Genomic DNA, 72,089 nt, shown 5'->3' with positions numbered 1-72,089 from the left:
TCTATTTGCCAATGGTGCATGACATTAAATGGTGGTACGTCATCCCTATTGCACCACGTTCCAAAGTGATGTATAATACATTCACTGATATGGAGCATATGGAGGATGTAACAAGCCGCAATGAAGATGATGTCGAACATGCCAATGAAGATGTTGTGATCGATGATCAAGAATAAGAGATGATCATGATAATGAGGATGAGCGTGCCATTTCTCATGATCATGAGAATGACCCTACCATTGTGAGGATGATGGTGATGTTGATGAGGATGATCAGGACATCGATACCATTATCAGGACAGAATATCGATAGTGGAATAAATTTAATTGTAGCCTTACAAATTGATCAAATGGATATTGATGTTGATCGTTTGGCAAGGATGGATCTTATTGAAGATGAGATCAAACCCTAACCAATCCATCACGTATCGTTCTAAATTGATGACATTTCTATTGTATATGTTGTCTTTTAATTATCTCATGATTTATTTTTGAATATATTTCATTGTTGTAAATGCATGTAGTGGGATTGTGTAATGATATATACTGTAATGTACTATGAGATGGTTTAAAGAAAATAGTTTTTAATTTTGTAAAGGAATTTAGTTTTTCTTAATAAAGCATGTATTGATGCATGTATTTATGCGTGTATTGACACGTGTATAATTGCGTGTATATACACGCGCTTATACACGCGTTTCTGAAACCAGTATACACGCGAATTTAGATGCCAATAAACACGCGTTGGTAGATGCGTTACTTAAAGTTCAATACATGCGAATTTAGATGCCAATATACACGCGCCCCGATACTTTTCATATACATGCGTGACCATATACGCGCCCGTAACTTATCACGTGTATGGAACGCGTGTATGGCAGCAATGTCTTGTAGTGACTCTTGGATCTCACGAGTTTTGAATGTGGAGTGTTTGTGCAAGACCAATCAATATTATTTTGAATAATTCAATTACTCCTAATGATCCAGATTCTCCACCACCCCCAAGGCGAGCCTCTCCATCTAAGAAGAAGAAAATGCATGTACATTCACCACTCAAGCATTTTATGCTTAAGAAAGGAGCTCTACATAAAGAAACCAAGGGTACTGCTTCTCAACAAGGCACTCATAAAGAAACCAAGGGTACTAAACCAGAAAGTACCTCAAAGAAAAGTGATCCTCAAGTGGGTGCCAAGAAGGGTGCTGGGCAAGAAAGCTAAGAAGGAACTCAAGTTTGCTGCTGGTAAGAATAACCAGAAACAGTCAAAGGAAATGGACATGGAGACAAAGGAGGCCACAAAACCAAAGGAGACAAAGGGGGACATGGAGACAAAACCAGAGGAGATGGAGAAAAAATAGAAAGCTTCATTCTCCTCCCTATTTATCATTGTAAATATTTGTAAATTTTCTTCCAATTTTAAAATATTTTTTGTAAAGATTGAGAAATACTCTTCTCATTTTATCATGTTTTTTACTCAAAACACATTTGTACTTAAATTTTTCAAGGTAGGAACACGAGTTTGCAATGGGCTGGCTATGGTTTTGAGATATTGTGCCAGAACTTCCTTCAAATGTCATCTCGTGACTCGAGTACATCTCTAAAAGGAAAATATTAGAACTCTAAAAAGGGCTTCATTAAAAAAACTCTAAATATTATAATTATAAAAGAACAACATTAAAAATTACAAAGGCACAACAATCATCACAAGACAAAACTTTTCATTGATGAATTACATAAGTAAATTTACAAAATTGGTTTGAGTGGAGCCCAAGAGTCGAAGGAAAATATTATAATTCTAAACAGACTTCATAAAAAAACTCCAAAGCTTTCTTATTAAGTCATGCTTATACCATCATATTCCCAATCAGTATCTACCAAGGTCTTCGACTCCATTCGCATTTGAATCTTTCTATTCTTCACCTTGAACACTTATATCCTCACTTCCCATGATATTGAGGTGCTCCCTAATATTTAGGAGGCTCCAATGCATGCTTGCACTTATAATCTCCACCACACCATTGGGCAACCTAACGCATATGTTAAGAGGCAAAACAACTTGTTTATCTGCTTGCAATGGGACCCAACTACTGTTTTTCTTCATCCACCGTTCGTAATAAAATCGAATGTACAAGGTAGCGCGAGCTTTAAGATACCAAAATGTAGCACTCAACTCTACTATTTTGCACTTGAATGTATCATCCTTATGCTGTCCCTCTACAATGTTCCACTTCTCTCCAAGCAAGGCAACCATGTCATCACCTAGTACTTTCTTGCACACAAACATGGTAAGTGTTTGTGAGAAAGTAAATTGATTGAACATCTTAGCAAAAAGATGAATTGGGCATACCCAACTGAGACCCACAGATCAAGATGGCTTTGCAAACTTCAGAGATCCTTGTATGTCACAAAGCATCTTTGATTTTGTGACCATAACCATCCAAGCATCAGGAGTTGGCCATTCAATAGAAGAGAGGAGAGGAGATGTGATGACCTCTAGCTTACCAAACCCACTGTCATGCATTGGCACCACATAGGAGTGCCGGTAAAAGAAGATCGTTTCCTTAAGAAGGTCTGCACTGGTTTTACAAGAAAATAGTGCCTCACCAATGTCTACATGGAGTGCTTGAAATGTTCCGGTAAGGCGTCATAATGGTTTCTCCTCTGCCAAGTTGGAAGGAAAAATATCTGCAACTCAAAAATAAGATCATTAAACATGAAAGATGTAGCTATCGTAATATCACATGCCTCCTTCCTTCCCTATGATACTTACAGTTGCATGGGAATCGAGTTTGTTTACGAAGATGAATGTCTCGTGCCATGTACACATGTTGTACAATGGCCACTAGGTCTCCATTTGAATCCCTCTAAATGACCCTTCCAATGAAGCTCCATCACATCTCGTCGTTGAACTCAGTGCGGACCAATAACAGTAGACTGCTCTGCAGGAAAACCCAAGCACCCATAGGAGATGCCTCTCTCACCCAAGCACCATCATCGTCCCTCTTGTTGTACAGTGAGATCTCCTCAATCTCATCTTTTGGTCTTCTTCATGGTGCAGCCATATCAATTGTGGAGCTATAGTAGTGACATTAGGGTTGGGCGAATGAGATAGAGAAAGAAAACGTGAATATGCTATGCAAATTAGGGTTTCAGGCTTGATGGATATTGAAGAGGTGGAAGAAGAAGGGACGAAGGTTAACGAGAGTTTAATTTGGACGTTCAAGAGGGAAAGCGGACTTGAAAATGAAATTTTTGACTATAATGAAATTTGAGATGGGTTTCTGGGGGGAAAAGTGACTTTTGGGGGAATCTCAAAAAATTTAAATTTTTAAGGATTTTTTGACCCACGAGAATGGTGGGACCACACCTACCCTAACCCCCTTACTTTTTGAAAGGGACAAGTGTAATTATTAGTGTTGAAAGCCTAGTCCCCCTCCCTACAGCCTAGTCCCCCTCCCTACAACCTAGTCTCCCTCCCTTATATTCAAAGGAGACCAAACGTGCACAATGCTCTATTCCTATTGGTCCGTTGCTAATTACTTTCATTTAGCAGAAGGCCCAAAATATGTTCAAATGCCCCCTAATGCTCCCCACAACATCCCTCTCTTCTTATGGAAGGCAGAGGCCCAACTAAAGGGGCCTCCTCGTCAGAAGGGTGGAAATCAATGAAGTTGGAGATTCCCCTTTCTTAGTTATCTCATCTAAGCTTAGAGCTGCCAAGCATCTTCAAATCTTGGCTTAAAGCTCGATGGATCCAAGAAGCCTATACGATAAAAGCTCACCTATTAACGCTTTCTACTTTACAAAAGGGGATTTCCACACACAGTACGGCCTCGACATAGAAGGCAAGGACCCAAGGCTCTTAAGGGATTCAGATATCTCCGAATCTGATTGGTTGTCAGTATTCAAGCACACGAGAGAGACAGGTGCATATCGGATTAAGTGAAATAGTATTCGAGCAGAGCAGTTCCATGACGTTTTGATATTTTACAACAAGGTATACCAGAAGCGTCCTAAGAACATGGAGTTTAACGTCTCATTTTCTCTAGACAATATGTGTTGCAGTTCAGTCCAAGTGTTGTCACAGTAGGAAAGGCAATGTCTTTTGCTTGGGCTGTTGTAGCCGAAGATCACAACAATGATCTTCAAAAAGGTGGCTACTTTGACAGCCATTTCCTCTATTTGGAAGGTAAACAATGGTGGCGTGGATAGTGTCGTGTGGAGGACAACAAAGGGGCACGACTCCAAATTGAAGAAACTCCTAACTCAAGAGCAGCAGTAAGCAAGCAGGAGCTTAAGTTTCCCGCATGCAGATTATATGTCTGAGGACTTGAAGATGAAAGCATTAATTGAAGATGTAGAAATAAGAATATGAGAGAGGCCAAGGATGCATATGCAATTTGTGAGAAGAAATCGGAGGCTGCAAAAGTTCAAAAATTGAGTGAGGAGAAATTCGCCAAAGCCCTCAAGCTGTTAAAAGAACAAATGGTATGTGTGTACATTTTGATTGACTGCCTTATGTGTGGTTTATATATGGATATTGATTGACTGCACGTTGATATGGAGCTACAGGCGGATTTAATCAAGGAGCTAGAAATGCAACATGCTTTGCTTGTGTAAAGATGCTTAGTAGAGTCGAAGTGGGCTAGCAAGTGTGCCTCTTCCCATCTCCACCTTCTTTGGTCTCCCACACCATAGACAACCTTACTGTAGCAAGAAAGTGTGTTGGGTATGGGCAGGGTTTCAAGGTTAACGAAACCCTGATGTTGGTGGTACTTCCATGCAAGCACACATATCACTCAATGTGCTTTGCATCATTATGCACTCTTAGGGATCGATGTATATTTCCCTATTGTACTATGGTGATTCCACGTAGTGCTCATTTGAGTGTGGTTTGGAGAGCAGGTAGTAAAGACCTTTGTTTCATTTTTACATGTATATAATTTGTCACCAATATACTAGTTAACACTCACATGTATGGTAGTTGATAGGATCCAGTATGCTACACTAACATGCTAGTCAACAGTCACCTATGTTAATTAGCACTCAACATTTTTTAGTTAGAAGTCACCTATTCAATAGTATGCTAGTCAACAGTCACCTATATGCTAAGTTATAGTCCCCAGTATGCTAGTTAACACTTACTAGTATGCTAGTTTAATAGTTCCAAGTATGCTTGTTAACAGTCACCTGTTAACAAGCATGATAGTTAATAAAGCCTAGTATGCTTGTTAATAGTCACCTATTAAGAACCATAATAGTTAACAGTGCCCAATATGCTAGTTTATAGTCCCCACTATGCTATTTTATAGTCCCCAGTATGCTAGTTAACACTTATTAGTATGCTAGTAACAATGCCCACTATGCTTGTTAAGAGTCACCTGTTAACAAGCATGATAGTTAACAGTACCCAGTATGCTAGTTAACACTCCCTAGTATGCTTGTTAACAATTTCCAACATATTATTTAACAACGACGTGCTCACTAGCATGCTAGCCAACAACCACCCATGTTAGCTAGCACTTAAATATGAATAGTTAATAGTTAACAGTCACCTATTCATTAGCATGCTAGTCAACAGTCAGCTATGTTAGTTAGCACTCGAGTATGTTTTATTAACAATCACATGTTCACTAGTATTTGACTAGCTCTGTTAGTTAGCACTCATATCTAGATAGCACTCATACGCTAGTGCAATCAACTACTCCCTAGACTCATATGTTAGATAGCAAATGCTTTCTAGTTTGTACTTATGTTTTCCAGTTGGTTTGTCTATTTTTGTAGCTCCGTTGACATGCAGCTCATCAAGACGAACAAATGCCCAAAATATGTTTTCACGTGGATAAATGGAGAGCAGTGTAACAGCAGCAAGTCATATACACATGCAGGATAAGGGTGGTGAAGACAACGGCTCTGCATATTTTGACAATTTGAAGAATGCTACTGATAGTGTCGGTGTTGACATACACCCTATTTACAACATGTCAAATTTCGAGCAGAAAGGTGACATACAGGACCTGAATTATAGTGAGACACAAGAGTTGGAGGAAAAGGTACAGGATGAATCAGACCACCTGCAAGAGGACGCACTAACGTCTGCCCCATATAAAGAAATTGCTGATGTCCTAGAGTTGGAAAGTCAAGGGTATGATCCAAAGATTGTGAATGTAGGAGAGAGATGACTCTCCCTTGGGCCACCTTGTAGGTCAGATTGCACAAGAAAGAAGGGTCATGAGCACATGGTGAGCCGAGCATCTCTTGCAAAGAAATGGAAGGTCACAGCAGGTACAACAAAATCTCAAAAACCAAAATCACCTAGTGTAAAAGTTGGTAGAACTCGTGCATGCGAGAAACTGTGAGGTAACAAGGCTAGGTCTTTCTTTTGTCCATCCTAGTAGCTGCACACCTCATAGAGGTGGTGTATTTTGTAGTTCTCAATTATATTGGAACTATGTTTTGTAAACCAACGATATAATAAAAAATGTCATTTTTTAATCCATGAGTTCCAATTTTATGTATGAGTGCCTAAGCAGTACAACTTTGTTTGCAGAATACTGTCCTAGTGATGTGGGTGCCATCATGTTTATGCATTGCAGTTGACTTGTCAGTAGGGGGTTTAATGCATGTTCTTTGGGTGGGTGCCTCAAGTTTTGTGTGTGGATGCAAGTTTTCAAGCTTGCAATCAGTTTAGTGAGGTGTTTACACATCTAAACATACCGATCATAGTTGATGATGAACAATTAAAGCCATTGTTGGCCCCTGGGTCACATCCAATAAAGAAACAAAAACAAAAGAAAAGAAAACAGGTAGTCAGGCAAGTGGAAGAAATAGTGATGGATCGAGTGCTACCTACGGTAACATGTGAAGAGCCAGCTTTGAACCAGAAACCAGCTTCAGAGGAGAATGATCGTAGAGCATTGATACTAGATCTTAATGGTGTGTTGTTGTGCCATTTTAGGGAAAGTGAATACATTCCAAGGTATACAACACGGATGAAAGAGGTGACATATGCCCCTGGAGAGCGAGTATTTGTCCATGAGGGAGCCTCTGCATTTTTACTATGATGCATGGAGAACTTCACTGTGTTTATATGGAGTTGTGCGAGGTTAAAGAATGTAAGCAAGCTGCTAAGGGCAGCATTTCCAGAGTCTGCAAACCAAATTGGCAGGCCAAATTTTGTCCCTCCCAGCAACATTGTCAAAGACATGAAGACAATGCAAAATTTCCTGGAACAAAAAAGTCAATTTTTTCTAAGTGCTTATCTGATTTCTGGAGCCACTACAAGAAGTTTAGCGATTCAAACACTTATAGCTTACAAGTGTTTCAGAAACCCACATCATTGTTGTTTAATCATTCCAAAGCTTGTAGACGTGGAAATGTCAGAAATCGCAGGGTTTCTTAATGACAACATTCTTAATTGGATTTGGCATTGGCTGCTTGCAGAGAACCGTCCAGAGCATGCAATCGCCACTCTTATGTGTACACCCTTGGACAAAGAGAGCCTGGAAGTGTTTTACATGGTAACCAAAAAGTAGCTTTAGAGGGATTTCGTAAATTTGTGGCCCAATATATAATCAATACTTCTTTTCACCTCTTGCGGACTTTTCGAGGGGCTTTTGTACATTTTTGGCCCAATATGTAATCATTACAATGAATATACATTCAAAGAATGTGCAGTCTATTAAGGTGTGTATAAACTAACATGTATAGTTTATGAAAGAGTGTTGTTTGTTCAAATGAGTCACCTGTTGATTAGTTACAACAGTCACCTATTCTCTCTAGTTAGTTAATATGTTTAGTTAATAGTCACTTGTATGCAAAGTTAACAGTTACCAGTGCTAGTTAACAGTCCATGGTATGCTAGTTAACAACCACCTGTATGCTAGCTAACAGTTACTACTACTAGTTAACAATCCCTGGTAAGGTAGTTAACAGTTAGCAGTATGCTAGTTAACAATCCCTGGTATGCTAGTTAACGATCCCCAGTATGGTAGTTAATAGTATACCAGTCTTCTTTTCACTGGGAAAACAAAGAGGCACCTATTATGTTCTCTCTAGTTAGTTAGTTAGCAGTCTCCTGTATGCTAGCTAATAGTTACCACTATGCTAGTTAACAGTCACCTGTATGCTAGTTAACTGTTACTAATATGTGTATTAATAGTCACCTTTCCACTAGCTTGTTGTCAACAGTACCTATGTTAGTGTACATCCTTGCTAATGTATGTTTCTAGTGCATGTACAACAGATATAGGGACAAATGTAGCTATCGAGGGTCTTGGAATGTGCTACTGCTGCTTGCCCATGCAACCTCTCCCAGCTTCTCCGCTTGGTCTAATAGTAGAGTAGTCAACCTGCCTCCCCAAAATAAACTCCTCATATGTGGGAGTCTAGTGATTGTACATTAGCCTCTCGTAAACACTCAAATATTTGGTGTAAAAATATGGGCTACCATCTAGGGGGTAAGAGCACATAGATATGGCAGTGGTGGGTGCTCTCCGTAGGGAAGGCAGGGCTCTTTGTCTATCCACGAACAACCTTTAGATAACTCCTTCATTGATTTCAGGAATTGCATCCACCTCCCTGTACGATAATCTACCCACAGGACTAATGTGTGGCAGATGCTTCTGTGGCCCATTGGTCCACCTTTGTGATAGAGTAAATGCTAAAAACAAGTTCAACATTCTCTCAAGGTGGAGACCAAATGTGAAGTGATGGTCGAGTCCGCACCAACGTTATGAATCTTGCTGACCTCCTCTACTAATAGCTTTCATATAAGGGATGCAACGGTGTTTGACCCACCTGAACTACTAGGAGTAGGAGGGACAATGCTGAAGGGGGGGGAAACAATAAGCAAGAATACATATGTGTTAATAGGTGGATAGCTCTAGAATTGCAAATCAAGCAAAGAATAACCATGAATACGAGAATAATAAGAGGATTAATTCTCATGCGTCCATGTGGCATGAAATGAGAGACCATGATCGTGCTTCAAAAACTATAATAGTGCTTTACCAATACCATGATCGTGGTTTAAAATACACTTATCATAGTAAATAACCACGATAGTGCTTTAGAAAAATCATGATAGTGGTATTCATATAATTCTATTAAACCATCACCACAATCTTGGTATATATAATTTGGAAAATGTTATTAGAAATTTTCATTTGGAAAACTTATGGATCGTTGGATGTGCATTGATGAACAGTCGAGAAGCAAAAATACCACAATCGTTGTTTAATATAACACGATCAAGGTATTTCTTTATCGTGATCGAGGTATTTCTTTACCACAATCGTGGTATGTTATACCACGATCCTAATATTCATATGCATCCAATGATCTAGAGCACATGTTTTAGCCAACCACAAACGTCATTGATTACTATATCTTTTTGGAGATATAGAACAGTGCACGGCCTTGATTATACATGTTTAGAAAGGCGTGGAAAAGTAATTAAATATGTTTGGAAAGATATGGAAAGTCGATTATGAATGTCTAATTGAAGATAAAGGTTTAATTAAGCTATGTATATCACGATAGTGGGTATGATTCTTCCTACGAAAGCACGATACCATAGCTCTAAAGCACGATCATGGTGCTTTGATGTGATCTTTAGCGATGCAAATTGCTGGTATCTATACCACCACCGAATGAAATTTTCTAGCATCCTTTAATTTTCAGACAGATACACCGACGTGCTTTATGTCGCATGTAATCCCGTCAGGAACTTCCCGTTTGTATGGTCCCAACCCCTTGTAGTACTTTCTCATCTTTCATAGATTTCTTACTCTAGTTTCAACACGACTTTGGATTTTCACATTTAAAATGGTTATCGGGGTCCATTTTTGACCTCTCCTTTTTGAACACTATGCTTGTATATAACATTTGATAGTCATAAAGCTTCAAAATTTAATAACTTTGTCTTTAAAAAATATCAAAGTTGGTGATAAGAGAAATGAGAAATAATTATTATGAACATGATGAAATTCTTTTGGCAAATAAATATTTAACCAAAAAAGTTTGGGATTATTTGCATTTTTTGGCGATATAGATACACTTTGAATACAATCTTTTCTTGTAACTAGAAACAACATCCCCCTTTTAAGTAGTTTTAATTCACAAAGAGTGAATTCAAAAAAAGTGTAGCTGTTGAAAGAGGGATAGGTTTAATCAAGGGGATGCGATCTGTGGAGGCCAGCTTTGGGGATCCTTGTAACACAGGAAAACGTGCTTCTCGTAGTGGTGGACAGTCCCAGCTAGGATTTCCTTGTGCATTTCGGGCCGGTTGAAGTCATACTCCTTCTCAGAAGAAGGGGCTAGGGTTTCTGCAGAGGTCGCCATAGCCAGTACTGCTCAGCTGATAAGGCAAAGTAAGGAGAGAAGAGGCAAGATTCCGGTTGAGATACAGCCTTCTCCTGCAGAGATTGATTGAGAAACAAGATACAGTGCTTGGCATGATCAAATATGAGCAGGTACAGAGACGCCGCTTCGTCGCTCGTCAAGGAAAGAACCGACATGTTGCAGCAACACACCGAGCGACAGGATTTGACAGGGCGGCCAAATCAGGTCTTGGACCAGTGGCGTCAGGCTCTGGATGCCGTCCCCAAGGAGTCCACGTCGCGTGAGATCATGGACCTGGATTCGCAGGCGTTGGTCTCGGTGGCGCAGGACATGCCCCCTCTTTTCCATCATACCGCCCAACCGACTCCTCTGCTTCAAGATCCCGCTTTTCTTCATCATGCATTGGCGGACACGGAAGCAAAGCGTAATTTTCTCAGAGAAAGAGTGGCCTGCTTGGAGCGACATGCGGCCGCGCAGATCTCCCCATCTCATACTACAGAAGCATCACACCGAGATGAGGCAAATCGCCAAGTCCATCCCCACGGAGGTGCCATGCAATCCCCTCCCGCTCTACAATCACCAGATGGCACTCCAATGGCTGGAACTACTCCACTCGGAGATCATCAAGGTAACTCTTATGCCAATATCAAGCTTTTTCTTCCCTCTGATGGCCTTAAGAAGTTAGAGCAAGAATACTCTGCCCAGGCGGTTGTGGGTCTATTGTTCAGCCCCCGACCTCCCCTGGAAACCCTAAAGTCTTGGGTAAGATAGTCCTGGGGCCCATTGGGGGTAGAAATCTCCACTGCACAGGTCCTCCCCAACAATTATTATCTCTTCCTCCTCAAGACCCCAGAGATGGCCCTAAAAGTTCTGGGGGCGGGCCAATGGCTCATCCGTAACAACCCCCTGTGCCTTTCCAGATGGTCCCCAAGCTTCTCAACTGAAGGGCCAAAACCGACCCTTTACCCTGTGTGGGTAGAGTTCCCTCACCTCCCCATGCAATACTACCCCTTCCTCCACAAGGTAGCTGAACCCCTTGGGAAAATCCTGGGTAGATGACCTCAGCAGGACTTTAATCCAAGATGGCACCCCCAAATCCTGGTGGAGATGGACTTGGAGGGGCCGTTCCCAGCCAACATTGAGATATACAGAGATGACGGGATTACCCTAATTCAGGCTGTGGTGTACAAACACCTTCCGAACGCATGCTTCCACTGTGGTCTTCAAGGTCATGCCATCAAGGTTTGCCCAGCCAAACACCCACAGAAGCAGTCCGCGCCCATCCAGACCGTAGCCAAAAGTGGGATGGGCCCCCTCCAAGAAAAGGAAGAGTTCATCCCTGTCGCTGCCAAGAACAAGCAACGTGGAGATCCCCCCAAAAAAATGCAAGGAAGGAAAGGGAACAGATTCGTACCACTGCTTAATTTCCCTGAGTCGGAGGTCACTGAGACGGCCGAATCATCTGCGTCCTCCTTCCATCAAGCCCAACCTAGCTTCGACATAAATAGGCTGGAGAAGGAAGTTGACTCAATGGATGCCAAGGATTCGACCCCGACCAAGGATAAAGGCAAAGGGAAAATAGTAGATGAAGAGAATCATCTCATCTCCTCTAACCCGACGCCGATGGAATGTCAAAAAGATAACAAGAGGAGCAGAGATCAGGCGGCAAAATCCCCGGCAAGTACTCCTCAGTTAGAGAGGCGCTCTACCAAAACTGGTAAGAAATGAAAATAGTTTCTCTAAATGTAAAGGGACTCACCGACCCTCTAAAAGCCCTGGCGGTGAAAAGATGGCTGCACAGTATGCATCAAGATGCAGACATAATATGTCTACAAGAAATTAAAGCCCAAGAGGCGACTCTCATGCAGAGGCTAAAAAGCATTGACTCAAGCCGTTTCTGGATTACTACATCTCATCCTACAGGATCTGGGGGCTCAGCCTTGGGCATAGCGGAGAAAATGAAGAAGGACATCTTACAGATCATCTCTGAGCCCTGCAACACCCACTGGCTAGGGGTTAAATTGGGGGGACCCAATCCCATTAATGTCATTGCCATCTATGCTGCAGGCAATGCAGCGAACCGGGCGAACATTTGGCAATCCCTGCAAAGAGTGGAAGGTCCATGCGTGCTAATCGGAGACTTTAATATGGTAGAACAGGTGGAGGATAGATTCGAAGGCATAGGACAAACCATTAAAGGCCAGGAGAAGGAGCAATGGTCGCAGCTGAAGGCCATTCACTCTCTGCTAGATATTGGTGAACAAGGCATATTTATGTGGCAGAACTATGGAAAAGGCTCACTTACTAGAAAAGCTAGATTAGATAGATGCTATATTTTCTCCGAAGTAGGAAATAGGTTCCTGAGGTGCAAAGCGAATGTGGATAGCTCTACTTGTCTATCGCCATTCACTCTCTGCTAGATATTGGTGAACAAGGCAAATTTACGTGGCAGAACTATGGAAAAGGCTCACTTACTAGAAAAGCTAGATTAGATAGATGCTATATTTTCTCCGAAGTAGGAAATAGGTTCCTGAGGTGCAAAGCGAATGTGGATAGCTCTACTTGTCTGTCGGACCACTACCCTCTGGTTGTGCTGCTAGATGACAAGGATAACAAGATTAGAAGTGGCTGGTTCCATACCGACCCAAAGCTATTTGACCTACCCTGCGTGCAGACCCAAATCAAACATATCTGGGAGGAAGCTTTCAAGGGGAACCCCCCCCCGCTAGAGCATGGTCGGCAGCTGTCAAGCAAACTCAAAGAATGCTAATAGACACCAGGAAGGAAGTCTCCATCATCAGGAGGAAGAGAAGAGAACACACGTATGACAAGCTGAAAGTGCTGGAAGAGTGTGTAAACCCCTCCCCAAGCCAAAGGGAACAGGTACTGCAACTCAGACACGCCCTCCATAAAGAAGAACTGATTGAAGGAGAGTACCTTAAACTGTTCTTCAGAAGCTGGTGGGTGAATAAAGTGGATAGACCCGTGAAAGAAATGTTCAAGCTGCTTAAGAAGAAGAACGCGTAGGACTTTATTCCCCCTCTGAGAAAACTGAATGGCTCTATTGCAATATATGAGCAGGAAAATCTGGAGATAACCCATCAATACTTTAGCCAAATATTCAGCCCCCCTGGGAGTGTCTCCCCAGCCAAATGGCAGGCTCAACAAGAAATTAAAAGAATTTGGAAACCATCGGTCCCGTTGCATCTGGCTGACAGCCTGGAGGCTGTCCTCTCTACTGATGAACTGAGTAAAGCCATTGACACATTGAAGAATCACAAAAGTCCAGGGCTGGACGGCCTTTTAACTGAATTCTTCAAGATCTTTAAATCAAGCATTCTAACCCCGCTCAAGCTCATTTGGGATGAAGCCCTACGTTTCCAAGCTCTGCCCCTAACTATTAATACAGGAGTAGTGAAACTTATTCACAAAAGGGGGGACAAAGAGGAGCTAGGCAACTGGAGACCGATAACAATGCTTAATACAGCTTACAAGGTATTTGCAAAAGCGCTGGCTCTTAGGCTCACCAAACACCTGCATAACTGGGTGAGACATAAACAGAAGGGTTTCATAAAAGGGTGTTACATCCTTGATGCCATAATCATCCTATGGGAGGGCATAGAATTTGCAGAGGAATCAGAGCAGGACTACTGCTTCATTAAAATCAACTTTGACAAAGCTTACGATCGTCTAGAATGGGATTACGTCAGGCTGACCCTCCAATGCATTGGGTTCAAAGAGAATTTTATCAGACAGATCCTAACGCTCTTTGGGAATGCCCGGGCAAAAGTGTCAATCAATGGTGAACTCTCAAGGCCCCTTTGTCCCAACAGATCGATCAGAGAAGGCTGCCCATTAGTCCCCCTTCTATACGCTATAGCCACAGACGAGCTGTCCTGGCTTGTTGAAGATAGAATCAGACTAAAGAGAATGGAAGGGATACAACTCCCCAACTCCCACAGACAGATGTGCCTACAGCTCTTCGCCGATGATAGCAATGCCCTGGTGGCCAATAAGGACGCTTCTTTAAAAGAGTTTTGGCTCTGCCTGCAACTCTTCTGCACAGCGTCAGGATCTCTGATCAATCACCAAAAAACGGGTATCAAGTCCAAGGGGCTCCCCACCCCTGAGTGGATTGTGAAGCAAGGATGTCAACTCATCCAAGATGGGGAGATCTTCAGATTACTAGGTATACCGATGGGGTTCAAGGTCTCAATGCACCAGAGGTGGGAATGGGTAATGTCCAAGCTGTCCGGCAAACTCAACAGATGGGAGAACACCATCCTATCGTTCGCTGGAAGAATCCTTGCAATCAATCACTATATTATCCCGGCTACCCTTTTCTTCTTGGCATGCTGGAGACCCCCAGATCAGGCACTCAAGTCTCTTCAACAGATTTGTAGCACCTTTCTCTAGTCGGGACATCCCATGGGAAAGAAAATCCCCAAAGTTCAATGGTCATACTGCACTCTGGCAAAAGAGAAAGGGGGCCTTGGAATTCATGACATCTCTGAACTGGCTGACAGGCTGGCCAGGAAATGGATCATCAGAGGATTCTTCTCCCCAGAGCAAGATTGGGCGAAGCTTATCACAAGACATCTGCACAGATTCAAACTACTAGGAAAGGCAAAATGGACCAATCTTCCTAGGGTAACTATCTTCTTCAGCCCTCATCCGATTAGAGCAGTGGGCAGTGCACTAACGCTTTCCTTATGGAAAGCGTGGAACGGGTTTAAAGGTAAGCTCCGCCCTAACCCCCGTCAACATAGGGATGCAGGTCTCAGACAGAATGATTCTGTCTGGTGGCCCTGGCTGGAAATCCCTAGAGTTACTGAAGAAAATCTTCACCAAGCCCTGAAACTGCACAAAAAAGGTATCCGAACCTGGGCGGATTTGTGGGACAAAGGGAAACAGGACTGGGCATCCAGGGAGGAAATCAGGACCCGATTTAAGCTGAATAGAGTGGACATAGGGTTGATTGAGCAGAGAATGGCGGAATGGGATATGGACATCACTTGGAAGATTGGTATCTTTACCCCTATCCACCCGAAGGCGATCGTGTGGGCGACGGGAAAAAACCTGCTCCCCATCCCTAAAGACATTGTTAGCCCCCCGCTGCATGTCAAGCTTAATGCCAAGTGGGAGGTGCTCCTCGACAGACGCCAATGGACCTTCAAGTTCAAATGTCTGTGGTCCCCTCTAATCCAACCCAAAAAGGCATGCCTCTTGTGGTTAATCTTGCACAGGGGGCTATGGACACAGGAGAGAGCTTGCAAAATAGGGAAAGGATCTGGCCTTTGCCCACGGTGCAAAAGGGAGGGGGAGTCCCTACTACACCTATTTCTCCAATGCAGATTTAATAACCCTATCCTATCTATCCTCAACAAACTCATTGAATGCATCCACCCGAGACCCCTCTCGTGGAAACAACTCCTTTTAGGAGATTCCATTGGATGCTCAACCCCCCTCTAGAACTGTATTAGAGCAGAGTTTTTATGGTTTATTTGGTGTGCCAGGAATGCCGTGTTATTTCAATCATCCCCTCCAGTACTAACAATGCTGCAACATGAACTGTTTCTACAGATGAAGAATGCAAACTATGCTAGGAAGAAGGAGCTCCACAAAAGAAGAGACTTCCTCAAGAAAAGCAAACACGCATGCAACAACATGGACATGCTGCACAAGACGGACAGCATCCTCTATGTCAGGTGGGATGAAGAGTTGGAACATGACATCCATGATATCCGCGAGAAGGACAGAATACTCACTGAGCACCTGCTGGAAATCACCGATATTTACAATAAGGTGGATGAGAACGCTGCACACCCCAACAAGCCCCCGAGAGCTTGCAACTGTTCTGTATACCCATGTGTGCATGCCCTTGTAATCATGTAACTCCTAGATCAGTATGGTTCTTTTTGAAAGGGCACAGCCCGTATCTGCTATGTAATCGTCAGTCCCTTTTCTTTTTCTAATTCAAAATCCCTGCTTTTTATTTTTTATTTTTTTTTTAAAGAGTGAATTCAATCTTAAAAGCATCCCGCTTTTGATTAGTTATAGAGCTCATTGAACACTTTTATGCTCTTGAGTTGAATATTAATGTGAAATTGCCTTGAATTTTAATCTTTGAAAATGATAACCTACGACTTGACTTTGTTTTGATGACTCGTTCTTGTGATCACGTATGGGGGTTAATTGAATCGGCCACATTTAATGCACACTAAAAATTTGTGACTATGCCCAAACGGAAGGTATTGTGAGTCGTGACTCTCGTGTCCTCTCGAGTCTCTGCTCAAAATTAGCATATTCTAGTGCACAAGTCAATAAAAGCGATATTTTGGGGATTTTGGTCAAATCCAAGGAGAGTCAAACTCAAGTCGGAAAGCAAGGTAAGTGAACAACCATAACAACCACCTTCACCTTGAAAATGGAATGAGCATGTCTTGGGAGATCAAGAAGAAGAGGCAGAGGCCAACCACTAATTTGAAATAGAGTAGAAGGGCGCTGGCCGAAAGTGAAATACAAGCTACCTACGAAAGACTTTTGTATCTCAAATGACATTTGTCCTTTTCTCCGCTGTCTCAACAAGCACGCTCAAGGTGTTCCAACTATGGAAGCTCAAGGTGTTCCAACTAGTTATGGCTCTTCTGCGATTGAGAAGAGAGGGAGAGAGAGAGAGAGAATCCCTATAAAGAGAGGGGCAGGGCTCATTCATCTCACCCAGGATCAGAACTAAAACTTAGAGAGGAACATATTCAAAGCCATCCGGTTCATTAGATAGCAATTGCTGCTTGTCTCTTCGTTTCAAAAATGGGGGGTTTTGCAAGGTGTAACTCCAAGCAGTTATTCTCATCTGTGTATCAATGTAGCTCCGAGGGTAGGGAGAAGCAGACAGTAGTGTCGGATCTAGACGGGACCATACTGAGGGGCAGCAGCTCCTTTCCATACTTTATGCTGCTTGCCTTTGAGGCGTCCGGCGTGGTGAGGTTTGCCGCTCTGTTGTTGCTGTCTCCGGTCGCATGGTTTCTGTACCACGTTGTGTCGGAGGCGGCGGCCATAAAGCTGATGGTTTTCGTGTCGTGCGCGGGTGTGAGGGAGGCGGACGTAGTGTCGGTGGCGCGGGCGGTCTTGCCCAAGTTCTACGTGGAAGATGTGCACCCGGAGACGTGGAGGGCTTTTTCCTCTTTTGGGAGTCGATACATTCTCACGGCCAACCCGCGCATCATGATCGAGCCCTTCGCCAAAGAGTACCTGGGTGTCGACGGGGTGATCGGCTCTGAGCTCGAGATTAGCCAGTCCGGCCGCGCCACCGGCTTTCTCAAAAGCCCTGGTGTCATGGTGGGCGACAACAAAGCCACGGCTCTCAAGCAGCGATTTGGAGACGCATTGCCTGATGTTGGCTTGGGTGATCGCCCCAGTGACTACCCTTTCCTGGCAACGTGCAAGGTAATTAATTGGCTTGTAAACTGAAATTTGATCTGATTAAGTGCTTGGTATTTCTATCGCTAGAATTTGAGCTCAAAAATGCTAAAACTTGAGATAATTAGCTGGTGATACGTATTGCCAGGGTTTATTAACCCACTACTTAGGTGTCTAGAAAAGGATCAAATTCGAGCTAATTAGATGGGGTGTCTTATTGCATTGGTTTAAGAAAATTAAGGTGGTACGTAATTAAGTGATTGCACTCGCAACAACTGACTTGACTACAGTTGTCAAGTTAGCAATCAAATACACACGATGACAAAGCCAGCGCCAGAGCTATGAGGCTATATGATGGATGCTTAAGGAGAATCATGGAATTATCAAGGCTTTTATAGGCTAACGTAGATTTTTTGAGCCAAAGGGGTTAAAAAGCTGATAACGAGCCTTTCTTCTCTTGATTTTGGCAGGAAGGCTACGTGGTGCCAAGCCACCTGAAAGAGGAGGCGCTACCACAGAGCAGGCTACCCAAGCCCATGGTATTCCATGATGGGAGATTAGTGAAGCGCCCAACCCCATTATGGGCATTAATAGTTGTTATTTGGCTACCAGTCGGCTTCATTTTGGCCCTAATCAGGGTGGCAGCAGGGGCTCTACTACCAATGAACCTTGTGTGTCACGCCTTGAGAAGCTTGGGGGTGAGGGTGATTGTGAAGGGGATACCACCTGTGTCTGTGAAGAAGAAGGGGGGCAAGCACGGGGTACTATTTGTGTGCACACACAAGACGCTACTGGACCCTATATTTGTGTCATGTGCAGTTGGGCGGCCGGTCAGTGCGCTGACCTATTCGTTGTCACGGGTGTCTGAAATCATTTCACCGATTAGGACGGTGAGGCTATCGAGGGACAGGCAGAGGGACGCTGCGAGCATCCAAAAGCTTCTGAAAGAAGGGGATCTGGTGATATGTCCAGAGGGGACAACGTGCAGGGAGCCCTTCTTGCTTAGGTTCAGCGCGCTCTTTGCTGAGCTAGCCGACCATATAGTTCGCGTGGCCATGAATAACCACATGAGCATGTTCCATGCCACTACGGCAAGAGGGTGGAAGGGCATGGATTGCTTCTACTTCTTCATGAACCCCAGCCCCGTCTATGAGGTCACCTTCCTTCATGAATTACCCAAGGAGCTCACCTGTTCTGCCGGGAAAACCCCCTTCGAGGTCGCCAACTACATCCAACGCGTCCTGGCCGATACCCTCAACTTTGAATGCACCACCTTCACAAGAAAAGATAAGTATAACGCCCTCGCTGGCAGTGATGGAACCCTCCCCCCATCATCAAGTAGCAAACTCACCGATTCTCATGAAGGCTATATTGGACATGGTAACCAACTGCAAGCTCTTCGTAACCCACATCGAGGAGAAGTCCTTGGAGCTAATCGTAATGATCAGTCCTCGTTCCTAGAATTAAACAATGTACTTATATGAATGAAGCATCTAAATGCTCCCTTTTCTTACAGGAATAGCTTGATTTTTGCTATTATTCCTACGCACCATAGTCCAAAAACTTCACCTAATATCAATACATTATACTTCAATGGGCCAATGCCATACAAGTTAACAACCTCGAAAGATTCCCTTCCAAATATTAAAAATATATACTTTTTTGAGTATTCGACATAATTTTACAATTTGATTCTCACAAAAGACTAAAATTTACTTAAATTTTAAATAACTGAAAGTAAATCAAAGCACTACTTTCGAAATATATCAATATTTTTATACTTGAATCACTTATACAATAGCTATGTTTATATAATGCTTAATTTTTTGATAATTTGGATTGTGTCATATGAAGGCGAGGCTGATCACTCCAAGTACTAGGGTTATTTTCCCCTTGTCTTGCCTCTTTGCAAGAACCCAAGCTCGATACCACATGCTTCTTTCATTTGGTTTAACTTGCTTCTTTTCTCCACATATCTTACCGCTAAGACAAACCTAATCAAGCGATTTAGTTAGCAAATTTTAAGTTAATTAAATTGTAGAGCTTGTGTAATGCTACATTCTTTTATACAGGTAAAGCTTGATATTTTGAGAATTAATATTGCAATCATTAAGATTTCTCATTAATGATATATCAAAATCTATAATTGAATAAACCAATTACAATGCATCATCATTTGATTCAGAAGATAATAAATAGTGCTCTAACACTTTTCAACAACAACAATTTCAAATCACAAGTAAACTAGAATCAATTAAATTCAAAGAAAAGACTGTAATACTAAAAACATTATTAAAAAACATATTGAGTAAAGTCTAATTGACATACAAAGTTTTTACTTTGCTAAGGAGAAACCTAGATCGACCTAAAGCTATCAAAATCATATGATGACATCCTATTATTGATGTATATTCACCTTGTTCAACTACAAAGTATCAATTCTCAAATATAAAGTCCTATCAATCCTACTTGCTGTGTACCAAAAACTTAACTAGGGATCAATTTGATCCGGGGTTGGGGATATTTTTTGCCTACCATTATTATTTTCATCTCCCTCCATTACAGCTTCTTCTGTGTTTGAAAGCATTAAGACATCGCCTTCGCCTTCTTCCACCTCAGCTAAGTTTGCTAATTCCCCTGGCTCATCAGATAGAGGAGGTAATGGTTCTTTAGAAGCAAACTGAAACTTTTCATTGTTCTCAGTAGAGGTTACACCGACCTCTTGGTCTTGATCAGGTAGCTCTGAAAAAGACCTTTATTCGCATGGATACGAAGCACACTTGAACCTTATCAAGCTCCACAGCCGCACAATTCCGGTTGCGTTGTAATGCACAAGTTATAGTCGTCCCGTGACAATAAAGTTTAAATCTTTAAAATGAAAAATACATACTTTGAGATCTCAGAGAAAAAATGTTAGAGATCCAATCTATACTTGTCCTAGAGAAGAGATCCAAAACCCAATCATCTTGAAGTGAGAAAAGATCAATCAAACGATTGATTAATCACTGAGGCTTCTGATATGGATTTACTAATGATTTGGACTATGTTACTTACATGACGAAGCTTGCGAGTGACAGCAAGAAAAACAAAAACATTAGAGACATTTGTTTATGAAACATGAGCCTTAACACGTTTTTTCTCTATCTCGCCATAATATCTAACTGCCATCATCTCAAGTCAGCTCTTAAAAAATGAAACCCAAGCACGTGATCAATATTGGATTTGACTTTGTAAAAAGTTGTAAAGTTCTTAAGATGTAAAGTTTTGCATAATGAAATACAAAATAATTTAAAGAAAAATACATAAATTAAACAAAAAAAATGAGACATGCCACACTAAAGACTCATGAGCATGAGTCTCACTCGCCAAAGCAACATTGACAAATGCTGCTTGCATAGTACTATGAAAAATAACCACTCGGAAAAGAGAAGTTGTTGCAAAACCTTCAACATCTTTGAGATTTGCTTATATGCAAAGGCTTTCTCATCATTAGTAGAGCAAAGTCATATTGAATCCATAACGAATATTGGCCACAATGAAGATGTATTCTTTTCTAGGAACAATATTAGCAAGATTTGAGACGTCACCATTAAAAGAGCAAGTCATATTGAATCCATAAGGAATATTGGCCACAATGAAGGTGTATTCTTTTCTAGGAACAATATCAGCAAGATTTGAGACGTCACCATTAACAACCTTGTAAAAATAAGCATTTGAAGGCTCCGCTAGATGAAAAGGTTAAGTAGGCCAATCAAAGCAAAGTTTGCCATCATTTGGCATTGTTCTCTTATGGGAACAAACGAAGGCCTCTCAATATGCATGCTCTCAAAGCAAGATTCAAGTAAAATATTGTTTATTGAGCATGATGCCTTAAGATTGAATCTTTATTAGCAACACCCAAAATGACCAAATTAATCTAAGGGGGCTCTGTTCTGGTATCTGTGGGGCACTAGTGGTTTTGATATCTCATGGAAACATGGCATGATATCAACCAAGCGGGGTCATTGAAATCACATTATCGCGTCGTCTTTCCATTTGGCAACAAGGTTTTATTTCATGCCTCTTTTTGTAACTTGGGTATCTAGTTTATGCTTCAAGTTTTGTTGTGTCTAATTTGTTTTCTTTTGTCTGATTGGTCATAGATGGCTAGAACAAAGAAGATAGAAAGGAGGGTTAGAACATGTCCAAGTTTGGTAGAGAAAGTAGTAAGTGAAAGTAAATTAGTATAAAGAAGAAGCTAAAGAAGAGGATTAACCAGCATATGAATTCCCTTAGAGAAATAAGGAAGGCCCAAAAACATGTTAATCTTCTGATACCCAAGCTTACATTCATGAGAATTGTGAGACAGATTTGTGATGATTGGAAGCTTGGAATGAGATGGGCCTCTAATGTAATATGTGCCATTCAAGAGGCTGTATAAGATTTTATTATAGATTTTTATTGATAGCTATATTTGTTATGCCCATGCTCATAGGGTCACTCTTATATGGACAAGGACATGTATACTTGAAGGCTTATAAGATATAGATTTTAAAAGCTATTACATCCTATACCATTGAGTGACTATAGGGCATTTAATATCTTAAATGTGTTACCAGCTAGGAATCCCAAGGATGCAGGTATTAAGATTGAAGATATAACACATGATAGGAATACTAGTACTGTATATCGAGAAAAGGCTAAGAAGGGCAAAGAAACTCTGTCTCCTGAGGAAGAAAGAATAATGCAAGATGAGTTATTGGACCTTGAGAAGAAAAACCTTCAAGATCTAAAGAATGTACCTGGACAATTTGTTGTTCAAGTGAAAGATTTTGCAGATATTCCAGAGTACCTTGATATAGCACCATTAGATAAATATATGTTTGCAGAGAGAAATCGAGAAATAAATGATGCAGTGATCCTAATATCTCTCAAGTATGCAAGCTATCGTTTTTAAAGATTTTATTATTGTAGTCCTTCTTGAAGATAAAATTCTAATTTATCTAGTGATTTGTTTTTTGTAGGTTTCTTCTGGCCTCCTTACCCTAGAGGCCTATTATCCTCTTTTTTTGTTAGACCCTATAGTTTCTATTTATGTAAGAGACATAAAGATTAATTTTAACAAGCTCGAAGAATGGTTCAAGAGATGCAAATTTGAAAAGGTGTAATATATAATTGTGCCTTACAATGAGAAGTAAGTTTTTTGTTTTAAATATGTCTTATTATACATCTCTATCAATGATCATTTCTATTGTGTAGGAGCCATTAGAGGACATACACACATCCTTCAATTTCCAATTTGCATTCACAAGGACAAATCATCATCACTCGAGTTGATCGCTAAGTTATACTACACAAATTTGAATCCAATGGCATCCAAGTCGGGTTAGGCTATTGTGTCGACATTGTTTGATGATGAATGGAGGAGACAATGATGCAAAAAGATGACGAGAAATAAGTGCAACCGTGGTAGACTAGGGGATTTGAAATGAAATTACTCAAATGTACGCCTCATTTTGGGAGAAACCTAAATTTTAAATTTTTATTTTTTGAAGTATTGACATTTGGTACGTGGGGGAAGGCCCTTGCGGTTTTTTTTTAAGGTATAGACATTTGGCATGTGGGGAAAGGCCCTTGTGGTTGGAACCCCTAGAAATAGTCGTGCCGTACTATATTAAAGCAGTGATAACCCACTAAGAAAAGCCAAAACTAGTGAAGTTAGTGAAAAGTAGATATGACACCCAATGGCATATCTATGGTTTAATGTTGCAGTTCTATTGGTCCAAATTTCAATCCAAATCTGGTACAAGTGATTAAAATGCAACCCTTTTTTTAACATTTTTGGTGCTATGGTTTAATGTCACATTTCTATTGGTCCAAAGCTTAATCCAAATCCAGTACAAGTGATTAAAATGTGACCCTTTTAAATATTTTTGGCCCTAATGTAGTGATATTGATGGCATTCATCATGTCATGGATATTTTGTAGCTAAACATACATCTATATACATGTGTCTAAAGATGTGTCCACTAGCATGACTCTGTCACGTGTATAGCTACACCAATAGTCACATGAATAGCCATGTTGATTGGGAAAAATTTAAATTCTCTTTCCTCGACTGTATGTTTTATAGTGTCCTTGTTGCATGACCTACCTACCTTCTCTTTTAACTTTATCTCATTCACCTTCTTCCTTCCTTGCGCTTCAACAATCATAGAATTTCAATCATAAGGTACAGGTCTCCTCCTTTGTATGCTTTTCAATAAAAAATGTACATATTTTTCTATGGTTTTATCCATTCCTCCTCTCCGATCCCTCTCTCTCTAATGATTTAATATCCTTTCTTTTATGTGTGTTTTTTTTTTATCAATGTAAATACTCTTTAGGACATGCACTCTTTGGCTAACTCTTGAGGCAAGCTTGAACCCTAAACCCAATGCCCTTGTTTTATGTTTTATGTTTTATTTTTCTATGTTTGGGGTTAAGGTAAGCTCTAAACCCATTACTCTTTTCCTTAATGTTGCACTGCTGGTTACTATGGGGTAATTTGTTTTCACATGTATGACAGATCACTATGAGCTCTCATTCATGCATAAAGATTTCTCTCTTTGCATGCATAGGGCTCTCTAGCTGGCCCCCCCGTAAGTGTGCTAGGTGGTTTGCATTATTCCATTGTTTCCACCTAGACTCTAAGTCATCTTTGACTAGAGGGAGCTCCATTTTGTAGATGTCTGGGGTGGTCGGTAGTTGAGGTCTATGTTGGCGATGGTGTAGAAAAGATCATTGTATTTGAGGATGTTCTCTTTCCAAAGGAGGTTGAAGTCTACTTCTCTTAATTGTGCTTGTCCCTTGTGTAAACGTTCTTCACCTTCACTTTTTGAAAGATCAAAGAGAAGAGTTTTCAAGGGAATGAGGGGTTTGGGCCAAAGATCTTCTACCACAACCATAGAAATGCCTGAAGGCACTCTAGTTTTTTTAATCCATGGGTGGTGATTTTTCTCCTTCTTCTCTTCGGAGGGACTTGCAAGTCTGGTAGGTTGGGGAAATCTAGTTGGATTGGTTGTTGCTTTGAGATTTTGGCTTCTGTGTTTGTGTAAATTGGTATGCCTCAATTCATCGTTGTAATATTGCCATGTTCATGTGTGATAAACTTCTACTTCTTTTTCAGTCAACTTCTCATTATTGCCCCCCTCATGTGTTCTCTTCTTGTATTTCTTTGAGCTAGTAGGAGGTACACCTACTCTGCAATTGTTAGTGGTGGCATCAACTTGTCTATTACATTCATGCCCTAATATATTACCTTGGTGAGAAGTGAGGAAAACCCTAAAGGAGTGTCTTTCTTGGATTTTTCAATGAGAAAGTCCTATGAATTTCTACATGTATCCTAGTGTTAAACAAAATGAGGCTAGTACGACTGAAGATAGTTCTGGGGGTTCTGTTTTTGTGGATAAGGTGAATGAGACTCTAGAGGCCATCATTGATGCTCATAGAAGTCGCATTGCAGCTTTATCTGAGCTACCCAAGAAGCTTCAAGAATACCCAAACCCTCGTGAGGAGAAGATCAATCTAGCTGTACATCAGCAACTCATTAGGGAAGCTCAGTCCATACTTGAGGGACCACCACCACCTAGGGGGGGGGGGGGGCGGGGGGGGTTTCACCTAAAAATATGTAAGTATACCATGTGAGTTCAAATGAAGGGGTTTTTAAATTAAGAATTATAAGGCTAATTTATAGAAATACATTTATAGAAGGGGTTTCTTAATTGAGTTCAAATGAAGGGGTTTTTAAATTAAGAATTATAAGGCTAATTATAAATAAATTAAGAATTATAAGGCTAATTATAAGGCTAATTTATAGAAATACATTTATAGAAGGGGTTTCTTAATCGATTTTAAAAAAAAACCCGAAAGTCTATAAAATAAAAAGGGATCATTTTATTTATGAGAAGTTTACAAGTAAGGGGTTTTTTTAATACCTCTTGAATGCACGTGATACGTAGGGTTTCTAAGTAGTGCGCCCCCAAACCATGTATCAATCTACCCAATTCTCTTTTCTTGTTTGGGGTTTTGGTAGAGAGGTGCCATGTGTGAAACCTGGTTAGTATATCAAGACATCCACTTGGGTGGTCTTGCGGGGCTTGTGGTATGTATAATATAATTGGCTGTGCATAATGAGATACTATGGGATCATCACATCCTCGCAGTGTGGCTTAGGCCTATTGGACTTACACATGCAGCCTTCTCTGCCAAATTATTTATTATTTTGAAGTCTCATTCTTTGGCCACTATTGGTAGGTTAAAAGAATACCTCAACAATTCTCATGTTAGCTTTATGGCATGCATTTCATTGCCTTCATTTTCCAATGGCGAGATGACCACTTACTCACTGATGAAAAGATGCAGGGGGGAAGAGAGCTTGAGCTCTTGCAAGCACACACACACACTCACAAAACCCTAATAGAGAACACACAAGGTGAGAGGCTGAAATCTTCTTCTTCTCTACTCAGCACTCAACACACCATATACAAGAATAAGAGTACACCTAATATGAAAGGTACTCAACCAATACATACACGTGTTCTCTATAGTGTGAACCCGACTAAATGAGCTGGCACTATAACTATGTCAGTCTCTAGAATGGCTGTCACACAGCCTGTCATCCCACTGGCCACATATCTCCCATGATCTCACCAACCATGCCAGTGGTGTAAGTGTGGGGCCTATCCCCCAAGCGGGTCATCAATGGCCACCGCCTCACTAGACGAGCTCGATATCTCAACACTCCCCCTCGAGCTCAACTCCATCTCATGTACACCAAGCGAAGCCCTGAATCTGTGGAGCTTCTCTGTACCCAATGCTTTGGTGAAAATGTCAGCTACCTGATCCTCTGTGCTGACATAAACAAGGTCAAGGTCTCCTGCTAAGACCTTCTCTCTGATGAAGTGGTAGTGGACCTCTATGTGCTTCGTATGAGTATGAAAGACTAGGTTCCTGGCCAGCTCTATACTGCTAATGTTGTCACAGAAAATGACAACTTGTCTATCCACTGATCTATCCACTGATAGACCCAAATCTGCAAGTAGCTTTCTCAACCAAGCTACCTCACATACTGCCATAGCAGCTCCTCTGTACTCGGCCTCTGTACTCGATAGAGCAACCGTAGGCTGCTTCTTGCTGCTCCAAGTAACAGCAGCACTCCCCAAAGAAAACATGAATCCACTGGTAGATCTTCTGTCTGAGATACTACCAGCCCAATCAGCATCTGTGTACCCATGTACACATATCTCTGTCCCAGTCTCATAGAATAGTCCACAATGCAAAGTAGACTTCACATACCTCAGTATGCGTCTCACTGCATCCAAATGCAATTTTCGTGGAGCCTGCATAAACTGACTCACCAACCCAACAGCATAGCTCAAATCTGGTCTGGTGATCGTCATGTAGATAAAACTTCCTACTATGCTCCTGTACATAGTAGGATCCTCCAAGATCTCTCCTGAATCTGCACTCAACTTGCCATTCTGATCCAATGGCACAGAAATAAGCTTACAGCCTGTCATACCATACTTGGAGAACATGTCCAAGCCATACTGTCTCTGCAGTAATCCAATACCATGTGGTGACCTAATCACCTCAATGCCCAAGAAATATCTGAGCTCCCCCAGATCCTTCATCTCAAACTTCTGTCTTAGCAAGATCTTTACATCAAAGATCTCTGCATCATGGTCCCCTGTAATGATCAAGTCATCTACATAGATGACAACAAGCACAACTCCTCTATCACCATGTCTCACATACAATGAGAAATCTGCATTGGCTACATGAAAGCCAATAGTGACAAGATATTTAGAAATCTTGTCAGACCATGCTCTTGGTGCTTGCTTAAAGCCATACAAGGCTTTCTTCAACCTGCAAACATGCTCGGGGTGACCCACATCCTCATATCCAGGTGGCTGCAACATATACACCTCGTCTTGCAAATCCCCATGCAAGAATGCATTCTTTACATCCATCTGATGTAAAGACCATTGCTTTGATGCAGCCACTGCTATCACAACTCTCACCGTTGCCATCTTGGCAACTGGGCTGAAAGTTTCCTCATAATCAATCCCATATGTCTGCGCATATCCTTTGGCTACCAATCCAGCCTTGTACTTGTTTATGCTTCCATCACTGTTATGTTTAACTTTGTACACCCACTTGCATCCAATGGTTTTCTTGCCTTCAGGCAATTGCACTAAATCCCAAGTTTCATTTCCATATAGTGCATCCATCTCCTCATCCATAGCTTTCTCCCAACACACATTTCCAACAGCCTCATCAATGCATGTGGGCTCAACAACCTACACCACCTTTTCCATATATGCATAGTGATGTGCCACATAACCATCATAGGTAAATCTCTGCACAGGGTTCTTCACTCTCCCTGATCTTCGTAGCTTTTCATTCATGGCTTCCATAGCCTTCTTTACACCAGGTGTTCTCATAGCTGGGATCCCAAGCTCCTCATCAAGGCTCATATCTGAGCCACTAGACTCTCCATCAACATGAGAATGCCCTGCAGAAATGTTAGGCATACTAAGGGGCTCAACCACTTTCTCTTTTCCTTTACGTGATGTAGTAATCACATTTGCAGGACTAGTATTATGACGCAGCCTGCCACTCCATGGTCTATCAACAACAGACCCAGTAGATGAGGACTCTCCTGGTCTATCAACAGACCCAGTAGATGAGGACTCTCCTGGTCCACTCAAAGACTATGATTGCTGACCTGCATTCTGTGCAACCACACTTCCACTCACATCAGCCCCAACAGCTTCTTTTTCAGCAGCATACCAGCTGCTCATCTCATCAAAGACAACATCCCTGCTTACCCTCAACTCACGTGTAGTAGGGTTATAACACTTGTATCCCTTTTGCTCAAGGGAATATCTAATAAACACACATTTTTCAGCTTTTGGATCCAGCTTAGTTCTCAGCTCATCTGGCACATGCACATATGCAATGCATCCAAAGACTTTCAGATGAGATAAATCTGGTTTTCTGCCAGTAAACCTCTCCTCCGGAGTTACATCATGTATGGCTGCAGTTGGAGTCCTGTTCATGATGTATACTGCTGTAGAAACAGCCTCAGCCCAATAGCAATGTGGCATATTCTTCTCTTCCATCAATGCTCGCGCAATCTCAGCAATTTGCCTATTTTTCTACTCAGCAACTCCATTTTGCTGCGGAGTGTATCTGCATGTATACTGTCTCCAAATACCATTCTTCTTCAAATATTCAGAGAACTCATTGGAGAAGTACTCTCCCCCTCCATCTGACCTTAGGCACTTTACATATTTCCCTGTTTGCTTTTCAACCAAAACTCTGCAATTCTGAAAGTGAGTGAACACCTCACTCTTCTCCTTCATGAAATATACCCACACTCTCCTTGTGTGGTCATCAATGAAAGTCACATAATACCTACAGCCTCCCATAGATATGGTCTTCGTAGGACCCCATACATCTGAATGCACAACATCTAGTGCATTTCTGCTCACATATCTGTTACGTGGAAACACATGTTTTGTTTGCTTCCCAAATTGGCATGCTTCACAGATTTTATGCATACCTTCCACTTTAAATTTTGGCAGCCCTGTCACAATTCCTTTTGTTTGCATAGACTTCAATCTCTGCACATTCACATGTCCAATTCTTTTATGCCATATGTTTGTGTCTGCAACAATTCCTGAACCATTTGCAAATATCGCAGCACTCATCTCAGGCATGTCTACATCCAACGTAAACATTCTGCCCACTCTGTTGCCTTTTGCAACCAGCCTGCACTTGTCTTTAAAATCTTCAACATAACATCCATCAGGGTTAAACCGAACCAGCAAACCCTGCTCAATCATCTGGCCAACTGAAACCAGATTCTTTGTTATGTTCGGTACATGAAGTACATCTGCAAGGTACTTCACTTTGCCATCCTGCATAGACAATGGCACATCTCCAACGTGGGCAATTGGATGAGCAGTGTCATCCCCTATTTCCACAAAACCTGGTCTTTCCGGGTTTTTCATCTCCTTGAACCACTCTCCATGACTCGTCATGTGCTTCGAAGCGCCTGAATCCACATACCATACATTATCTTTTTGTGCTGCATCAACATTTTCAGACATGGCATTCACAACATGTTGCATAACAAACAACCTTTCATTATCCTCATTATTTCTGCTTGAGGATGCATAGTTGTTTTGCTGCACTTTTCCATTTTGCATGTCAGCCTGCTTCTTATAACATTCTGACTGCACATGTCTAGGCTTACCACAATAATAGCATTCACGTGCATCATTATATTGCCTTTGCCAATTTCCACGGCCTCTTTGACTCCCCCTGTCTCTGAATTTTCCTCTTCCACCTGCGTGTTGTTGTTGTTGATGATTCTGGGACTGTTGTTGTTGCTGCCTGCTGCTAGCCATAATTCTGATTACCTGTTCGGCCACCTCCTTGACCGCGTCCACGGCCTCCTCTACCTCGTCCTCTTCCTGAACTCGTGTAGAAGGCCTGTTGCTCTGAACTATTTTTGCTTTGTGAAGACTGTTGGTCTTCACCCAAGTTCTTATCTTCGATAATCAGCATAGACACCAAATCTGTAAAGTTGGGAATGTTTTCCCGAGTCTGAATAGACGTCTTAAACACCTTGTATTGTGGCCTGAGACCACGTAGACAGACTTCCACCTTGTCATCATCATCTACTAACACACCAATAGATGCAAGGGATTCCACAATACCCTTTATCTTCAACGCAGTCATTCATAGACATGCTCTTTTTCTCCACAGTATGAAGTTCATTCTTCAACTGTATCTTACGTGCCTTGGTATTTGTTTCATAAAGCTTTACCAAGGTGTCCCACGCCTCCTTGGGGGACTTGGCATCCTGAATGTGCCCAATCATGGTGTCCTGTATACTAATGGAAAGCCAATACATTACTTTCCTGGCTCCTTGGTTCCAGTCTTTAAACTCTTTCACATCTGCAGCAGTCGGATTTATATCCGGTATCTCCGCCGGTGCCTCTTCATGCTCACCTTCTATGTAGTCCCAATAGCCTTTTCCCATCAGGAAATTCGTTAACCTGAACCTCCAAGCATGGAAGTTATTCTTATCCAGCTTCTCAGCCACAATCTGTGTTATGCCATCATTAGACATCTTGCTAAACACACAATTTTACCAAAAACTGCACTCTGGTTTTTCTGCACAAACTGCTGTATTTTCTGCACAGCGGTACTGTAGTACTCTCAAATGTCACAACCAGTGACTTCAATGTGCATACATACACCCAATGGCAACTATAGACCTCTTTGCAGCACCCACAGTGTCTGCACAGTCAATCTGTCTTCCTACAGTTCTTAAAACAGAGTTCTGCAGAGAATCGATGACTTACCCGCAGTGCTCGAAATCGCCTGCTTTCTGAAAAACGGAGGTCCAGACGTGCCCGAAACGCGTTTTCGGCCCGAAAATTTTAGTCCGATAGGACTGTATAGTTGCCCTATAGCTTTACTCCCGCGAAGAAAGCTCCTCAATCAGAGACCATTTGCCGGTGCCTCCCGTAGAGCTCCCGACAAGGGTGTAGTCACCAACACAATAAGGAAGAGTAGTTGAAGCTCTTGCCCTCGTACCGCTTCCTGTGGTTCTCTTGCTTGCAACTCAGCCCTTAGCACAAACCAGGCTCTGATACCATGAAAAGATGCAGGGGGGAAGAGAGCTTGAGCTCTTGCAAGCACACACACACACTCACAAAACCCTAATAGAGAACACACAAGGTGAGAGGCTGAAGTCTTCTTCTTCTCTACTCAACACTCAACACACCATATACAAGAATAAGAGTACACCTAATATGAAAGGTACTCAACCAATACATACACGGGTTCTCTATAGTGTTAACCCGACTAAATGAGCTGGCGCTATAACTATGCCAGTCTCTAGAATGGCTGTCACACAGCCTGTCATCCCACTGGCCGCATATCTCCCATGATCTCACCAACCATGCCAGTGGTGTAAGTGTGGGGCCTATCCCCCAGGCGGGTCATCAGTGGCCACCGCCTCACTAGACGAGCTCGATATCTCAACACTCACCTGTGAGTGAGCATATGGCTTGGTAGCATCTAACAAAGTCAATCCCCTGTGGAGGTAAATCAAATAATGGTGACAACCAATCTTCTAGAATAATTATTTTGTGGGCTTATCCTTGAGTGCTAGTTTTCTACACTCTGAGAAGGCCATCACATGCATATTTTGTGAAGGTGAGGGGGTCCCTCAAATGAAATTTCACGACTCCCCTGGCCACAGACTTTAGGCTCACTGACTAGATAGATTTTCCTAGCTTCAAAGAGTTCTAGCAGTGTGTATGGTTGAGGTGGGGACTCTTAGCTCTCGTCCACCATATTGACTTTATACCTTTCCCCTTTCTCGGGGTTCCAACACTCATTTTTTCTTTTTATCCTTTCAAGGCACACGTGGAAACTTGACGTAATTCCCAAGTGATCTGTAATCGTCCCTCGATGATCTGTAATTACATGATCCAAGACTTCCAGGTGTTGCACCCCCTGTCACATCAATCCCTCTGGGATTTCGTCCCTTGCCTAGACCTACCACAAGTCCTAAACCTTTAGAAATACTAGGTACCAACCCCTTGCAACCCCTAAATGCCCAAACCTTGGACACATTCACTAATCTTGTAAGATTCCTACCCCAGTCTCTCAGGATGTCCAGTATCTTCTTCCCCTGTAATCAAATCCCTCTTCAGAAATATAAAAGATCTTGTTTCTACCAGTTTTGGCCTAGAGAGAAAAAATGTTCTAGAAAGAGAATATTCAGATTTTAAATATTTTTGGATAGAAAAATACCTCATCTTATTAAAATAAGTTCCCCTAAAACATAAGTTCAAAAAGATTTTTAGAAGGTGCATTAGAAATTAAGTATAATCTGTTCAAGAGGCATTATCCTGGGGTGAAGATTTTTTTGAAATTTTAAATTAAGATTCCTATGGACCAATAAGATTCATCCAAATATAGGGAGGAGATAAATGAAGAAATAAAAGAAAAATCTCCCAAAAATGAGTAAATACTCACATAAGATGGAGTTGACTAAGGACAAGGTTAATAGTTAAAAAAGGGAGATATTTAGAAGTAATGATACATTTTTGACACCTCTGCATAGGGGAATTTTCCTCATGAAGAGGGCACCTATTTCACATACTTGAATGAGTTTTAAACCCCAAATAATGAGATATTTTTCTCTCTCCTCTCTCCTGTTTCAACTAGATCCAAAAAGTGAGCAAAACTGACCTAAAAATGGTCAAAAATTGACCAAACTGATCTGAAAAATTCTAGAATTAGTTTGCTTGGTTAGAGGCTCACTTTTTCCTATAAATAAAAGCCCTCCCCTTTGTTGAAACTTAATAGTGTTTTTGCACTACTACCCTGCCTCTCCCAAGTGCCCAAAACAATGAATTTTACTCATAATTCATTAGTTTTTGACCTTCCCTCCTCCAAAAGATTGGTGGCCACTCTTGTCTCAAACAAGAGTTGAACCCTCAAACCATCAAGCTAAAGTAAATCTCTCAAAGTCATTAGTAAGTTGGTGATTCTTCTCTTTTTACACTTATTCTATGGTTTTTATGGTTTTAAATGGTTTTTATGCTTTATGTCTTCTCTAAAATTGCAAATAATGTTATGCCTCATTACAAAAAGGCATTCCCCTCTCTTCTCTAGTAAATCCAACCATTCTCTATCCTAGGTGAATGGTTAATGATTAAAGTCAAGTTTTTATAATGTTTATCTTAAATAAGTATAAAAATGTTTACTTTAGAATAATTTCAATACTCTTGGTGCACTTTTAATTAATTTTAGAGACTTAAAATTTCAAAAATGGTCAGCCATACAAAGGAGGTTATGGTGAAATTTTTGGAAACTAGTGAAATAAATTTCATCTTTTATTATTCTAAAAGAGTAATCCTTATGGTTTCTATATTCTAAAGTATCATTCTCATGCATAGAAGATGCATTTTGATTATTTGTATAAAAGAAAATTAGTATTATTATAAAAGTCTTACTTTTATCATATTTGATTTTCATGCATAGAGGTATGCATAAAAGATTATTATTTTATTATAAAAGTGTTACTTTTATCATATTTGATTTTCATGCATAGAGGTATGCATAAAAGATTATTATTTTATTGTAAAAGGGTACTTTTATCATATTTGATTTTCATGCATAGAGGTATGCATAAAAGATTATTATTTTATTGTAAAAGTGTTACTTTTATCATATTTGATTTTTATGTATAAATGGGTGCATAAAAGATATTTTTATATTAAAAGTGTGATTTTCATCATAAATGATTTTATGCTTAAATTAGATGCATAAGAGAAATTCTTCTATTCTAAAAGTGTAATTCCTAATAAATTGGATTTATACATGGAAAGATGCATAAAGAATTTATTTTTACCCAAAAGAGTTATTCTCATCAATTTTGATTTTATGCATAGGAAGATGCATAAAAGATTGATTTTTAAAATGGAATTTATGCATAAATAGATGCGTAAAGAAATCTTATATCAAAAGAAAAAATTCTCTTGTATTCTATAAATAGATATGAGGATGTGAAACGAATCAAATAGATGAAAATAAACGAGGAATAGATGGAGATGTATGTATGTGAAAGAATGGATGTAGTTATATGTATGTGAAAGAAATGATGTAGATATGGAATGTGGATGTGGATGTATGTGAATGTGAATGAGAATGTGAAATGTGGATATGGATGTATGGATGTGAATGTGAATGTGAATGTGGATGTATGTGAATGTGAATGTGGATGTGTGAATGGGGATATGGATGTAGATATGGAATGTGGATGTGGATGTCTGTGAATGTGAATGAGGACGTGGAATGTAGATATGAATGTATGGATGTGAATGTGAATGTGGATGTGGATGTATGAATGTGGAATGTGGATATGGATGTATGAATGTGGAATGTGGGTATGGATGTATGGATGTGAATGTGGAATGTGGATATGGATGTATGAATGTGGAATGTGGGTATGGATGTATGGATGTGAACGTGAATGTGGATGTATGAATGTAGATGTGGATGTGGATGTATGAATGTAGATGTGGATGTGGGTGTATAAATGTGAATGTTGATGTGGATGTATGAATGTGGATATGAAAATGGATGTATGGATGTGGATGTGAATGTGGATGTACGAATGTGGATGTGTGTATGGAATAATGAATGCAAATATGAATGTGAATGGATATGAAGTCGATATGAGCGAATGGATGAGACGAGATGTCATGTGAATCAGAATGTGAATGAATAATATAAGATCTGAACGAATGAGATATAATGAGAAATGGATGTGATGAGACGTAATGTAAATTAAGAAAGATAGGAATGGATGTTATGTGAAGTGAATGAATCTGATGTGATGGGATGGAAAATGATGTATCTGGTCAAGAATGGATACACATATGATTTGGAATTGGATTAAGTAATATGGATTAATGTGGAATAATTTGGAAAGACGAGAGTTCAATATAGAAACTATATTTGTAACCTGTTTGTAACTGACTGTTTTATGTCAAGAATGCTGGGGAAGCATTTTAACCATCTTATGATTAAGGTCATGGGGAGACCTAACTGATCAAGTTGCAACTACTGACAGACAGTCAATGGAGGACATCTCACGTAGCAAGGTCGGCCGAGGTCCTGACCAACCTCGGTTCGATTTAAATGGTGAGCTTCCGGTACGGTGGATGAGGGACCAAAGAAGCACCTATGAGTGAAGCGCTAGGTGACCTACGAAGGATCCTAGAGGGTGCTGACCATACGGTGCTCGGGCTCTGGGTCGCCGAAGATACCCACACGTGCGTCGTGGAAGATATTGGAACAAGGAGTAAGAGTTGTTTTCTGAAACCGGGCATGGATCTGGTTGATTGACCTTGCTGGTCCTCAACGAATGAGTCCATGGCTCTTTTTATATGGATCTGTTGGTTGATCTTGCTGATCTTCAACGGAGACTCCATCTTGATTTTTATAAGTGATTATATTATCGGGTACTATGGCCTAAGAACTATTGAAAAGGCCCCTCAGTGGACAGGTGGTGAGCGTTCTGGTTGCCAATGATGCCATAGATACTCTAATGAAGGAATGATTGGAGGTAAGGACTCAACTAGAGATTTTGAGGATTGTGATCAGTGACACAATGGTTTCATTAAAGGATTGTTTTAAAGATAGCTGATGCTGAGAAAAAGGCAATTTCACATTGGGTGTGTAAGTGGTGTGACTAGTTTATGTTTGCATGAACATCCGGCTAGGGAGCCTGGGAACTCTTTTCCCTGGTACCCAGGAGAAAACCTAACCAAATTCTAAATTGGATCCCATCACTACAGTGGTTGGGCGGTTGGCTAACCTATGAGACTGGATGGGGGTTAGGCTGGACTGATGGATCCATAAATCGAGGCTCAAGTTCTGTTTAGTTCGATAGATGAAGTAAATCCCGGACAAAAATTATTCTATGGGAAAAGGATCGATGGCTGTGCCTCTCGATGAGGAAAAAAGTGTTGGTCTCTATGATCCAAGTGCAATCTTTCCCTTGATCTAACTATGGAACTTACGAGCTCGGTCAGATAAGTTCAGTTAAGTAAGGCTTTTGACTACGTTAAGGAAAAGTTATCCTGGTGGAATCGCCCGTGCTTTCCGGGCAAGAGAAGTTTTCCGAGTTCGGTTTGGAAGAATCAAGGAATTAGTCACCTGCCCGGATATCCATGGGCGAGGCCCCGAGTGTGGGACCCTGTCCCACGCAAGATGTGCTACTTCCGCTCTGCTAGCACCCCGAATCGTTGCGCGGTGGGGACAGGGATCCTACAGCTGGTATCAGAGCTATTTGGCTAATGAGGATCAACCGAGAAGCCAAATATGTCAAAAATTTATCAAGAAGCACTAAAAGGTTGTACTTGTGTGAAAAAAATTCATACAACTTGATATTCAAACTGAAATTCGTAATTTGGTAATTCGGTCTTCAGATGGAAGTACCGTAATTGTATGGAATCCCTGACTTGCTTGAGGCCTAGACATGATGGTATTTACCTTATAGTTCCAAGAACCATGACTACCCGTATATACCGAGGATATAACTGTAGCTCTTTACTGGCAGTATATACGAGTAAATCTAAGACTTGAAATTATAAGCATTAATGCTATCCAGATGATGAATTCGAATGAGGTTGATATGATTTTTAAATTCTGGTTGAGAACTGATGAGTTGATTTGGATTCTGATTGAAAAATGATGATCCTTGAAATTTGGTTGAAATGTAATAAGCTGAGCGAAACTGCAATGAGGATGAATGGGACGAGTCCCTATGATAATGTTCGTTTCTAGAATGACGTTAATGACTTCATCCAATCACTATGAGATTAGTGGATTGTGATGGCAGATTGCTTCTGTTAACTTTTGATCACTGGATGAAGTTATAAATTAAAAATCTGAAAAAAAGAAATCCCCATGGAGGACTGTTCAGATGGAAAAATTCAGTCTAATGGACCAATATTGTGTTAAAGATATGAATGAGATATTCTGAATGAATTGTTATTTTGATAATGCGTTCTATATGAGTATCCTTATCCCTTGATTCTGTGGAGAGCTGACCTATTTAAAGAACCCCAGAATTAATTGAATCAAAAATCGGGTTGAATAATAAATAAAGAAACTTAACAAGAATTTTCGTATTGATAGGAACATGGATCGAGATCGTCGTGGTAGAAATGTTAACCCCCAACTCGATGAAGAAGAGCTCGACCTGGATGTTCGTAAAACTCTTCATAGTTCACAGCCTGGACCTTTCAAGGGTGAAGGGAAAAACTTGGGCGAGGCTGTGGAGAAGTGGATCGAATCAATGGAAGAATACTTCGATGTCACCAGGTACAATGAGAAGAGAAAAATGTCTCTTGCAAGGTTGAAGATAGTGGAGACAGCTAGAGTGGCGTGGAGAAACCACTGGGAGACAAACCGTCTCGACCGAAATACCCAAACCTGGACCGATCTCAAGGCTTACCTCAGAAAGAGGTTTTGTCCCCCAGGCTTTCTTGAAATTAAGATGAATGAGTTCTTGGAACTAAAGCAGGAAAGCCAGACAATTGAAGAGTACCATCAGGCTTTTGCCCTTCTCCTTAAATATTCCCCTCAATTGGATGAAGAGTAGCTGATGGCCAGGTTCATTCGAGGAATGAACGAGCCATTGGATACTTTAGTCAAGAATGCAAAACCTATCTCAATGGCCGAAGCAGTAAGAATGGCGAAGGATTTCACCAAAGCCTTTGATGTCAAAGTCCCGCCAAAGCTAGCACCATCACCTTTCAAAAGGTTTTTATTCCCAGAAGGTGATTCCAACCTTTCTCCGCCTAAGAGATATCAGGGTCAAACCCAGGATATGGGAAGTTCCAGAATGGAAGAAACGCCAAAATCGGGGAAATCCCAGAGGTAGACCCTCTATCCAACCTGCAGTTTCAACCCAAAGTAATGCAAGACCTCCAACTCAAAATAGGGGAAGTCAAAGAGAGTTGTTTCCAAATCGGCCGTCCACTTGCAAGGCGGTAACGCTGGAAGTGATTGAAGAAGAAGAAGAAGATGAAAGAGATCATACTCCACCTGCGAGATGAGGACATCTCGCGTTTTTTAAGTGGGGTAGAATGTAAGATTCCTCCCCCAGCCTCTAAGGATGTCCAGTATCTTCCCATGTAATCAAATCCCTCTTCAGAAATATAAAAGATCTTGTTTCTACCAGTTTTGGCCTAGAGAGAGAAAATGTTCTGAAAGAGAATATTCATATTTTGAATATTTTTGGATAGAAAAATACCTCATCTTATTAAAATAAGTTCCCCTAAAACAGAAGTTCAAAAAGATGTTCAGAAGGTGCATTAGAAATTAATTATAATCTGTTCAAGAGGCATTATCCTTGGGGATGAAGATTTTTTCAAAATTTTAAATTAAGATTCCTATGGACCAGTAAGATTCATCTAAATGTAGGGAGGAGATAAATGAAGAAATAAAAGAAAAATCACCCAAAAATGAGTAAAGACTCACATAAGATGAAGAGTTGACTAAGGATAAGATTAATAGTTAAAAAAGGGAGATATTTAGAAGTAATGATACATTTTTGACACCTCTGCATGGGGGAATTCCCCTCATGAAGAGGGTGCCTATTCACATGCTTGAATGGGTTTTAAACTCCCAAATAATGAGATATTTTTCTCTCTCCTCTCTCCTGTTTCAACTAGATCCAAAAAGTGAGCAAAACTGACCTAAAAATGGTTAAAAATTGACCAAGCTGATCTGGAAAATTCTAGAATAAGTTTTCTTGGTTAGAGGTTCACTTTTTCCTATAAATAGAAGCCCTCCCCTTTGTTGAAACTTAATAGTGTTTTTGCACTGTTACCCTACCTCTCCCAAGTGCCCAAAACAATGAATTTTACTCATAATGCATTAGTTTTTGACCTTCCCTCTTCCAAAAGATTGGTGGCCACTTGTCTCAAACAAGAGTTGAACCCTCAAACCATCAAGCCAAAGAAAAGCACTCAAAGTCAATAGTAAGCTGGTGATTCTTCTCTTTTTACACTTATTTTATGGTTTTTATGGTTTTAAATGGTTTTTATGCTTTATGTCTTCTCTAAAATTGCAAATAATGTTATGCCTCATTACAAAAAGGTATTCCCCTCTCTTCTCTAGTAAATCCAACCATTCTCTATCCTAGGTGAATGGTTAATGATTAAAGTCAAGTTTTTATAATGTTTATCTTAAATAAGTAGAAAAATGTTTACTTTAGAAAAATTTAAATACTCTTGGTGCAATTTTAATTAATTTTAGAGACTTAAAATTTGCAAAATGGTCAGCCATACAAAGGAGGTTATGGCGAAATTTTTGGAAACTAGTGAAATAAATTTCATCTTTTATTATTCTAAAAGAGTAATCCTTATGGTTTCTATATTCTAAAGTATCATTTTCATGCATAGAAGATGCAATTTGATTATTTTTATAAAAGAAAATTAGTATTATTATAAAAGTATTACTTTTATCATATTTGATTTTCATGCATAGAGGTATGCATAAAAGATTATTATTTTATTATAAAAGTGTTACTTTTATCATATTTGATTTTCATGCATAGAGGTATGCATAAAAGATTATTATTTTATTGTAAAAGTGTTACTTTTATCATATTTGATTTTCATGCATAGAGGTATGCATAAAAGATTATTATTTTATCGTAAAAGTGTTATTTTTATATTAAAAGTGTGATTTTCATCATAAATGATTTTATGCTTAAATTAGATGCATAAGAGAAATTCTTTTATTCTAAAAGTGTATTTCCTAATAAATTGGATTTATGCATGGAAAGATGCATAAAGAATTTATTTTAACCCAAAAGAGTTATTCTCATCAATTTTGATTTTATGCATAGGAAGATGCATAAAAGATTGATTTTTATTTCAAAAGTGTTAGTCTCCTTAAAATGGAATTTATGCATAAATAGATGCATAAAGAAATCTTATATCAAAAGTAAGAATTCTCTTGTATTCTATAAATAGATATGAGGATGTGAAACGAATCAAATAGATGAAAATAAACGAGGAATAGATGGAGATATATGTATGTGAAAGAATGGATGTAGTTATATGTATGTGAAAGAAATGTAGATATGAAATGTGGATGTGGATGTATGTGAATGTGGATGAGCATGTGGAATGTGGATATGGATGTATGGATGTGAATGTGAATGTGAATGTGGATGTATGTGAATGTGAATGTGGATGTGTGAATGGGGATATGGATGTAGATATGTGGATGTATGTGAATGTGAATGAGGATGTGGAATGTAGATATGGATGTATGGATGTGAATGTGAATGTGGATGTGGATATATGAATGTGGAATGTGGATATGGATGTATGAATGTGGAATGTGGGTATGGATGTATGGATGTGAATGTGAATGTGGATGTGGATGTATGAATGTGGCATGTGGATATGGATGTATGAATGTGGAATGTGGGTATGGATGTATGGATGTGAATGTGAATGTGGATGTATGAATGTAGATGTCGATGTGGATGTATGAATGTGAATGTGGATGTGGATGTATGAATGTGGATGTGAAAATGGATGTATGGATGTGGATGTACGAATGTGGATGTGTGTATGGAATAATGAATGTAAATATAAATATGAATGGATATGAAGTCGATATATGAGCGAATAGATGAGATGAGATGTCATGTGAATCAGAATGTGAATAAATAATATAAGATCTGAACGAATGAGATATAATGAGAAATGGATGTGAGGAGACGTAATGTAAATTAAGAAAGATAGGAATGGATGTTATGTGAAGTGAATGAATCTGATGTGAAGGGATGGAAAATGATGTATCTAGTCGAGAATGGATACACATATGATTTGGAATTGGATTAAGTAATATGGATTGATGTGGAAAGACGAGAGTTCAATATAGAAACTATATTTGTGACCTATTTGTAAATGACTGTTTTATGTCAAGAATTCTGGGGAAGCATTTTGACCATCTTATGATTAAGGTCGTGGAGACCTAACTGATCAAGTTGCAACTGCTGACGGAGAGTCAATGGAGGATGTCTCATGTAGCAAGGTCGGCCGAGGTCTTGACCAACCTCGGTTCGATTTAAATGGTGAGCTTCTGGTACGGTGGATGAGGGACCAAAGAAGCGGCCTATGAGTGAAGCGCTAGGTGGCCTGCGAGAAGGATCCTAGAGGGTGCTGACCATACGGTTCTTGGGCTCTGGGTCGCCGGAGATACCCACACGTGCGTCCTGGAAGATATTGGAACAAGGAGTAAGAGTTGTTTTCTGAAACCGGGCATTTTGACCATCTTATGATTAAGGTCATGGGGAGACCTAACTGATCAAGTTGCAACTACTTCAATGGAGGACGTCTCACGTAGCAAGGTCGGCCGAGGTCCTGACCAACCTCAGTTCGATTTAAATGGTGAGCTTCCGGTATGGTGGATGAGGGACCAAAGAAGAGCCTATGAGTGAAGCGCTAGGTGACCTGCGAAGGATCCTAGAGGGTGCTGACCATACGGTGCTCGGGCTCTGGGTCGTCGAAGATACCCACATGTGCGTCGTGGAAGATATTGGAACAAGGAGTAAGAGTTGTTTTCTGAAACCGGGCATGGATCTGGTTGATTGATCTTGCTGGTCCTCAACGGATGAGTCCATGGCTCTTTTTATATGGATCTGTTGGTTGATCTTGCTGATCTTCAAGGGAGATGCCATCTTGATTTTTATAAGTGATTATATTATCAGGTACTATGGTCTATGAACAATTGAAAAGGCCCCGGAGTGGACAGGTGGTGAGCGTTCTGGTTGCCAATGATGCCATAGATACTCTAATGAAGGAATGATTGGAAATAAGGACTCAACTAGAGATTTTGAGGATTGTGATCAGTGACACAATTGTTTCATTAAAGGATTGTTTTAAAAATAGTTGATGCTAAGAAAAAGGTAATTTCATATTGGGTGTGTAAGTGGTGTGACTAGTTTATGTTTGCATGAACATCCGGCTAGGGGGCCTGGGAACTCTTTTCCCTGGTACCCGGGACAAAACCTAACCAAATTCTAAATTGGATCCCATCACTATAGTGGTTGGGCGGTTGCCTAACCCATGGGACTAGATGGGGTTGCCTAACCCATGGGACTAGATGGGGTTAGGCTGGACTGATGGATCCATAAATCGAGACTCAATTTCTCTTTATTTCGATAGATAAAGTAAATCCCGGACAAAAATTGTTCTATGGAAAAAGGATCAACGACTGTGCCTCTCGATGAGGAAAAAAGCGTTGGTCTCTATGATCCAAGTGCAATCTATCCCTTGATCTAACTATGGAACTTACGAGCTCGGTCAAATCAGTTCAGTTAAGTAAGGCTTTTGACTACGTTAGGGAAAAGTTATCCTCGTGGAATCGCCCATGCTTTCCGGGCAAGAGAAGTTTTCCGAAAGTGTTAGTCTCCTTAAAATGGAATTTATGCATAAATAGATGCATAAAGAAATCTTATATCAAAAGTAAGAATTCTCTTGTATTCTATAAATAGATATAAGGATGTGAAACGAATCAAATAGATGAAAATAAATGAGGAATAGATGGAGATGTATGTATGTGAAAGAATGGATGTAGTTATATGTATGTGAAATAAATGATGTAGATATGGAATGTGGATGTGGATGTATGTGAATGTGAATGAACATGTGGAATGTGGATATGGATGTGAATGTGAATGTGAATGTGGATGTATGTGAATGTGAATGTGGATGTGTGAATGGGGATATGGATGTAGATATGGAATGTGGATGTGGATGTATGTGAATGTGAATGAAGATGTGGAATGTAGATATGGATGTATGGATGTGAATGTGGATGTGGATGTGGATGTATGAATGTGGAATGTGGATATGGATGTATGAATGTGGAATGTGGGTATGGATGTATGGATGTGAATGTGAATGTGGATGTGGATGTATGAATGTGGAATGTGGATATGGATGTATGAATGTGGAATGTGGGTATGGATGTATGGATGTGAATGTGAATGTGGATGTATGAATGTAGATGTGGATGTGAATGTATGAATGTGAATGTGGATGTGGATGTATGAATGTGGATGTGAAAATGGATGTATGGATGTGGATGTATGGATGTATGGATATGTAGATATGGATGTATGGATGTGAATGTGAATGTGGATGTGGATGTATGAATGTGGAATGTGGATATGGATGTATGAATGTGGAATGTGGGTATGGATGTATGGATGTGAATGTGAATGTGGATGTGGATGTATGAATGTGAATGTGGATGTGGATGTGGATGTATGAATGTGGAATGTGGGTATGGATGTATGGATGTGAATGTGAATGTGGATGTATGAATGTAGATGTCGATGTGGATGTATGAATGTGAATGTGGATGTGGATGTATGAATGTGGATGTGAAAATGAATGTATGGATGTGGATGTGAAAATGAATGTATGGATGTGGATGTACGAATGTGGATGTGTGTATGAAATAATGAATGCAAATATGAATGTGAATGGATATGAAGTCGATATGAGCGAATGGATGAGATGAGATGTCATGTGAATCAGAATGTGAATAAATAATATAAGATCTGAACGAAAGAGATATAATGAGAAATGGATGTGATGAGACGTAATGTAAATTAAGAAAGATAGGAAAGGATGTTATGTGAAGTGAATGAATCTGATGTGATGGGATGGAAAATGATGTATCTAGTCAAGAATGGATACACATATGATTTGGAATTGGATTAAGTAATATGGATTGATGTGGAATAATGTGAAAAGACGAGAGTTCAATATAGAAACTGTATTTGTGACCTGTTTGTAAATGACTGTTTTATGTCAAGAATTCTGGGGAAGCACCAGATGGCAACCAGAGAAGGAGAAGGACGGAGACAAACGCATAAAGGAAAGAGACAATAGCATAAACAAATGGAAGGAAAGAGACAGGACAAAGGACAAACTGACTCACCTCTGAAAAAGTGAGTCTTCTTTTTGGCTGGTTTCCTTCACCCGTGTGTGCTCCTTGTATGCTTCTTGCACTTAGGTTTAGTGCTTTGTTGGAAGAGGCGGCGAGACGAAGGAGAGCAAATCTTTAGTTTGAAAATGTTTATTTGGAGAAGGCGGGTTATTTTTAGGTATGGACGGGTCGTCACGTGTAGAAGCGCGTGTATTTTTGCGTTTATAATAAATCAGCCACACGTTTATACACGCGATTTTTAGGATGTAGCCATGTTTATACACGCGATTTTTAGGATGTAGCCACGTTTATACACGCGATTTTCAGGATCTAGCCGCGTTGATACATGCGATTTTTAGGATGTAGCCGCGTTGATACACGCAATTTTCAGGATGTAGCTGCGTTTATACACGCGATTTTTATACTTTCATTAAAAACTGATTATGATTTTGTGTTTAATCTTTTGTACATGGGATGTCATCAACCTCCTCAAGCAGTTTTGGTGAGGATGAGACAATGTGTCGTCGTGATCACGATGTGTGGTTGGGACAAAGGATCAAGTGTATGTGTAATCGATGTCAAGGATGCATTGTACGAGTGCATCGAATTACCTTGAATCACATCTCCATGTATGGAGAATGGAATCAAACAGGTTTAGAGGTGAGTAGATGTAAATTGATAGTATTCAAATGACTCATGGTATCCAAATTAAATTAATGGAGTTGTAATATATATACTCTAATTGAAGCAGGATGCAGTACCACACCCTAACATGGTGCCCTACGCGTGGCGGACATTAGTAGGCCTCCCTCCTCTTGACACTTTGACTTAAAAGCAGTGTTAATGTGGACAATGCATGACTTTCCAGGATACAGCGATTGTTCTGGTAAGAATTCTAATTACCTCCCTACTCTAATACTATTGGCTATATTAATTATAACTATTGACTTTATTATTCTAACTTTTATTTATATTTTAACAAGTTTGAAAACATCAGGTAAACATGCATGTCCTGTTTGTGGCCCTTCATTAGTACATGAGTATGTTGACGGTTTGTGTAAGACCATATTCGATAATCATCATCGATTTCTCCCGTCAGATCATCCTAAATATGTTGCTAGTAAGAGTAATATTCCTCCACAAACACTTCGTGCAAAAGATTGGAAGGGTATTTGGGAGTCTACAAATATTCTTCCTCCAGATGGCATGAACAGGTATAGTAATGTTTTTCAATCTTGTTTTGTGTAGTCTCTAATTGGATTAAAGACCACATAAAGCAATCCCTTGTGTAGGTACTCCATTTTTTTTGGCTACCATATTGGACCCATCTTAAAATCAACCATCTTCTTGATCCCATGCACATCTTCAAGAATGTGGGATCTGGTATTTGGGAACATGTTATTGGTAAACGAGATAATGTTAGCGTACGGGAGGACTTGCGGGTCGCACGACGTATGCGTCAAGCTTGGCCATGAGAGGAGGGTGGGCATGTTCGTCTTCCGCCTGCACTATGGATTATATCAAAGAAAGAGGAGAAGCAGGTAAAGTAGGCCATCACTACTTTGCGTACTCCCACTAGATGCATGAGATCATTGAAGGGAGCCTTTACAACCACTAAGAAAAGAGGCGTTGAGCAACTATATGGGTTGAAGTCCCACGATTGGCACAAGATGCTCCAAGTAAGTGTTTTCCAATTCTTGTACGTTGAAATTAAATTTTGTAATGCCATACCTCCCCCATACATGTGCTCTTATGTGCGCAGTTCATACTACCTACTAGCATCGACCATTGTGCAAATAAGAGTTTGAAAAAATGTATTTATAAGATGGGCGAGCTTGTGAGGTATGTAAAACCCATGTCAGATCACCCTTCATTATACCTTGCAAAATGAACGTGCATAAGGTATAACGTACTATTCATTTATTTTTCAGATATGTTAGTTCCAAAGCAATTGATCCAACCACGTTGGATGATGCGCGTGTTGTGGCAATGGAGGTGGTTTGTTTGGTAGAGGAGACTTTTCCGCGAACCATTCTCACAAGTGACTACATCTCATTGAGCATTTAGTGGACGAAATTGCTTTGTGTGACACTGTGCATGCACATTGGATGTTCTTCCTAGAGTGCTTCATGAAGACCTTAAAAGACTTTGTGAGGCAAAGTGCAAGGCCCGAAGGAAGCATGGCCGAGGGTTGGTTGATACAAGAGTCTCTTGTGTATATTTCAGAATTTCTTGGTTAGGTGGACAGCTCTTTGCCACGACTATGGAGCAATGAAGAGGACTTGAGGATGACCTCTATTGTGCCTCGGACAGAGTAAAGTAATTGACAGAACATTGATTGATGATCTCAATTTCACTTGCATCCTTAATAGTGGAATTAGAAGGGATAACATAACATGTCCTTTCTTAATCGCCATAGAGGGTGGAAGATTATAATTCACCAATATCACTGGCCATACACTGTAAGAGGTGCTTTTGAGACCAAATGGGTTCACACCGTCCATACCCAATCCAAGTCTCAAGCTCCTAGGTTCTTCCTTGAAGCTTGGCCATGTGTCTTCAATATGCTTCCACGCAAGAGTGTCTGCAGGAGTTCTCCACTTGCCATCGGTTGATCGATGGGAGGAATGCCATGACATGAGCTCTATAATGGATTTGCACTTGAACATATGTTGGATACGAGGGATTATGGGAAAATGTTGCAGAACCTTACGAGGCATGTCCAAAGTTTTGAGATCTGCTCTATATCTTGCCTCTCCACAAGTAGGACACTCTCTTGTATCCTTATGTAGTCTACAAAACAAAACGCAATCATTGACGCATGCATGGATGCGCTTGTAATCTAATCCTCCAAGAGAGGTCACATGTTGCCTTGCCATATCTCTTGAGGTAGGTAATTTATTCTCCCTTGGAAGCATTTTACATAATAGCCTGCACGTGAAGACCATAAATGAGGAAAAGCATTCGAGTAATTGACCCACTAGCATAATTCACCATGTTTGCAAAATAGACTTTAAAGCTTACTTGAGTAATGCATTCAAACTTGCATTGCTCCATCCATAGATGGTTTGCAAGTTTAGTAACTCAAGGGAGGCACGTAGAACAGAGAATGTGCACCCCTCAAACAGTTGAGTCGATGCTGCGGTAAAAAGATCGTCCTGCTCCATGCTATCATCCGTCCCTTCAGATTGATGGACATATAAATCTCGCACCATATCATCAAACACCTCCTCCTCCACGGCTTCATGAGGTAATGGTGGAGGCTTACTATCACCATCAGTCCATGCATCCGTTAACGATCCCTCCTGAAGATCCCACCTCATATCGCCGACGGTTTGCCTCCTCTCACGAGACGAGCATAGGGTAACATATACGGGTGTGGCACTGCATCCTGTATCAGATTAAAATGGTATCATAACTCAAACATATGAACACCCATAGGTATCTCAATCAACCTTAACTCTTTAACACTTACCATGTTTACGGTCGCATCCCATTCTCCATACTTTGAGATGTGATTGAGTGTAATCCTGCATGCACGATACATGTTTCCTCGACATCGATTGTAAGATTCCTCCCCAGCCTCTCAAGATATCTAGCATCTTCCCCCTGTAATCAATCCCCTCTTCAGAAATATAAAAGATCTTGTCTCTACCTGTTTTGACATAGAGAGAGAAAATATTCTAGAGAGAGAATATTCAGATTTTGAATATTTTTAGATAGAAAAATTTCTCATATTATTAAAATAAGTTCCCCTGAAACAGAAGTTCAAAAAGATTTTCAGAAGGTGCATTAGAAATTAAGTATAATCGGTTCAAGAGGCATTATCCTAGGGGTGAAGATTTTTTCGAAATTTTAAATTAAGGTTCCTATGGACCAATAAGATTCATCCAAATGTGTGGAGGAGATAAATGGAAGAAATAAAGAAAATCCCCCCAAAAATGAGTAAATACTCACATAAGATGAAGAGTTGACTAAGGACAAGACTAATAGTTAAAAAGGGGAGATATTTAGAAGTAATGATGCATTTTTGACACCTTTGCATGGGGACCCCCTCATGAATGAGGCGCCTACTTCACATGTGCAATTGACTTTTAAATCTTCAAAAATTGAGATATTTCATCTCTCCTCTCTCCTAATTCAAGTCTAGTTCCAAAAAGTTAGCTTAAATGACCTAAAAATGGTCAAAAAGTGACTAAATTGAGTTAGAAAATTCTAGAATCAGTTTATTTGGTTAGGAGCTCAATTTTTCCTATAAATAGAAGCCCTCCCCTTTGTTGAAAACTCAATAGTGTTTATGCACTGTTACTCTACTCCTCCCAAGCCTAGAACTGTGAATTCATTAATAATTCACTAGTTTTTGACATTTCCCTCTTCCAAAGATTGGTGGCCACTCTTGTTACAAACAAGAGTTGAACCCTCAAACCATCAAGCCAAAGGAAAGCTCCAAGAAATTATGTAAGTAGAGATTCTTGTATTTTTCTTTATTGATTTTATGTTTTTCAAATGTTTATGATTGTTTGAAGTGATAAATGGATAATATGCCTTGATCGAAAGGCTTTTCCCCTCTCTCTTCTTAGAATCAACCCTTCTTTATCCTAGTTAAGTGAAAATTATAGGAATTAAACTTTTTAGAATGTTTTCTCTTTTATAAGTGAATTTTGATTAGTATAGATTACTCTAAATCAATTAGAGTTAATTTTTAAGATAAAATTAAGTTGAAAATTTTGAAAAATGGTCACCCATACAAAGGAGGTTATGGCAAAATTTTTGAAAATAAGAATTATCTTTTATTATGCTAAAAGAGTAATTCCTATCAATTCTATACTCTAAAAGTGTCATTTTCATGCATAGAAGATGCATATTGATTATTATTCTTATGCATAAAGGAATAATTTTCTTTTATTATGAAAGTGTTACTTTCATCAAAATAGATTTTTATGCATAAAGGTATGCATAAAAGATTATTACTTTATTATAAAAGTGTTACTTTTAACATAATTGATTTTCATGCATAAAAGTATGCATAAAAGATTATTATTTTTTATCATATTTGATTTTCATGCACAGAGGTATGCATAAAAGATTATTATTTTATTGTAAAAGTGTTATTTTTATCATAATTGATTTTCATGCATAAAGGTATGCATAAAAGATTATTATTTTATTGTAAAAGTATTATTTTTATCATATTTGATTTTCATGCATAGAGGTATGCATAAAAGATTATTATTTTATTATAAAAGTGTTATTTTTATCATAATTGATTTTCATGAATAAAGGTATGCATAAAAGATTATTATTTTATTATAAAAGTGTTACTTTTAACATAATTGATTTTCATGCATAGAGGTATGCATAAAAGATTATTATTTTATTGTTAAAATATTACTTTTATCATATTTGATTTTCATGCATAGAGGTATGCATAAAAGATTATTATTTTAATATAAAAGAGTTACTTTTATCACACTTGATTTTCATGCATAGAGGTATGCATAAAAGATTATTATTTTAATATAAAAGAGTTACTTTTATCACATTTGATTTTCATGCATAGAGGTATGCATAAAAGATTATTATTTTAATATAAAAGAGTTACTTTTATCATATTTGATTTTCATGCATAGAGGTATGCATAAAAGATTATTATTTTATTATAAAAGTGTTACTTTTATCACATTTGATTTTCATGCATAGAGGTATGCATAAAAGATTATTATTTTAATATAAAAGAGTTACTTTTATCACATTTGATTTTCATGCATAGAGGTATGCATAAAAAATTATTATTTTAATATAAAAGAGTTACTTTTACCACATTTGATTTTCATGCATAGAGGTATGCATAAAAGATTATTAATTTAATATAAAAGAGTTACTTTTATCATATTTGATTTTCATGCATAGAGGTATGCATAAAAGATTATTATTTTCATATAAAAGTGTTACTTTTATCATATTTTATTTTCATGCATAGAGGTATGCATAAAAGATTATTATTTTAATGTAAAAGTGTTACTTTTATCATATTTGAATTTCATGCATAGAGGTATGCATAAAAGATTATTTTTTATTATAAAAGTATTACTTTTATCATATTTGATTTTTATGCATAAATGGGTGCATAAAAGATATTTTTTTATACTAAAAGTGTGATTTTCATCAAAATGGATTTTATGCATAAATTAGATGCATAAGAGAATTTTTTTTATTCTAAAAGTGTAATTCCTACTAAATTGGATTTATGCATGGAAAGATGCATAAAGAATTTATTTTAATCCAAAAGTGTCATTCTCATTTGAAATGAATTTATGCATAGGAAGATGCATAAAAGATTGATTTTTAATTCAAAAGTGTCATTCTCATTTAAAGTGAATTTATGCATAAAAGATTGATTTTTATTTCGAAAGTGTTATTCTCCGTAAAATGGAATTTATGCATAAATAGATGCGTGAAGAAATCTTCTATCAAATATAAGAATTCTCTTGTATTCTATAAATAGATATAAGGATGTGATAAGATGCGTATGAGAAGTGATAGGATGTGATAAGATGCATATGGGAAGTGATAGGATGTGATAAGAGGTGTATGAGATGTGATAGGATGTGATAAGATGTGTATGAGATGTGATAGGATGTGCTAAGATGAGTTAGGATGTGATAAGATGTGTATGGGATGAGGTAAGAAGTGTATCTGATGGGAAAAGATGTATATGGGTTATGATAGGGCGAGAATGGACGTGATGTAGAGTGGATGTATGGATGTGGATGTGTATGTATGAATGTGAATGTGGATGTGGATGTGGATGTGGATGTATGGATGTAGATACGGATGTGGATGTATGTATGTGGATGTGGATGTATGAATGAGGATGTGAAAATGGATGTATGCATGTAGATGTGGATGTATGGATGTGAATGTGGATGTGGATGTGGATGTATGGATGTAGATACGGATGTAGATGTATATATGTGGATGTGGATGTATGAATGAGGATGTGAAAATGGATGTATGCATGTGGATGTAGATGTATGTATGCATGTGGATGTAGATGTATATAAATGTGAATAAGGATGTGGAATGTGGATATGGATGTCTGGATGTGAATGTGAATGTGAATGTGGATGTGTGAATGGGGATATGGATGTAGATATGGAATGTGAATGTGGATGTATGTGAATGTGAATGTGGATGTGTGAATGGAGATATGGAATGTGGATGTGGATGTATATGAATGTGAATGAGGATGTGTATGTAGAATAATGAATGTGAATGTGTATGTGAAATAATGTGTCGTCGATATGAGTGAATGGATGAGAATGAGTACACATATGAATGGATGAGAATGAGTACACATATGAATGGAATGTAGAATAAGTAATGTGAACTGTGGAGGGATAATGTGGAAAGATGGGAGTTCACTATAGAAACTGTTTTTATGACCTATTTGTAAATGATTGTTTTATGTCAAGAATGCTGGGGAAGAATTTTGACCATCTTGTAATTAAGGTCGTGGAGACCTAACTGTTAAAGTTGCAACTGCTGACGGAGAGTCAATGGAGGACGTCTCGCGTAGCAAGTCGGCCGAGGTCTTGACCAGCCTCGGTTTGATCTAAATGGTGAGCTTCCGGTACGGTGGATGAGGGACCAAGGAAGCGGCCTATGAGTGAAGCGCTAGGTGACCTGCGAAGGATCCTAGAGGGTGCTGACCATACAGTGCTCGGGCTCTGGGTCGCCGAAGATACCCACACGTGCGTCGTGGAAGATATTGGAACAAGGAGTAAGAGTTGTTTTCTGAAACCGGGCATGGATTTGGTTGATTGACCTTGCTGGTCCTCAACGGATGAGTCCATGGCTCTCTTATATGGATCTATTGATTGATCTTGGTGATCTTCAACGAGGATTCCATCTTGATTTTTATATGTGAAAATATTGTCGGGTACTATGAGCTAAGAACTATTGAAAAGGACCCTGAGTGAACAGGCGGTGAGCGTTCTAGCTGCCAATGATGCCATAAGTACACCGATGATTGAATGATTGGAAATATGGATTCAACCAGAGATTTTGAGGATTGTCATCAGTGACATAATGGTTTCATTAAAGGATTATTTCAAAGTTAGTTGATGCTGAGAAAAAGGCAATTTCATATTGGGTGCGTAAGTGGTGTGACTAGTTTTATGTTTGCATGAACTTCTGGCTAGGGGGACAGGGAACTCTTTACCTTGGTACCGAGGACAAAACCTAACCAAATTCCTAATTGGATCCCTTCACTACAGTGGTTGGATGGTTGGCTACTAACCCATGGGACTGGATGGGGTTAGGCTGGACTAATGGATCCATAAATCGGGACTCAATTTCTGTTTAGTTCGATAGATGAAGTAAATCCCGGACAAAAATTGTTCTATGGAAAAAGGATCAACGGCTGTGCCTCTCGATGAGGAAAAAAGTGTTGGTCTCTATGATCCAAGTGCAATCTGTCCCTTGAATCTGACTATGGAACTTACGAGTTCGGTCAGATCAGTTCAGTTAAGTAAGGCTTTTAACTACGTTAGGGAAAAGCTATCCTGGTGGAATCGCCCGTGCTTTCCGGGCAAGAGAAGTTTTTCCAAGTTCGGTTTGGAAGAATCGAGGAATTAGTCACCTGTCCAGATATCCGTGGGTGAGGCCCCAAGTGTGGGACCCTGCCCTACGCAAGATGTGCTACTTCCGCTGCCAGCACCCCGAATCCGTTGCGCGGTGGGGATAGGGATCTCACATCGATCACACATACCATTGATTTTTTGCTGCAACCACATTTCGCGATGGTGGATACGGAGGGATTCATCCTCACTAGAGCTACTTGTTGAAGATGAAGACATCCTACAAATAAACAACCCAAAAAAATTACTCTTGTATCAAATATTTAATCTTAAAACTCTGTGGCGCGTCTATTTGCGAGTCTGAAACCGCGTCTGTTCTGTGTGGTACGCGTCTATAGGCGCGTCTAAACTTCTGTAAATGCGCAATTACACGCGGTTTTAGACGCGATAGTAGATGCGACATTAGACGCTCCTCTAGACGCGATTTTCATTTTCAAACCTACTTTTAGCGCGCTTACTTTTCTTCACATACTTTTAATGGGCTTGCTTTGCTATTAACAGATCCATAGCCTAGCATCCACACTTATCTTCAAGCACCCACACTTATCTACAGGCTTACACAATTATCTCCAAGCACACAAGAGAAGAGGGTGAACAAGGAAGAGAAGAAAGAGAAGCAGCTTTGAAGAAGGACAAGAAGCTTCCATACCTCTATCCAAGGTAAGTCTCTTTAGGGTTGATCTTCTTTGAAAGTTGCTCTCATTTGATTCGTCCTTTGCTCTCTTTGAAACGAATGTTTTTGGTACAACAATTGTGTTTTTGTGTCGGGCGCGTCGGGCGCATGTCCTTTTCATCTTTTTAGAATGTATGTCTGTCAGAGCACGTCTATAGACGCATCTCAGAGCACGTCTAAAAATGCGTCTATAGACGCGTCTACTCTGTGCTGGAAACAAGTAGCCACGTCTGTAGACGCGCTGTTAAACGCGCAAATAGACACTGTATTTTTTCCTGTCCTTTCTCCTCTCTTTTATCCCCACTTTTTCTACTCTCCTTTCTCCTCTCTTTTCCTCTCCTTTCTCCTCTCTTTTATCCTCTCTTTTTCTCTCTTTTTCTCCTTTTTTCTATCTTTTCATCTCCTTTCTCCTCTCTTTTTCTCTCTTTTTCTCCTCTCTTTTCCTCTCCTTTCATGGAAATAAGTGATTGCATGAATGAAGAAAGGGATTGCATGGATGATGGAAAGGGATTACATGATTGAAGAAGGGGATTGCATTAATGATGGAAAGGAAAAGCATGATTGAAAAAATAGATTGCACTCTATATTTTCCTCTCTTTTTCCTTCTCTCTTTTATCCTCTCTTTCCTTCTCTTTTTGTCTCTCTTTTTCTCTCTTATCTCCTCTCTTTTTCTCTCTTTTTTTCTCCTCTCTTTTCCTCTATTCTCCTCTCTTTTTCTCTCTTTTTTTCTCCTCTCTTTTCCTCTATTCTCCTCTCTTTTTCTCTCCTTTATCCCCCTCTTTTTTCCTCTATTCTTCTCTCTTTTATCCCCTCTTTTTCTCCTCCTTTCTCCTCTCTTTTATCCCCGCTATGCATGCCTTTTCTACTCTCTTTCCTTCTCTCTTTTTCTCTCTTTTTCTCTTCTTTTTCTCTTCTCAGTTCATCAGTAATCTTCTTTTTTTCTTTTTTCCAGTTCATCATGTGGCCAGGAAGCGCTTCCGGCTCACCTGATCCTCGGGAATCCATCTTTCGGGACTTATATAACCTTTTGGGGCACCCTCCCAGTCCTGCGGAGTTATACGGCTGGTACTCTAAACATCCCCTAGGAGTCGGCAGTACAGACTCCAAACCACCCCAACCCCACACCTTTTGAGATAACCCCAGTGGAGTCAACACAGCCCAGCCGGCTACAAAGCCGAGACCCTTCCCCCATGCCGTCCTATGTCCCTTCCCCCATGCCATCAGGAGGCCCTTCTGTCTCGCAGAGCTGTCGACGTACTCCCGTGCAATCGAGACTTGGTTCTCCAGCAGCAGCTTCAGGTGGCCAGCGTACTAGCTCGACATGACACAGTAGCAGGCGTAGTAGCAAGGAGAGCGGTGGGGGATGCATGGCACAGTGCTTTGGGAGGGGTAGTGGTGGGGACGAGAATGATTCAGATGATTTAGACGTGCCTTTGGGGGTGATGGTACGATCTACTATGACATCACTCAGACAGGAGGCATCTTGATGGATGCACATGGATGCATGGGGGAAGGACATCATGGCCTTCATGCGCTCTGTAATTGCTAACAATTACAGAGATTGCTTTATTCGCTACAAAGATCAACCAAAGAGGTTAGCTGATGAGACCCTTGCTGCTGTTCGCTCTAGGTATCCTAACCCCCCCAATGTTCAGTTCACATATAAATGGGCCAAGTCAAAGATTGTTTCGATACTTAGCAATAAAAGATCTTTGCTTAAGAGGCATACACTAGCGGAGCTTGCCGGGCTCCAGGGAGGTCAACCACTAAGGGGCCCGCCCCACACCGCTCACAAGCGTGAGTGGAAGAAAGCAATGAAGTCAGCGAAGGAGGAACCCAGTCTAAAGCATGTGGAGGCACGAAGGATCCAAATGGAGCAATATGGAAGCATGCATTTTGGAGCAGGGGGTGTTGAATCATGGGAGGCCCAGTTTGTAAGTATCGATCTCAAATTACGTGTATAAACACGTCTATACATGCATCTGTCTTTGTTTAAATTTCTCTCTGACCGTCTATTTTTGCGTCTATATGCGCGTCTGTGTGTGCGTCTATAGGTGCTTCTATAAGCGCGTCTGTTTGCTACCTTTTAAATGCGCCTTTAGATGCGGGTCTGTAGACGCGCTAATAGACGTGCAAATAGACGTGCCCGTAAGTTTTTTTTTTGGAGTAAACGCGTCTGTGTGCGCATCTGTAGGTGCTTTGTCTTGTTGTGATGCGTTATCTAGGTTTGTCTTAGAGGTGGAGAAAAGAAGCAAGTTAAACCAAATGAAAGAAGCATGTGGTATCGAGCTTGGGTTCTTGCAAAGAGACAAGACAAGGGAAAAATAACCCTAGTACCTGGAGTGATCAGCCTCGCCTTCATATGACACAATCCAAATTATCAAAAAATTAAGCATTATATAAACATAGCTATTGTATAGGTGATTCAAGTATAAAAATATTGATATATTTCGAAAGTAGTGCTTTGATTTACTTTCAGTTATTTAAAATTTAAGTAAATTTTAGTCTTCTATGAGAATCAAATTGTAAAATTATGTCGAATACTCAAAAAAGGTATATATTTTTAATATTTGGAAGGGAATCTTTCGAGGTTGTTAACTTGTATGGCATTGGCCCATTGAAGTATAATGTATTGATATTAGGTTAAGTTTTTGGACTATGGTGCCTAGGAAGAATAGCAAAAATCAAGCTATTCCTGTAAGAAAAGGGAGCATTTAGATGCTTTATTCATATAAGTACATTGTTTAATTCTAGGAACGAGGACTGATCATTACGATTAGCTCCAAGGACTTCTCCTCGAAGTGGGTTACGAAGAGCTTGCAGTTGGTTACCATGTCCAATATAGCCTTCATGAGAATCGGTGAGTTTGCTACTTGATGATGGGGGGAGGGTTCCATCACTGCCAGCGAGGGCGTTATACTTATCTTTTCTTGTGAAGGTGGTGCATTCAAAGTTGAGGGTATCGGCCAGGACGCGTTGGATGTAGTTGGCGACCTCGAAGGGGGTTTTCCCGGCAGAACAGGTGAGCTCCTTGGGTAATTCATGAAGGAAGGTGACCTCATAGACGGGGCTGGGGTTCATGAAGAAGTAGAAGCAATCCATGCCCTTCCACCCTCTTGCCGTAGTGGCATGGAACATGCTCATGTGGTTGTTCATGGACACGGGAACTATGTGGTCGGCTAGCTCAGCAAAGAGCGCGCTGAACCTAAGCAAGAAGGGCTCCCTGCACGTTGTCCCCTCTGGACATATCACCAGATCCCCTTCTTTCAGAAGCTTTTGGATGCTCGTAGCGTCCCTCTGCCTGTCCCTCGATAGCCTCACCGTCCTAATCGGTGAAATGATTTCAGACACCCGTGACAACGAATAGGTCAGCGCACTGACCGGCCGCCCAACTGCACATGACACAAATATAGGGTCCAATAGCGTCTTGTGTGTGCACACAAATAGTACCCCGTGCTTGCCCCCGTTTTTCTTCACAGATACAGGTGGTATTCCCTTCACAATCACCCTCACCCCCAAGCTTCTCAAGGCATGACACACAAGGTTCATTGGTAGTAGAGCTCCTGCTGCCACCCTGATTAGGGCCAAAATGAAGCCGACTGGTAGCCAAATAACGACTATTAATGCCCATAATGGGGTTGGACGCTTCACTAATCTCCCATCATGGAATACCATGGGCTTGGGTAGCCTGCTCTGGTAGTGCCTCCTCTTTCAGGTGGCTTGGCACCACGTAGCCTTCCTGCCACCAAAATCAAGAGAAGAAAGGTTCATTATCAGCTTTTTAACCCCTTTGGCTCAAAAAATCTACGTTAGCCTAAAGCCTTGATAATTCCATGATTCTCCTTAAACCTCCATCATATAGCCTTATAGCTCTGGCGCTGGCTATGTCATCATGTGTAAATTTGATTGCTAACTTGACAATTGTAGTCAGTTGTTGCGAGTGCTGCAATCACTTAATTACGTACCACCTTAATTTCTTAAACCAATGCAATAATACACCCCATCTAATTAGCTCGAATTTGATCCTTTTCTAGACACCTAAGTAGTGGGTTAATAAACCCTGGCACCAGCTAATTAGCTCAAGTTTTAGCATTTTTGAGCTCAAATTCTAGCGATAAATACCAAGCACTTAATCAGATCAAATTTCAGTTTAGAAGCCAATTACCTTGTACGTTGCCAGGAAAGGGTAGTCACTGGGGCGATCACCCAAGCCAACATCAGGCAATGCGTCTCCAAATCGCTGCTTGGGAGCCGTGGCTTTGTTGTCGCCCACCATGACACCAGGGCTTTTGAGAAAGCCGGTGGCGTGGCTAATCTCGAGCTCAGAGCCGATCACCCCGTCGACACCCAGGTACTCTTTGGCAAACCTCACCACGCCGGACGCCTCACCACCCTATGAGCATGGGCATAACAAATATAGCTATCAATAAAAAATCTATAATAAAATCTTATACAGCCTCTTGAATGGCACATATTACATTAGAGGCCCATCTCATTCCAAGCTTCCAATCATCACAAATCTGTCTCACAATTCTCATGAATGTAAGCTTGGGTATCAGAAGATTAACATGTTTTTGGGCCTTCCTTATTTCTCTAAGGGAATTCATATGCTGGTTAATCCTCTTCTTCAGCTTCTTCTTTATACTAATTTACTTTCACTTACTACTTTCTCTACCAAACTTGGACATGTTCTAACCCTCCTTTATATCTTCTTTGTTCTAGCCATCTATGACCAATCAGACAAAAGAAAACAAATTAGACACAACAAAACTTGAAGCATAAGCTAGATACCCAAGTTACAAAAAGAGGCATGAAATAAAACCTTGTTGCCAAATGGAAAGACGACGCGATAATGTGATTTCAATGACCCCGCTTGGTTGATATCACGCCATGTTTCCATGAGATATCAAAACCACTAGTGCCCCACAGATACCAGAACAGAGCCCCCTTAGATTAATTTGGTCATTTTGGGTGTTGCTAATAAAGATTCAATCTTAAGGCATCATGCTCAATAAACAATATTTTACTTGAATCTTGCTTTGAGAGCATGCATATTGAGAGGCCTTCGTTTGTTCCCATAAGAGAACAATGCCAAATGATGGCAAACTTTGCTTTGATTGGCCTACTTAACCTTTTCATCTAGCGGAGCCTTCAAATGCTTATTTTTACAAGGTTGTTAATGGTGACGTCTCAAATCTTGCTGATATTGTTCCTAGAAAAGAATACACCTTCATTGTGACCAATATTCCTTATGGATTCAATATGACTTGCTCTGTTAATGGTGACGTCTCAAATCTTGCTAATATTGTTCCTAGAAAAGAATACATCTTCATTGTGGCCAATATTCGTTATGGATTCAATATGACTTTGCTCTACTAATGATGAGAAAGCCTTTGTATATAAGCAAATCTCAAAGATGTTGAAGGTTTTGCAACAACTTCTCTTTTGCGAGTGGTTATTTTTCATAGTACTATGCAAGCAACATTTGTCAATGTTGCTTTGGGGAGTGAGACTCATGCTCATGAGTCTTTAGTGTGGTATGTCTCATTTTTTTTATTTAATTTATGTATTTTTCTTTAAATTATTTTGTATTTCATTATGCAAAACTTTACATCTTAAGAACTTTACAACTTTTTACAAAGTCAAATCCAATATTGATCACGTGCTTGGGTTTCATTTTTTAAGAGCTGACTTGAGATGATGGCAATTAGATATTATGGCGAGATAGAGAAAAAACGTGTTAAGGCTCATGTTTCATAAACAAATGTCTCTAATGTTTTTGTTTTTCTTGCTGTCACTCGCAAGCTTCGTCATGTAAGTAACATAGTCCAAATCATTAGTAAATCCGTATCAGAAGCCTCAGTGATTAATCAATCGTTTGATTGATCTTTTCTCACTTCAAGATGATTGGGTTTTGGATCTCTTCTCTAGGACAAGTATAGATTGGATCTCTAACATTTTTTCTCTGAGATCTCAAAGTATGTATTTTTCATTTTAAAGATTTAAACTTTATTGTCACGGGACGACTATAACTTGTGCATTACAACGCAACCGGAATTGTGCGGCTGTGGAGCTTGATAAGGTTTAAGCGTGCTTCGTATCCATGCGAATAAAGGTCTTTTTCAGAGCTACCTGATCAAGACCAAGAGGTCGGTGTAACCTCTACTGAGAACAATGAAAAGTTTCAGTTTGCTTCTAAAGAACCATTACCTCCTCTATCTGATGAGCCAGGGGAATTAGCAAACTTAGCTGAGGTGGAAGAAGGTGAAGGCGATGTCTTAATGCTTTCAAACACAGAAGAAGCTGTAATGGAGGGAGATGAAAATAATAATGGTAGGCAAAAAATATCCCCAACCCCGGATCAAATTGATCCCTACACAGCAAGTAGGATTGATAGGACTTTATATTTGAGAATTGATACTTTGTAGTTGAACAAGGTGAATATACATCAATAATAGGATGTCATCATATGATTTTGATAGCTTTAGGTCGATCTAGGTTTCTCCTTAGCAAAGTAAAAACTTTGTATGTCAATTAGACTTTACTCAATATGTTTTTTAATAATGTTTTTAGTATTACAGTCTTTTCTTTGAATTTAATTGATTCTAGTTTACTTGTGATTTGAAATTGTTGTTGTTGAAAAGTGTTAGAGCACTATTTATTATCTTCAAATGATGATGCATTGTAATTGGTTTATTCAATTATAGATTTTGATATATCATTAATGAGAAATCTTAATGATTGCAATATTAATTCTCAAAATATCAAGCTTTACCTGTATAAAAGAATGTAGCATTACACAAGCTCTACAATTTAATTAACTTAAGATTTGCTAACTAAATCGCTTGATTAGGTTTGTCTTAGCGGTAAGATATGTGGAGAAAAGAAGCAAGTTAAACCAAATGAAAGAAGCATGTGGTATCGAGCTTGGGTTCTTGCAAAGAGGCAAGACAAGGGAAAAATAACCCTAGTACTTGGAGTGATCAGCCTCGCCTTCATATGACACAATCCAAATTATCAAAAAATTAAGCATTATATAAACATAGCTATTGTATAGGTGATTCAAGTATAAAAATATTGATATATTTCGAAAGTAGTGCTTTGATTTACTTTCAGTTATTTAAAATTTAAGTAAATTTTAGTCTTTTGTGAGAATCAAATTGTAAAATTATGTCGAATACTCAAAAAAGGTATATATTTTTAATATTTAGAAGGGAATCTTTCGAGGTTGTTAACTTGTATGGCATTGGCCCATTGAAGTATAATGTATTGATATTAGGTTAAGTTTTTGGACTATGGTGCGTAGGAATAATAGCAAAAATCAAGCTATTCCTGTAAGAAAAGGGAGCATTTAGATGCTTCATTCATATAAGTACATTGTTTAATTCTAGGAACGAGGACTGATCATTACGATTAGCTCCAAGGACTTCTCCTCGAAGTGGGTTACGAAGAGCTTACAGTTGGTTACCATGTCCAATATAGCCTTCATGAGAATCGGTGAGTTTGCTACTTGATGATGGGGGGAGGGTTCCATCACTGCCAGCGAGGGCGTTATACTTATCTTTTCTTGTGAAGGTGGTGCATTCAAAGTTGAGGGTATCGGCCAGGACGCGTTGGATGTAGTTGGCGACCTCGAAGGGGGTTTTCCCGGCAGAACAGGTGAGCTCCTTGGGTAATTCATGAAGGAAGGTGACCTCATAGACGGGGCTGGGGTTCATGAAGAAGTAGAAGCAATCCATGCCCTTCCACCCTCTTGCCGTAGTGGCATGGAACATGCTCATGTGGTTGTTCATGGCCACGGGAACTATATGGTCCGCTAGCTCAGCAAAGAGCGCGCTGAACCTAAGCAAGAAGGGCTCCCTGCACGTTGTCCCCTCTGGACATATCACCAGATCCCCTTCTTTCAGAAGCTTTTGGATGCTCGCAGCGTCCCTCTGCCTGTCCCTCGATAGCCTCACCGTCCTAATCGGTGAAATGATTTCAGACACCCGTGACAACGAATAGGTCAGCGCACTGACCGGCCGCCCAACTGCACATGACACAAATATAGGGTCCAGTAGTGTCTTGTGTATGCACACAAATAGTACCCCGTGCTTGCCCCCCTTCTTCTTCACAGACACAGGTGGTATCCCCTTCACAATCACCCTCACCCCCAAGCTTCTCAACGCGTGACACACAAGGTTCATTGGTAGTAGAGCTCCTGCTGCCACCCTGATTAGGGCCAAAATGAAGCCGACTGGTAGCCAAATAACGACTATTAATGCCCATAATGGGGTTGGGCGCTTCACTAATCTCCCATCATGGAATACCATGGGCTTGGGTAGCCTGCTCTGTGGTAGCGCCTCCTCTTTCAGGTGGCTTGGCACCACGTAGCCTTCCTGCCAAAATCAAGAGAAGAAAGGCTCGTTATCAGCTTTTTAACCCCTTTGGCTCAAAAAATCTACGTTAGCCTATAAAAGCCTTGATAATTCCATGATTCTCCTTAAGCATCCATCATATAGCCTCATAGCTCTGGCGCTGGCTTTGTCATCGTGTGTATTTGATTGCTAACTTGACAACTGTAGTCAAGTCAGTTGTTGCGAGTGCAATCACTTAATTACGTACCACCTTAATTTTCTTAAACCAATGCAATAAGACACCCCATCTAATTAGCTCGAATTTGATCCTTTTCTAGACACCTAAGTAGTGGGTTAATAAACCCTGGCAATACGTATCACCAGCTAATTATCTCAAGTTTTAGCATTTTTGAGCTCAAATTCTAGCGATAGAAATACCAAGCACTTAATCAGATCAAATTTCAGTTTACAAGCCAATTAATTACCTTGCACGTTGCCAGGAAAGGGTAGTCACTGGGGCGATCACCCAAGCCAACATCAGGCAATGCGTCTCCAAATCGCTGCTTGAGAGCCGTGGCTTTGTTGTCGCCCACCATGACACCAGGGCTTTTGAGAAAGCCGGTGGCGCGGCCGGACTGGCTAATCTCGAGCTCAGAGCCGATCACCCCGTCGACACCCAGGTACTCTTTGGCGAAGGGCTCGATCATGATGCGCGGGTTGGCCGTGAGAATGTATCGACTCCCAAAAGAGGAAAAAGCCCTCCACGTCTCCGGGTGCACATCTTCCACGTAGAACTTGGGCAAGACCGCCCGCGCCACCGACACTACGTCCGCCTCCCTCACACCCGCGCACGACACGAAAACCATCAGCTTTATGGCCGCCGCCTCCGACACAACGTGGTACAGAAACCATGCGACCGGAGACAGCAACAACAGAGCGGCAAACCTCACCACGCCGGACGCCTCAAAGGCAAGCAGCATAAAGTATGGAAAGGAGCTGCTGCCCCTCAGTATGGTCCCGTCTAGATCCGACACTACTGTCTGCTTCTCCCTACCCTCGGAGCTACATTGATACACAGATGAGAATAACTGCTTGGAGTTACACCTTGCAAAACCCCCCATTTTTGAAACGAAGAGACAAGCAGCAATTGCTATCTAATTAAGGATGTCGAACCGGATGGCTTTGAATATGTTCCTCTCTAAGTTTTAGTTCTGATCATGGGTGAGATGAATGAGCCGTGCCCCTCTCTTTATAGGGATTCTCTCTCTCTCTCTCTCTCTCTCTCTCTCTCTCTTCTCAATCGCAGAAGAGCCATAACTAGTTGGAACACCTTGAGCGTGCTTGTTGAGGCAGCGGAGAAATGGACAAATGTCATTTGAGGTAGCTTGTATTTCACTTTCGGCCAGCGCCCTTCTACTCTATTTCAAATTAGTGGTTGGCCTCTGCCTCTTCTTCTTGATCTCCCAAGACATGCTCATTCCATTTTCAAGGTGAAGGTGGTTGTTATGGTTGTTCACTTACCTTGCTTTCCGACTTGAGTTTGACTCTCCTTGGATTTGACAAAAATACCCAAAATATCGATTTTATTGACTTGTGCACTAGAATATGCTAATTTTGAGCAGAGACTCGAGAGGACACGAGAGTCACGACTCACAATACCTTCCTTTTGGGCATAGTCACAAATTTTTAGTGTGCATTAAATGTGGCCGATTCAATTAACCCCCATACGTGATCACAAGAACGAGTCATCAAAACAAAGTCAAGTAGTAGGTTATCATTTTCAAAGATTAAAATTCAAGGCAATTTCACATTAATATTCAACTCAAGAGCATAAAAGTGTTCAATGAGCTCTATAACTAATCAAAAGCGGGATGCTTTTAAGATTGAATTCACTCTTTGTGAATTCAAACTACTTAAAAGGGGGATGTTGTTTCTAGTTACAAGAGAAGATTGTATTCACAGTGTGTCTATATTGCCAAAAAATGCAAGAAATCCCAAACTTTTTTGGTCAAATATTTATTTGCCAAAAGAATTTCATCATGTTCATGATAATTATTTCTCATTTCTCTTATCACCAACTTTATTATTTTTTAAAGACAAAGTTATTAAATTTTGAAGCTTTATGACTATCAAATGTTATATACAAGCATAGTGTTCAAAAAAGAGAGGTCAAAAATGGACCCCGATAACCATGTTAAATGTGAAAATCCAAAGTCGTGTTGAAACTAGAGTAAGAAATCTACGAAAGATGAGAAAGTACTACAAGGGGTCGGGACCATACAAACGGGAAGTTCCTGACAGGATTACATGCCACATAAAGCACGTCGGTATATCTGTCTGAAAATAAAAGGATGCTAGAAAATTTCATTCGGTGGTGGTATGGATACCAGCAATATAGTAGGGCGATTTGCATCGCTAAAGATCACATCAAAGCACCATGATCGTGCTTTAGAGCTATGGTATCGTGCTTTCGTAGGAAGAATTGTACCCACCACTATCTTGATATACATAGCTTAATTAAACCTTTATCTTCAATTAGACATTCATAATCGACTTTCCATATCTTTCCAAACATATTTAATTACTTTTTCACACCTTTCTAAACATGTATAATCAACGCCGTGCACTGTTCTATATCTCCAAAAAGATATATGTAATCAATGACGTTTGTGGTGGTCGGCTAAAACATGTGCTCTAGATCATTGGATGCATATGAATATTAGGATCGTGGTATAACATACCACGATCGTGGTAAAGAAATACTCCTATCATGATAAAGAAATACCATGATCGTGTTATATTAAACAACGATTGTGATATTTTTGCTTCTCGACTGTTCATCAATGCACATCCAACGATCCATAAGTTTTTCAAATGAAAATTTCTAATAACATTTTCCAGATTATATATACCAGGATTGTGGTGATGGTTTAATAGAATTATATGAATACCACTATCATGATTTTTCTAAAGCACTATCGTGGTTATTTACTATGATATGTGTATTTTAAACCACGATCATGGTATTGGTAAAGCACTATTATAGTTTTTGAAGCACGATCATGGTCTCTCATTTCATGCCACATGGACGCATGAGAATTAATCCTCTTATTATTCTCGTATTCATGGTTATTCTTTGCTTGATTTGCAATTCTAGAGCTATCCACCTATTAACACATATGTATTCTTGCTTACTGTTTCCCCCCCTCTTCAGCATTGTCCCTCCTACTCCTAGTAGTTCAGGTGGGTCAAACACCATTGCACCCCTTATATGAAAGCTATTAGTAGAGGAGGTCAGAAAGATTCATAACGTTGGTGTGGACTCGACCATCACTCCACATTTGGTCTCCACCTTGAGAGAATGTTGAACTTCTTTTTAGCATTTACTCTATCACAAAGGTGGACCAATGGGCCACAGAAGCATCTACCCACACATTAGTCCTGTGGGTAGATTATGGTACAGGGAGGTGGATGCAATTCCTGAAATCAACGAAGGACTTATCTAAAGGTTGTTCGTGGATAGACAAAGAGCCATGTCTTCCCTACGGAGAGCACCCACTACCATATCTAGGTGCTCTTACCCCCTAGATGGTAGCCCATATTTTTACAGCAAATATTTGAGTGTTTACGAGAGGCTAATGTACAATCACTAGACTCCCACATATGAGGAGTTTATTTTGGGGAGGCAGGTTGACTACTCTACTATTAGGCCAAGCGGAGAAGCTGGGAGAGGTTGCATGGGCAAGCAGCACAGCAGCACATTCCAAGACCCTCGATAGCTACATTTGTCCCTATATCTGTTGTACATGCACTAGAAACATACATTAGCAAGGATGTACACTAACATAGGTACTATTGACAACAAGCTAGTGGAAAGGTGACTATTAATACACATATTAGTAACAGAGCATACAGGTGACTGTTAACTAGCATAGTGATAACTGTTAGCTAGCATACAGGAGACTGCTAACTAACTAACTAGAGAGAACATAATAGGTGCCTCTTTGTTTTCCCAGTGAAAAGAAGACTGGTATACTGTTAACTACCATACTGGGGATTGTTAACTAGCATACTGCTAACTGTTAACTAGCTTACGAGGGATTGCTAACTACTAGTAGTAACTATTAGCTAGCATACAGGTGACTATTAACTAGCATACCATGGACTGTTAACTAGCACTCGTAACTGTTAACTTTGCATACAAGTGACTATTAACTAAACATATTAACTAACTAGAGAGAATAGGTGACTGTTGTAACTAATCAACAAGTGACTCATTTGAACAAACAACACTCTTTCATAAACTATACATGTTAGTTTAATATACACACCTTAATAGACTGCACATTCTTTGAATGTATATTCATTGTAATGATTACATATTGGGCCAAAAATGTACAAAAGCCCCTCGAAAAGTCCACAAGAGGTGAAAAGAAGTATTGATTATATATTGGGCCACAAATTTACGAAATCCCTCTAAAGCTACTTTTTGGTTACCATGTAAAACACTTCCAAGCTCTCTTTGTCCAAGGGTGTACACATTAAGAGTGGCGATTGCATGCTCTGGATGGTTCTCTGCAAGCAGCCAATGCCAAATCCAATTAAGAATGTTGTCATTAAGAAACCCTGCGATTTCTGACATTTCCACATCTACAAGCTTTGGAATGATTAAACAACAATGATGTGGGTTTTTGAAACACTTGTAAGCTGTAAGTGTTTAAATCGCTAAACTGCTTGTAGTGGCTCCAGAAATCAGATAGGCAATTAGAAAAAATCGACTTTTTTGTTCCAAGAAATTTTGCATTGTCTTCATGTCTTTGATCCATGCGGCTTGAATAAATGCAAAAATCATCCAAAAAGACCCTTATAAACGTCCCCAAGTAAGGTGCAAATACCTGACTCATGAAGTGTTGAAAAGTTGCTCGTGCATTGGTCAAGCCAAATGGCATCACCCTATAGGCATACACTCCCCAAGGGGTGATAAATGAGGTTTTCCTTTGATTTTCTTCACAAATCCGGATTTGAAAGTATCAAAAGTATCCATCACACACTGAATACAATTCATGACCTGCAACTTGATCCAAAATCTCATCCTAAAAGGGTAGAGGATAATAATCCCTCTTTGTGCATGCATTCAGAAGGCGAAAGTCCACACACACATGCCATTTTCCACCCTTTTTGGGAGTGACTACAACTGGGAAAATCCACTCTGAATTCTCTACTGGAAAAATAAATCCAGCTTCAAGCAAATTAGTTACCTCCTTCTTAAGCACCTCTGCCTGCACTACTCCCAAACGCCTTAGCCGCTGTACCACTGGCTTACTTGGGGCTTGAGATCAATCTTGTGCTCTACTAGGGTAACTTGGCGTACTTGTGAGTAGCTGTTTGCAAAAAGGTTAGGAAATCCATCCAACATTTTTAAGTAATTCTCCCTTTCAGTACCTGCTATGGACTCATCAAGAAGAAGTTCATTTTGTTGGTGAAGACTAGTGAGGTACACATCTCCTTTCTTGCACATGGTTGAAGAAGCTTCCCCTTCCAAGGCTCCATTGTCTTCAGCATCCCCTCGATCCCTTCCCAGGGAAAGACCAAATGCAACTCCCTCCACCTCCCCTTATGAGATGGAATCCTCGGAACTACCACTTGTCTCCTCTTCATTGGATGACTCTGACTCTGAACTTTCAGAAGTTGAAGGTTCACCTCTTACCACTTTCTTGCGACGACTCTTGATGTTGTAGTGGACCTTCTTATTCTCACCTTGTAGAATAAGATCACCTGTCTCCCACTTTTGAATTGCCTTCACTTGGCGAAGCCATGGCCTACCCAATATCAATGGGTAAGCCCTAGCATCAGGCTTTGTAGGAATAACCTGAAAAGTTGTAGGCACAGAAATACCACTTTCACATACATCCACTCCCAAATTCCTGACAATTCCTAAGGTTTTCACCCTAGTATTATCAGAAAGTTTGATGCGATAGGGAGAGTTGGTAGAAAACTTTAAATCAGCATCTTTCATTGTTTTTTCACTCATAACATTCATTGACGCACCTCCATCAATGTATGCATTAGAAATTGTTTGCCCCTCAATGATGACATCAATCACAGGCACATCATCTCCTACATCAATATCCACCTTTTGAACCATAGGAGTCCCATTATCCCTCTTCTTCTTTTTCTTAGATTCCCTTGTGCTAGCCAGATTACCCCATTCCTTTTTGAGCTTTGGAGAGAGTGCCAAAAGCTGTCCAAATGTGATTTGTGTTGTTTTCTCCCTAAGATCTGTTAAGAGGTCATAACTAAGGGACCCTTGTCCAAGAGGAAAGTCAGATTGTCCAATTTTTCTCTTAGACGACTTCTTCTTCTTATTTTTCTCCTCTTCTTCAGATTTATCTTCTTGTTCTTCTTCTTCCTAACTCCTAGTTTTACGACCCCTTTTTGCCATTAATGGCATCAATGTTTCCTCTTCTTCTTCTGAGCATGTTTCCTCTAAAAGTGCTAAACTTTTATCCTCTCTTTTCCTCAATTTTGGACACTCAGTGCGATAGTGCCCCTTCTCTTGACATTCATAACATGTGACACTACTTCTATCCCTAGGTTTATCCTCAGCTCGTGGAACCCTGGGAAGTCGCCTGAGAGGTGCTGTTGCCTGGGCGTGCGTGGCTACTGGCGGCGATTGAAAGACACCGACTGGGGTAGAGATAGCGGAAAGGATTGCAGCAAGGGAGAGCCAGCTGGGAGTGGTCGCCTTTGCTCGGGGCGTAGCTGCAAAACTGAAGATAAGAGGAGAGAGGATCGCCTTGCATGTAATCAAGGGTGCTTTCTTGTAGCTTCTCCATAGAAGTCATAGGTGCGAACATTGTGAAGGTTGCTGAGGGTTCCTCACAAGTTCACTTATCTTTCATGAGTAGAGTACCAAGCTCAACCCCTTTCGTGAGTAGAGTACCAAGCTCAACCCCTTTCATGAGTAGAGTACCAAGCTTAACCCCTTTTGTGAGCTCAAGATGAGCTGCAATCTCAGTCCATAAGCTCTTGCCCCTTCCTTGGACAAGTTTTCATCTCTTACACTCTTTGCCAAAATGCAAAGAACCATGGGATCCAAATATCCCATCAAATAGCAACCCCGAAGCAATGAAATGGGCTAATTTGGTGAGTCTATCCACCACCACGCAATGTTATGATCCAAGGATGGAGCTTGTACCTGAGATGTTGAGACTATCTCTACTCGTGGTGGGGTTGGCACACTCGGAGAAGATTGGAATATGGACTCAATATGAAGAGTGGCCTCCTTCTTCAAAGTAATACGAAGAGCCTCTTTAAAATTAGTGGGATCTTTGCTAGGAACTTTTCCATGCAAGCGGGGATCCAAAGCCCTGATAAACTTGCTCATCTTAAGGTGCTCCATTGCTAAAGAACTCTTTGAATCTTCCATAGAAGGTGAAGAAGAAGAAGCAACAACATGTAAAGTAGCTTGTTGATATTTGATGAATAAGGATTCATACCTCACTGAAAAGGTAGAAATTGACTCTCTTTCCTTTTGGAAAATTTGATCCAATTGCAATAGTAAAGCATTTGGTGACTCCACTGTCCCAAATCTCTCCTTCATTGCCTTGGTCAACCTTTCCCAATCATTCTTGGACTCCTCTGGCAAAGCCTCATGCCAAGTTAAGGCCACACCCTCCAAGAAATCTGGAAGTATTTCTGCCCTCTCCTTCATAGACCAACCCATCAAGCAACATGCTCGGTTAAACTCTCGGAGATAACTCCCCGGGTCTTCTCCTTCCGATCCTTGGAACACCGGAATGTTGAACATCTTGCACCAAAAGATGAGTAGCAACAAGGAAAATTTACTTTTTTCAAAATAACTTTTCTTTAATCATACAGGACCTTGAGGTTAAAATAGAATAATTCTAAGTAAAACCTGCCCGTCAACTCCACCAAAAGATGTGACACGAAGTTGGGGTTCGGACTTCAGTCACTTCTTAGAATCAAAACACACTTGTATGAAACCTCGCAGCCTCCTCACCTCCCTTTCTCTCCCTAGGTTAAGATAAAGATATACATATCAAAGGTGAGACCATAATTCATGGAAGGAAAGATGAAAGGCTTCGGCGAAGTAAGAATTTCTGCCAGTCTTGCAGCTCCAAACAAGAGAGCGATTCTTTGTTGGAAGAAAATCTTCCGACTCAGGATTATGTGAACGGAAACATACGGGGAATATTGGTAAGGCTCATCCATTCAAATTGGACAATTTGGTCAGAACATATTAAAGCAAATGAATATAACAATCACTTATAAGAGGATAAGACACATGGGATTTACTTTTTGATAAGAGATTAAGAGAAATTAATCATTATTAAGAAGAAAGAATCATGGCCAAAAGTCTATAAAAACATAGATACACAGAGAATTGCAGTTTTAAATCTATATAGATTATGCAAAAGAGGATTCCATAGGTGCGTAGAGCTTGAAGAGAGCTTCGTGCCCATACAAAAACTTTCAAAAACGGACAACCGAGCGAAAAGTTATGAGCATTTTACTACAAGACTATAAAACTGCCAAAATTCGCCTAAAAGTTAGCAACTTTGGGAGAAATTCTGATCATCAATGAAGTAAGGGATTAAGAAATTAGTTACATGAGTGAAAAGAGCATATAAAGAGCTTCCTAGCCATATGATCAATTTAAGAAACCAATACCCGAGTGATAAGTAATTACCGGTTGAAATTTGGGTATTGGACCACAAAAACTGCTCTTCCCTCTCTTTGCATGAAACCTCAATTTTCACATAGCCTCTTGCCTTTCATCTCTTTCATGATTCAAGCTAGAGGGTAATAGTTAACATTGCTCAGCGGACAATCGTAAAGATTTACCTATGGTCCCCAAAGTCTTTCCACATGCTCATTACCACTAAAACCATTGGTATCTCCAAAGGAGGGCGGCAATAAGGCAAGGGCTACCTTGAGAAGTCCCAGGCCCACCAAGATAATAACTCCTTATCCCAAGTCTTATCATGAATCATCAAAGAGGTCCAAAATTGGGTTAAGCATGAGGAGCTAATGCTAAATGAGACATTCACATGTAAAGAGAGTGTTTGAATAAGGGTTTGAAGATAAGAGAATAGCAATGACACAAAATGCTCAATTGAGGAGGCTCATTCCTTGATTTGAAAGGGAGAGGAGGGCTCCTTTTATAGGTGGAGAATCACCCTCTCTTCCATTGTTACAAATTACAACATAAAAATCTTCAACCCTTCAGTGACATAAGGGTAGATGTCACCATCAATTGTCCTCTTAGGCTAAGTCTTCTATTGATTATTAAATTGAAGACTTTTTTACTTTGAAAGTGTGATGAGATAATAGCCAAGTCTAAGTGGCATGTAGATGGAGATCCCACTTACACATGGCAGAATTCTCCTCTTCCATGTAGGCATTCTAGAAGAATCTTTCCCAATTATGCACCTACACACACTCCTCCACATGCCTTCCACACTCCCCAACTTGTATCCTTATGGTGAATACCATATTAATAATACAATAAAAATCCATGTGAGCATGAAGGCCCACTTTTATTTTCCACATCACTAGCCTATCTACCATACCAAAGTATTTATCAAGCACACTTGTGGCATTTACAATGTGTGCACTCTAAATCAAGTAAAACCATTATATATGAAGATAGAATGTTGTTATCAAGGTAGCAGCCAAGCCGTCGTATCACCTGCATGCCGTTATTCCATTGTGGGCACCGCAATCTTCTTGGACAAGCTTCCACCTTATTACCATTGAGAAACTATCAAAATATGCACAAAATTGAAAATGAAAGATATCAATTTTTCATGTCACACTACACATTGGGAACTCTTGAAAAATCTGAGAGCCAAGAAGAGGATGAAAGTGAATGGAAAAATGAAACCAAAATGGAGATTAAAACTAAATCGGATATGGGAACATCAAGGTATGGTTAGATTTCCCTATGGACAATGATGTTAAACATAAACAAGCATTGATTAGCCCTCAATCTAGTCATATCATCATGATAATAGACACTTGGGTGTCATTAGGACAACCTAAAATCATCCCTAA

The 72,089-nt window shown here is 40.1% G+C and overlaps 2 protein-coding genes and 1 pseudogene across 2 annotated transcripts; 1 reads left to right on the top strand and 2 right to left on the bottom strand.

The window, feature by feature from the left end:
* The first annotated feature begins 17,073 nt into the window (after positions 1 to 17,073).
* On the top strand, positions 17,074 to 22,788 carry LOC147611638 (glycerol-3-phosphate acyltransferase RAM2-like). The gene is made up of 5 exons (XM_086784937.1): positions 17,074 to 17,787; positions 18,231 to 19,197; positions 20,326 to 20,418; positions 22,359 to 22,674; positions 22,764 to 22,788. The coding sequence occupies exons 1-5, from the start codon at positions 17,152 to 17,154 to the stop codon at positions 22,786 to 22,788; spliced, it is 2,037 nt and encodes a 678-aa protein (XP_086641063.1). The 5' UTR covers positions 17,074 to 17,151.
* Positions 22,789 to 56,400: 33,612 nt separating this feature from the next.
* LOC147611637 (glycerol-3-phosphate acyltransferase RAM2 pseudogene) lies at positions 56,401 to 58,211 on the bottom strand (annotated as a pseudogene).
* A 1,502-nt stretch (positions 58,212 to 59,713) lies between these two features.
* Positions 59,714 to 63,230, bottom strand: LOC147611636 (glycerol-3-phosphate acyltransferase RAM2-like). Its single transcript, XM_086784936.1, has 4 exons — positions 62,495 to 63,230; positions 61,142 to 62,051; positions 59,884 to 59,976; positions 59,714 to 59,805 (listed from the first exon to the last, which is right to left on the bottom strand). Exons 1-4 carry the CDS (start codon positions 63,128 to 63,130, stop codon positions 59,714 to 59,716), a joined length of 1,731 nt encoding a protein of 576 aa, XP_086641062.1. The 5' UTR covers positions 63,131 to 63,230.
* Positions 63,231 to 72,089: the final 8,859 nt, after the last annotated feature.

Source organism: Cibotium barometz, chromosome 47, assembly GCF_041138505.1.
Source record: "Cibotium barometz isolate CiBa-2024 chromosome 47, ASM4113850v1, whole genome shotgun sequence".
NCBI classification, from domain to species: Eukaryota; Viridiplantae; Streptophyta; class Polypodiopsida; order Cyatheales; family Cibotiaceae; genus Cibotium; species Cibotium barometz.
The sequence above is the reverse complement of the archived record's forward strand: the minus strand, read 5'-3'. Positions and strand labels throughout refer to the sequence as shown.

Bases quoted from the DNA above. Each gene is read 5' to 3' on its own strand.
- LOC147611638 (XM_086784937.1), top strand. From the start codon at position 17,152: ATGGGGGGTTTTGCAAGGTGTAACTCCAAGCAGTTATTCTCATCTGTG. The intron at 20,419-22,358 runs GTAATGGTTCTT...ATGTGTTACCAG, and splicing joins TGGCTCATCAGATAGAGGAG to CTAGGAATCCCAAGGATGCA. The intron at 22,675-22,763 runs GTATGCAAGCTA...TGTTTTTTGTAG, and splicing joins GTGATCCTAATATCTCTCAA to GTTTCTTCTGGCCTCCTTAC.
- LOC147611636 (XM_086784936.1), bottom strand. From the start codon at position 63,130: ATGGGGGGTTTTGCAAGGTGTAACTCCAAGCAGTTATTCTCATCTGTG. The intron at 59,977-61,141 runs GTAACCAACTGT...CCTCCATTACAG, and splicing joins TGAAGGCTATATTGGACATG to CTTCTTCTGTGTTTGAAAGC. The intron at 59,806-59,883 runs GTAATGGTTCTT...GGTCTTGATCAG, and splicing joins TGGCTCATCAGATAGAGGAG to GTAGCTCTGAAAAAGACCTT.